Source organism: Amblyomma maculatum, chromosome 8 (genome assembly GCF_055883805.1).
Source record: "Amblyomma maculatum isolate TAMU_Amacu chromosome 8, ASM5588380v1, whole genome shotgun sequence".
In the NCBI taxonomy this organism is placed as follows: domain Eukaryota; kingdom Metazoa; phylum Arthropoda; class Arachnida; order Ixodida; family Ixodidae; genus Amblyomma; species Amblyomma maculatum.
The window spans coordinates 121346476-121407177 of NC_139351.1; the positions used below are offsets into that span (position 1 = coordinate 121346476).

General features: G+C 46.3%; 4 protein-coding genes across 5 annotated transcripts; 1 reads left to right on the forward strand and 3 right to left on the reverse strand.

Moving 5' to 3' along the window:
- Positions 1–1986: 1986 nt before the first annotated feature.
- On the reverse strand, positions 1987–9882 carry LOC146182382 (nucleoredoxin-like protein 2). Its single transcript, XM_084575994.1, has 3 exons — positions 9694–9882; positions 5675–5778; positions 1987–2131 (listed from the first exon to the last, which is right to left on the reverse strand). Exons 1-3 carry the CDS (start codon positions 9880–9882, stop codon positions 1987–1989), a joined length of 438 nt encoding a protein of 145 aa, XP_084432120.1.
- Positions 9883–15700: 5818 nt separating this feature from the next.
- LOC146182383 (solute carrier family 22 member 7-like) lies at positions 15701–17455 on the reverse strand. Its single transcript, XM_084575942.1, has one exon. The coding sequence runs from the start codon at positions 17453–17455 to the stop codon at positions 15701–15703; it is 1755 nt and encodes a 584-aa protein (XP_084432068.1).
- A 14990-nt stretch (positions 17456–32445) lies between these two features.
- On the reverse strand, positions 32446–35166 carry LOC146182384 (mediator of RNA polymerase II transcription subunit 22-like). Its single transcript, XM_084577474.1, has 2 exons — positions 34813–35166; positions 32446–33434 (listed from the first exon to the last, which is right to left on the reverse strand). Exons 1-2 carry the CDS (start codon positions 35020–35022, stop codon positions 33213–33215), a joined length of 432 nt encoding a protein of 143 aa, XP_084433600.1. The 5' UTR covers positions 35023–35166; the 3' UTR covers positions 32446–33212.
- Positions 35167–35412: 246 nt separating this feature from the next.
- Positions 35413–60097, forward strand: LOC146182385 (uncharacterized). 2 transcript variants are annotated; one of them, XM_084577475.1, is made up of 7 exons: positions 35413–35593; positions 35691–35771; positions 43826–43909; positions 46543–46705; positions 53764–53959; positions 56515–56814; positions 59176–60097. In XM_084577475.1, the coding sequence occupies exons 1-7, from the start codon at positions 35563–35565 to the stop codon at positions 59668–59670; spliced, it is 1350 nt and encodes a 449-aa protein (XP_084433601.1). In that variant the 5' UTR covers positions 35413–35562; the 3' UTR covers positions 59671–60097. The 2 variants fall into 2 exon arrangements, with proteins under 2 accessions (XP_084433601.1, XP_084433602.1); XM_084577476.1 differs by lacking the exon at positions 35691–35771.
- Positions 60098–60702: the final 605 nt, after the last annotated feature.

A 60702-nucleotide genomic window follows, 5' to 3' on the forward strand; every position in this document is an offset into this window, starting at 1 on the left:
TGTTGCGGCTGTAGGATGAAGGAAAAGAAAATGCAAAGGCCTGCTACTGGCTCTGTAGCTGAGCCACCTGCGCTGCCTCGTGCAGACAAAAGAGAAAATAGAGAAGAAAGAAAAGGAAGAGGGAGAGAAAGACGCACGCCGGCAACAGCAGCCGTCGTCCACCACCGAAAAGTGGTGAGTGCAATGACGGCCTACAACAGATAAAAATCGGTGGCTGGCTAGCCCCCGCCGCAAGCGGCGTTGACCTACCGTCCCAACCCCGTAGGCTGAACGCGAGGCTTGTCATGTGTGGGAACACGCCAAGATAGCAGCCGCCAAGTATAGCAGAACTTTTGTTCTTTATAGTCAGGTTTAAGTAAGGTTATTCCTGGTTACCGCGGCACTGACGCAAGTTGGTCGCTGCAAGACTTGTGACGCCTCGCACCCCTTCCGCCTGCTCAGGCGGCGTCTAGGGGGTGCGTACAATACGTGAAATGAATAGTGCACCTTTAGACAATTGTGCCTTCTGAATGCAATCCCTGCGGTATGTCTTTAAACTAATTCAAGCCAACACGAAACTCTGGTCTGTTGCGAACAAAAGTGAAATTCTTTGCTTTCTGCTCAACCATGGATTGCGCAAAAAGGAATGATCTGTGATCGAACGTCGCGGAATCATTTCCACACAAAGGCACTTACATTTCTCCTTACGTATCTGTACGGACACGTCTGGCACCTCGGGTGGTGGGCCTCTTTTTCCGCGTTAATCCGGACATCAACCTTATTATTCAAAATGGTGTTCAGAGTGCTTGCTGGAGGAATCTTTGTGCTGCAGTAACTTCGGATTTTATTTAACCTGCTTCAATTCGCTCGATAATTTCCAGCTTTACGGAAAATAGATCAGAAAAGAGAATAATGTAGACAGAAGTTTTGTGGCCGCAGTTAGTTTCGAGTGTCGCCAGCCACCGCAATCGGAATAGCGGCTGCTCCACCCTCTTTCGGCACTGCCCCTGGTAAGCCAACCTCGGGAGATGTGCCCTGAGGGAAAGCCAGCTTCTGCAGTAAACCGGTGGTGCCCGAATTTCGAGCTATCGGCTGTGACGGATACTTTCTCTAAGACATAGCCGTATTTTTATTCTACAATGATATAGCTGTGTAGTGCCGAGGTAGTGTTCGGTATAGATGATAATTTAGTCTTACAGAGTTCGATATAATTGGATGCGAGCAAACGCTATAATGAAAACTCCGATTTTCTTGGTCATTTCACCTTTAACCGTAAGGCAACTTTGAAATATTCTTAAAATTCTCCTAAGCTTGCACCGAGGAAATATGCCATAACAAACAAATGGGGTGTATTTTTGGCAACGTTCCAAGGCATCATCTGCGGATATTGGTTGTTTGGTGCAGCATTACGACGTGAAAAATAATTGCATTCATAGAAAATTTAAGTGCTGCTAGAAGAATGCGCTTATAGATAACTTAGAGTTATGGTTACATTCAGTTATCTCCCTTCCCTCGGTAACATAAATTAGCATTTCGACGCTGACGAACATTGATATCGAGCGTTGGCTCATGGTATTTTACCGCTGGTAGCACGACCATGCATCTTCGTTATAACGGAGGTTGCCTGTTCGGTATATCCGATGTCTCGTGGCATGCGTGTATCTTCACTATTCGCCTATTCGTTATATCCGAGGTCATAGCTCCATCCAGGGATGCGAAACTCACAAATGGAAGGTAATTGTTTCGTAGCCATTAGAGCTAACGCTCTAAATGTATGGCCCCGTGGTTGGTTTTTGTATCTAAAAGTATCTAATCTTCCAGCACATACACAGAACATTAAAATATTCATGCGTAACTCGTAGTATATATTCTGAGGAAAGCGCTGTTCGCATTCATCGTCCTAATATGCATTTATAAATCGGTAGAGGACAGCTGTGCCGTCTGTAGTGTTAATATGGGCATTGAGGCTTCTCCCGTTCCTCTCCTCTGTCATCCGCTTCAGCAGGCTTATATGGAACTGAGATAGTCCTTGAACGCCTGGCTACCCTTGGCCTGGACGTCTGGCCTACCGTTGCCGCAGACAAGCGCACCGTCCGCTTTGACGACCACCAGCGTTGGTATACCGGCTACCTTATAACGGGCCTTCAGAACCCTGCGAGAGGAAGAGAACAGATTCGTTTCCACCTCGATTAGTCGATCAAAAGTCACTTCGACATGTTTCCTTAATATAAAAAAATTTGTCAGGAGCTTAACTGGCTTCGAGACCAATAAAGATCATCATGGATACATTTAGGATACCGAGTACCGTGTTATCGTTAGCGTTACCGAAGTTCCGGCATCTCATCCGCCCCCATTGCGCACGCCCTGATTGGTCCCGACGAGGCAGGCATGCGCTTAGCTGGCTGGCATTTGGCACTCTTTGCTCGATATGAACTGAGAAGTGAGATAGTTACTTATAATTTCCTCTTCCTCGAAACAAATTTTTGTAGAGCTGAGAGCCCTGGCCAAGAGAAGCTTAGCGTTGGACGGGTGGTGGCCACGGTTACCACTCTGAAGGCTGTGCAATTCGGCCAGCACAGCTTTATTTTTTTTTTTCGGAAGACATTGTTGGTTTATAAGTCGTATTCATGTGACGTCGTGGGAACCATTTTATTGTTCAGCGCTTAGCTTCATTAATGAAGGTGATAATACCAAGCCGGCACTCCACCTTTCATATTGCTCCACAGACAGCAAAATAACAGCTGGTAAGACGTCGCTGAATACCACGCCACCTCCTCCGTCCAAAATTATAACATGATTGCTGATAAACCCGATTCGCAGTAACCTTCGAAACTTTTCAGGCTGCTCCTCACTCCATTACAGCGGCCGCCATAGCTACACCATGAAATCTCTTTTAAAGGGTACGCCGGATGTCCTTCGCATTAAAAAGAGAAACGCGTGGCTCAAGCATGGAGGAAAAACCAAAAAGAGGGCACTTCCGGTAATAAATTTGAGGCGTAGTCGTCATAAAAAACGGGCAAGTCTGTCCTCAAGTGACACACCACTTGATAGGGTGCGGTGATATTTATCAGGGATGAATGCGCGGATCGGCGCAAAAAAAAAAAAAAAAAGAACAGCAGCTTGGAGTTCACTACGGCAGACACCAACTCTATCGGTCGCGTTATGGACGAAGATTCCTAATATTCCGATTTCCCCTGTCTCTCTCTGTCCCAGCCACGAGGGATAGTATGCAGCAAAAGACATCCGCATGGTGCGGAACACAGGTTGACGAGCTCCCGTTTAGGTCATCGAATGTAGTACAAGTCGAGGAATTTGCTATCGCACTTGCAACCTGGGAACCGAACCTGTGCATGGTTATCGCGGATTCAAGGTACGTGTCATCCCTCGTCAATAGAAGTTTGCAACATAGCATGAAGGACGAGCATCCCTCAACCAAGTGCATAGTCTGGGCTCCAGGACAGCAAGGACTCGGAGGGAAGGAGGCTGCAGCTGCCAGAGCGCTTATTTACCGGGAACCCCTACCTCATTCCATGTTTTCTGTGGCAGATGAGCTATAGGGTAAATCTGCTCCTGTTAAAGTTTCGTGAAATATTGAGCTATTACTAGAGAGGCATTGCCGTCAGCAATGTTTCTGCCAAGAGACTGGGTGAGGCCCACGAGCGATTTCTGAGAACTCTTAACTTTTTCATATGTCGAGCAATCTTTAAAATCTGACCCGACTGCAAACAAGTATGCGCACACTGTGTGGAGGTAGCTGATCAAAATCTACAACATAGTGTGGACGTGCCAACGAAATCCGGCTCTTACACCCTACCTCAACCTTACTAAGGAGGACTCGAAGGCGACTCTGCTCTACTGAACCGACCTACAAGCTCTAAAAGCATTAGTTGCGAAGGCACGGACAGCGATGATGTCACCAAGTGTGTAGAACTTCTAGGGAGGCTTTACCCTCCGTTGTCCTTTGCGCCTGTCGCTTACCTACTTGATTCCTCCCCTAATCCCCCTTCTGTCTTCTTACTCTCCCTTTATTTCCGCCGCCCCCAGTCGATGTGCTTCCTACGCTTGCGAAAGCATATGCAGGGTCCAGCAAGAATATTCCACTTTCTTTTTGTTATTATTTTAAATAAGAGTACCGTTTATTATTAAAACTATTTTTTTTTTTAATTTTCGCCACCGCCGTTGGTCGTTCAAACGCGCACTAATACATACAGCCACCAAAACATCAGAACAGACTCAGAGAGCGAAAAAGAAACAAAAAACAAAAACAAAAACGGGGTGTGAACAACTTCATGAGCACACGGCTGGCGAAAGCTTGCAGCGTGATGTCATGCTCTCTCCTGAGTTTTTTTCTTTCCGCTGAAGAACGGCAGTGTGGAGCATCAGATGCATGAACTGCTGGAAAACCACGGCATTGGAATACGAGCCTCAATTAAATCAGGTGCAGTTAATGCAAAATATTTTCGTTGATTAACACTGCAGAGGTAGGGAACATATTTGATTTACGTGAGCATGTAACTACTATGGTAAAAGAAGCTTAGAGAATGCAACTGGGACCGGTCCGAAAGCATTATGAGCCTAATTGATTGAGGGGAAACGTGTGACCGCTTGTTGCTTTGTCGACACTCGTCCGATAGCTTTTCATATTTATTGACGAGATATGTTGGCTCGCTGATACGAATTTTGACACCTTCTTTACAGGTATATTGGCTTTGTAATGTGCTGAATTAGTAAAATAATAGCGAGGCATGAATATAATGTACAGATAGCGTTATTAATTTTATCACACAGTGGTATTTCATTTTCGAGTTCTTGATTATTTTAAATTAAGGAGGTCTTGCTATCGCTATAGTGTCAGGAGGAATTTACAGGTGCTAGACCAACACCTGACTCTAAAATACGAAGTTTTTGGATAGTTAAGGGAGGTGGTTGTAGCAGTGGAAAGTGTTGCGAGAGGGATGTACGGGACGTTTTCGCGCATGGAGTATGAAGAACTTTTTTTTGGCTTTATACCTGAATTGAAGCCTGATATGGACCGGAGTCCTTGGTGCACCTGTAACCATACAGACTGCGACAAAAATCTGCTGGTATCGAAGTCGCGATCATGCATCACCGTATCATATTACACTTCATCTGGCGCAAACTGAGCGTGGCCTCTCTCCAAACTTTGCACCCCTGTGCCTTTCTCCTGCTTTCCACCCTATGTTTCTGCCTTTCTCTCTTCAACTGCTGTCCTCATTCGCCAGACGCATTTTACTTTTCTGCCTTTCAAGCTCTCTCTTCTGCTGTGCATTCCACCACTCTCGCTATAACCTTCTGCTTTCTCGGTACCTAAACGTAATCATTCGGCTTCTCCTCGTAACGCCGCCCTCAGATTCTCTGCTTTCGACCCTCGGCACCGCCTCCTTGCGGATTATTGTCGTGACTGCCATTTTCTGGTGGGCATATTTGTCGCTCTCGCCATGCCTTCCACGCCACCGAATAACCCGTTGCCTCGTGCTCTCTACCACTTGTCCATATCCCCACGAACGTGGGGAGCTGATTGATTAAAGTGAAGTAACGTCCCTGATAGCTCTGGGCAACCCTCAACAATACACTTTTGTTATTGTGGACGGTTGAAAATAAGCAGTTTTCGTCGCCTGTTAGCTAGGAGATATGTTCTGCATCAAGATCTGGAAATGTGAAATGAATAACTCACGACTGCAGTACGTCTCCGTAGGGCAGCGAGTACCAATCTCCGTGGGAGTCCTTTACGTACTGAATCATGTCGGCCGAGTTGCGGTCCGATGACACGAACACTATCTGCGGTGAAAGAAAGTTTTGTCGGTTCCGGAGTCCCACTGGGAATTTAGTAATGCTATTCTGCTAACCTGATCGAAATAGCGTTGAGTTAAATTTATCCTCAGATGTCGTTTCTTGCACTGTTGCGTATAACAAAGCTGATGACTGATGCAAAACGCGAGAGCAGTCAAAGCCTATGAAAGCATTTGTGCTCAACTAAAACAACGAGGACCGCTTCTTGCACAGAGTTACGTTTTCTGCTTCATATCGCTTGAAAGAGCCGTTTGAACAGAACAAGCTGAAAGAACTACATGGACTATATATAGTCTGACAGAAATCAGGAACAAAGCGGCAGATCCCCCCCCCCCCTCAAAGCAGAAATTTCCGCGCTTGTGTCCTACTTCTTCCTCCATGCTTTGTCCTCGTAAGGCTACGCGCTACAGAAAACGGTGGAAAAGCCAATGACGTCGACCTATATTCAAGACTGCGGTGATCCGTCTGAACCGCGGTAAATCCCCTTTCATATCCCACACCCTGAGATGCCACTCTAGGTCTGAGAGAACTAACTATGATGACATGAGCATCAGTCGATACTATTGGCTATTATAGACGCTATTGGGCATGTTCGCTGGTGTTGTGTCGGCGAAACGTTTATCAAGCGTGCTGTCATCTTGTTAGGCCGCATTCTCACAGCGGGATTTTCCCTCCGTCGCCTTCGGCGCATCGGCATTTCACGGAGGAAGGAGTTAGATTTGCTCTACGGTTCCGTCGACCAGCGGCGACGGAGCTCCGCCTCATGAAAGGCAGACCAGTAAGCGCGAGCTCGCTTCCCTCACGTGACTCTACGTCATTGCTTGCGTGTCGCGAGCCAGCGGGAGCGGATATGCGTTCGATGACCTCCAATGAAAGCAGCCGCTATAGTCCAAGATTCGACTTACGGTGTACGATATATACTGGAATAGATTACACGCGTGGAGTCCGAGGAGACCGCAATTTTGAAGGTATACAGACTAATATCCCCATTTTTCGGACAAGGCTGTCAGCATTCGGCCTATCGTTAGGCCTAGCGGAACAAGGTCACCCCTGGTAGCGGGTGCCCACCAAGAGCCTGAGCAACATGTTGGAGAGCGTTGAGGGAGAGAATACCGACCCTGCGGAGCTAAGGAAGGGGTGTCGTTTGTTAGCAAGAAGAAAGGCCGCGTCGTGCCCCTCATAGAGGAAACGCGAACCACTACCAAACACTAGGAAGAGTGGCGGACTGCAGGTCGCAAGCCCGCCATCGGAAGAAAACCAGCGGCAAAATTGATAGAGAAACAGACCGCGAAGATACCGAGTGACGCCGACAAAATAATGATACACTCCCGGGGCGGAGTCAGCCGCCTCATAGCATGGTGTAAGGATAGAATTCGCTGAATCGATCGCCCACGTCGCCGGCATCGAGCTCAGTGACGCCGCGAACATCTCGACAAATATAAGCCACAATCTACATTAATTGCCACCACTAGCGAATAGCGTGAATGAAGTTACGCAGCTTTGTGCTGTGTTCGTCACGGCAGCCAAAATATCGGAGTCGGCCTATCCCGCTTTTCCTGAACATTGCATAAAGGAGGTCGTACACGGCGTCCCCTTACACTAATCCAACGAAGAGCTCTTGGAGCGAACGCGCAGGGGGAAGGAGAACCCTCCGGTGCTCGGTGTTCTCAGATTAGGAGCAAACTCATCCTATTGGAAAATTAAAAGGTGTCGCGCTGGGTATATGCATTTCCCTTCGCGCAAACATGCGTCTTATTTAAGAAGAAATATGAAGTGTGCCATGCGTACGGCCGCATGGGACACCGAGAGGACGTCTTTCCGTATCCGACGAATATATAGTGTCGCGGGTGCGGCATGAAACATGTGAAAGAAGGTCATCTGTTCTAACCGATGTTGCCAGCTATGCGGGAATAATCACTCCCTTTGGCAACAATAGATGTCGGACGACTACCAAAAATAGACGATGGGAGAAAAAAACTGGATCGGCAGGAATAGCTTACAATGGCTGACGCAACGCAAGACAGCAATCGCGAGCGAGGTCGAAGAACCAGAAATGGCGAAGGGGACCCGTGGCTATTATATAAGGAGAAGATATAAGTCGAAGAGGAAGGCCAGCCACCACTTTACAGCCAAGGGAGGGGTACTTCCCGAGGCTGGAGGGAGGGGCCACCGCAAACGCTAGGCGACGCCGCTCGATCTCCGGCCCCCGGACCCCTTTTCACTCTGGAACAAGAGGGCGCTCCAGTTCAGGGACCTTGGCCGGCGCCTCCATGGGCAGTAGCTCCAGGTACTTACACGGGACCCCAAAATGTCGTGGGGCCCACCCGCACGCAGACGCAGTCCGAGCGAAGATCGTAATACGTTCAGCTTCACGATAAGCAGTTCCCATGTCAATATGGAAGCAGACGAGAGAGTAAAAAAAATAAAAATAAACTAGGATAAAGAGAATCGAGAACTCAAGTGCACGCTAATCGCGCTTAGCCAAGAGATTCAAAATTTAAAAATGGAGGCGGGTATTCCTCCACCTCGCCCGAGGAACCAACTGGTACCCCAAAACGGGTAAAGTATAAGACGCCCTTTCCCTGCTACCAAAGGTCGTAGTCGCGCGCCCTGAGCCGGGGAATAATGAGGAGGAAAAAATGATTTCCGAAACAATCAGGCAAGCCCCGCAAAAGTGTAAGGGGGACGAGACGAAGGCATTAGAAAGGAGACTGAAGGCTAAAAATTCGAGGCAAGATTTGAAAGAACCGAGACCCTGCTTACCCAGTTAATGGGGGCGGTAAATCCAATGCAGGCGCAATGTGCCGCGATGCAGAGCACCTTCGTCGAGAGACCAACTACATTTGAGGTGACGGTGACTCAAATGCAACAAAATGGACAGGCGCCGTAAAAATAAAGAGTAGTGTGGCAATGTAACTGCCGCGGCTTTCAACGAAAGCCAGCGATCGTGCAACAGCAGTTAGAGCAGAGCGAATAACACCTTTAGCTAGAGCCCTTCAGGAAAATGGGAAAGGTCCAACCAAATTATCGGGATATCAGGCATTCAACAGAGACCGGGGCGAAAATCCCGCATCTCCACGTTAGTTAAAAGGAACATAGCGGCAGTCAAGCACGAGGTTGCGTGACATCGAGACTGTCTTAATATAAGTTATCACTGGTCGCAAGAAAGAGCCTAGTCTCTTCCTCTTAAACGTGTACCGTACCCCCCAGCAGATAACGGTACACACTTCCGCGCCCTCTTCCGCAAAGCGATCAAAACGACAAAACAATCCCCTCGTAATAGTAGGCGACTTAACGAGGCCCACCAAGGATGGTAGTAGTAGTAGACACGACTCCAAGGCTGTCGAAAAGGGTTGAAACCGGTTAACATCTCGTTCAGCATCCCGAGTGCATCCGTTTGACATAGTTTGACGAAAGCTAGCCCAGCACGCGTTGTGGAGCCATACAAGGGCCTTCTTTAGACGGCGACTGCAGCGTGAGGGGTCTGCATGGCCATCTGACCCTCTCCTGCTACCCTTTCCCAACATGGCTAAACAATATGACATTAATGTGGCGCCCCTTACGTCTACGTAGCGTTCTTAGAATACGTTTAGAAGGTTGTGTCTACGACGCAAAACTAAATCTCAGACACATTGCATAGGTGTGCACACTTCCCAAAGGCATATTCAACAGTCATAAAATACTATCTACATTGTTAATACTTACAGAGAGTAATGCCAAAAACAGTAAACTTAAGAGGTTGGGGCGTAGGCTAGCACCCCCAAACAAAGAGTCCCTCTGTAAAACAGACGGACAGGCTCAATACCGCGAGAACGGGTGCGACGCTGCAGGCACTGTACTACCGGAGCCACTGTCTGGGCCCGTATTGCCTCGTAATCGTGGTAGAAGCGGCAAGCGTGGTACCTCGAGAGGGAGTCCATCATGCTTGGCCTCTTGGTAGGCTTGGGCTAACGTGGGTGTGAAGTTTCGGCATGGCGGGCACCACTTGGCTGCAAAGTAGATGCAGATGAGTCGCTTGTTGCGCAGAGCCGTCTCGGCTGGCACGGTCGTGCCATCTCTCTTCAGGAGCACCTTGCCCCGGAACAAATCCATCCAGGCGCTTTGAGAGAGGACTAGGCGGAGCACTGGGCACATGCAGACGCGCGCCGGGGAGTAGCTTACTGCGTCTTTCACTCGGCGTATTCGGATGAACCGCATAGATATCGCTCTACCTAACGCGTTAGGAAACCAAGAGAAATTTTCGTTTAATCCGCTTATAGCCACCAGTACCTAGAAACTTGGTAGAAGTCGTACGTGACGAACCGTGCAGCTGGTGCTGTATGTCACGCCGATTGGTCTCTATGCTCGGACCCGCACACTTCATACCTGCACACTCACTACACTCTAGAATTACCACCCTCTGGAGGTCATAAACAGCGGAAAGCTATGTTGAGGGGCGGTAGTGAGAAATGCGAACAACGCTGCACGGCCCAGCTTTCTGGTGCTAATATTTGTGGTCGTTAAGCTTGTACCTTGGTGGTAACAAAAGCAAGCGTGAGTCATGCATACTAGTACGCTCGTGAATGGTGCTTGTATAGCCCCGCTGTCAGGAAAATCCGGCGTCGTTATTGTGAGCGAAATATCGCGGTCAGGGCTGACAGGCCTGGACAGAACCGATTCGTTTTTCATCCGGGACTGATTTCTTTTAATCTGGGCACTGAAACGCGAATATCCGGGTACCGAACGTGATTTCACGAGACGAGTAGGTTTGTGCGCCCTCCTCCACTATGCAACACCCTCGCGCGAACGCCGGCCGACGTTGGTAGTGGAGGCGGCATGAAGCAGATATGAGCGTTGGGGCATTTGCAATCGTCTTTGTCTCTGCGTTGTATCGTCTGCTCATCGCACATTTCTCTCTTCAGCAGACGTTCTACTCTCGGCGAGCACCCGAACGCGCTTGTCTTGTACGTTCTTGTACGCAGCTGAACACCTGAACTGTTCTGCATTTTAGTGCCACCATCGTCAGAGCTGCTTCCAACCAGCATGCCATTATTACAACCCTCACAAGCTAATTGTCAAGGATTTAACTGTATTGACATGAACGTATGCGTCATTAGAGTGTGGCAGTATTGCAAATAAATATACCCTTGCAGTTGGAAGAGCACCGGGCGCGATATTCGGAGGTCGCGAGTTCGGTTCCCACCATTGGCACGTTGTTTTTCTTTCTACTTTGTGTTTATTTATTTTTCCCATAAACAGATTACGTTACTAATTTATGTGATTACTGAAGTAAAAATTAAAAAGACAAAGTACAATCCCCAATGCTTTCCTTGGCCTCGCCGACTGTTGACTTCTTTCCTTCATGTATTATAACGAGCACCCTCATTTCCCCTTCATTTATCTGCTTGTAGCCTACGGGGGTCTCGGTTCTGGCAGTCTTGAAGCCATAGGTAGCGTAAGAGGGTTCTAGCACAGCTTTCGCCCTCGCTCTTCATCACGTTCTACGTGACGCTGGCGGTAACACAGGACGTTCCACGTCCACCGCTATGGTTGAGGGTGGCGCTGGTGAACACTCTCAAGGTTAGTATACAGACAACATTAATAACCAAGAAAGTAGCAGGGGGGACAGCGGCCGATGTATCTCAGTTTGGAAGAGCACCGGACGCGATATTCGGAGGTCGTGGGTTCGGTTCCCACCATCGGCACGTTGTTTTTCTTTCTACTTTGTGTTTATATTTCCCCTAAGCAGATTACATCACTAATTTATGTGATTACTAAAGTAAAAATAAAAAAAAGACTATCCCCAATGCTTTCCTTGGCCTCGCCGACTGTTGGCTTCTTTCCTTCATGTATTATAACGAGCACCCTCATCTCCCCTTCATTTATCTGCTTGTAGCCTACGGGGGTCTCGGTTCTGGCAGTCTTGAAGCCATAGGTAGCGTAAGAGGGTTCTAGCACAGCTTTCGCCCTCGCTCTTCATCACGTTCTACGTGACGCTGGCGGTAACACAGGACGTTCCACGTCCACCGCTATGGTTGAGGGTGGCGCTGGTGAACACTCTCAAGGTTAGTATACAGACAACATTAATAACCAAGAAAGTAGCAGGGGGGACAGCGGCCGATGTATCTCAGTTTGGAAGAGCACCGGACGCGATATTCGGAGGTCGTGGGTTCGGTTCCCACCATCGGCACGTTGTTTTTCTTTCTACTTTGTGTTTATCTATATTTCCCCTAAACAGATTACATCACTAATTTATGTGATTACTGAAGTAAAAATAAAAAAAAAAGACTATCCCCAATGCTTCCCTTGGCCTCGCCGACTGTTCGCTTCTTTCTTTTATGTATTATAACGAGCACACTCATCTCCCCTTCATTTATCTGCTTGTAGCCTACGGGGGTCTCGGTTCTGGCAGTCTTGAAGCCATAGGTAGCGTAAGAGGGTTCTAGCACAGCTTTCGCCCTCGCTCTTCATCACGTTCTACGTGACGCTGGCGGTAACACAGGACGTTCCACGTCCACCGCTATGGTTGAGGGTGGCGCTGGTGAACACTCTCAAGGTTAGTATACAGACAACATTAATAACCAAGAAAGTAGCAGGAGGGACAGCGGCCGATGTATCTCAGTTTGGAAGAGCACCGGACGCGATATTCGGAGGTCGTGGGTTCGGTTCCCACCATCGGCACGTTGTTTTTCTTTCTACTTTGTGTTTATCTATATTTCCCCTAAACAGATTACATCACTAATTTATGTGATTACTGAAGTAAAAATAAAAAAAAAAGACTATCCCCAATGCTTCCCTTGGCCTCGCCGACTGTTCGCTTCTTTCTTTTATGTATTATAACGAGCACACTCATCTCCCCTTCATTTATCTGCTTGTAGCCTACGGGGGTCTCGGTTCTGGCAGTCTTGAAGCCATAGGTAGCGTAAGAGGGTTCTAGCACAGCTTTCGCCCTCGCTCTTCATCACGTTCTACGTGACGCTGGCGGTAACACAGGACGTTCCACGTCCACCGCTATGGTTGAGGGTGGCGCTGGTGAACACTCTCAAGGTTAGTATACAGACAACATTAATAACCAAGAAAGTAGCAGGGGGGACAGCGGCCGATGTATCTCAGTTTGGAAGAGCACCGGACGCGATATTCGGAGGTCGTGGGTTCGGTTCCCACCATCGGCACGTTGTTTTTCTTTCTACTTTGTGTTTATCTATATTTCCCCTAAGCAGATTACATCACTAATTTATGTGATTACTAAAGTAAAAATAAAAAAAAAGACTATCCCCAATGCTTTCCTTGGCCTCGCCGACTGTTGGCTTCTTTCCTTCATGTATTATAACGAGCACCCTCATCTCCCCTTCATTTATCTGCTTGTAGCCTACGGGGGTCTCGGTTCTGGCAGTCTTGAAGCCATAGGTAGCGTAAGAGGGTTCTAGCACAGCTTTCGCCCTCGCTCTTCATCACGTTCTACGTGACGCTGGCGGTAACACAGGACGTTCCACGTCCACCGCTTTGGTTGAGGGTGGCGCTGGTGAACACTCTCAAGGTTAGTATACAGACAACATTAATAACCAAGAAAGTAGCAGGGGGGACAGCGGCCGATGTATCTCAGTTTGGAAGAGCACCGGACGCGATATTCGGAGGTCGTGGGTTCGGTTCCCACCATCGGCACGTTGTTTTTCTTTCTACTTTGCGTTTATTTATATATCCCCTAAACAGATTACATCACTAATTTATGTGATTACTGAAGTAAAAATAAAAAAAAAGACTATCCCCAATGCTTCCCTTAGCCTCGCTGACTGTTCGCTTCTTTCTTTTATGTATTATAACGAGCACACTCATCTCCCCTTCATTTATCTGCTTGTAGCTTACGGGGGTCTCGGTTCTGGCAGTCTTGAAGCCATAGGTAGCGTAAGAGGGTTCTAGCACAGCTTTCGCCCTCGCTCTTCATCACGTTCTACGTGACGCTGGCGGTAACACAGGACGTTCCACGTCCACCGCTATGGTTGAGGGTGGCGCTGGTGAACACTCTCAAGGTTAGTATACAGACAACATTAATAACCAAGAAAGTAGCAGGGGGGACAGCGGCCGATGTATCTCAGTTTGGAAGAGCACCGGACGCGATATTCAGAGGTCGTGGGTTCGGTTCCCACCATCGGCACGTTGTTTTTCTTTCTACTTTGTGTTTATTTATATTTCCCCTAAACAGATTACATCACTAATTTATGTGATTACTGAAGTAAAAATAAAAAAAAAAGACAATCCCCAATGCTTTCCTTGGCCTCGCCGACTGTTCGCTTCTTTCTTTTATGTATTATAACGAGCACCCTCATCTCCACTTCATTTATCTGCTTCTTGCATACATTTGCCACATATATACCCTTGCCAGTCAATGCCTTGTACAAATGCACGATGGCAGCGCTAGTGCTTTGCGTGACGCACTGTGTTACATGATGAGCAACACAGCAATACGAGGGTGATGGACTCGGCTTGTCCTAATAATAACTGGTTCGCAGGAAAGGAAAGGCACAGTGCCTGTCACACTTGCTTCCGTGGACACCTCACCCGCGCCGTAAGGGAAGGGAGAAATGTGGTAGTATAGAATGCTAGTGTAAACCTGTCACGAATACCAACTAGCCCATTCAAGTGCACTAATTCGACTGACCTTTTGAGCGTTGGACCCAGTCGTAGTTAAGCGAGGAACGCTGGTGTTCCGCTCGGCGGGTGCTATGCCTTGTGGTGCGGTCCCCGCTTAAGCTGCTTCTTTGTTTTTGTTTCCAGCGCTTCGTGCACATTTCGAAAAGGCTGCACGTGCGATCACAGATGATGATGATGATGATGAACGCACTTTACCGGTTGCAGAAACGAGAGTGGACTCCTCATTTCAGGAGCTAACTCATTAAATTGAGCTGCAGTAAATAATATTCAGTGAGTATTCCTTCATCTGACGTTGTATTGAAGCCACTTGCGACAATAACATACGAGCAATTCAAAAACTCCGGTTATAGTCGCTAGTCAACTTCTTAACGTCGTTTTGGTTTGGTGGAAGGAGCCGTGATGGACAGTAGGTGGTGTAAATGTAGCTGTTAAATGCATTCCTGCCTTAAAACCATCTATATTTAAGAACGCGTGGATGGAACTTTGTTGTAGACTTTTTGCGAAACGCTGTATGCTGCATGCATGACCAACGCACACGCACACAAGTGCAAAGCTGTTTAATGTGACCACTAGGGCTTCCGCGAAGCCGGTTGGATTTATTTGCGTGCTCTGCAAGTGGCACAAAATTCATCTAGTGGGAACAAGTTCCTGCTGTTGAAAAGAAATTGCAAGGGTAGATCTGGGCAGAAGCTTGGAACCGTCAAACAGTATACTCAGGTTGAATCGGAACTGCCTACTGGGCGATTTTGCAAATTGTTGCGATTTTGCAACAATTTTGATATAAAAGAATCTAAAATAAAAGAAACCGGCCAGGCAGAGATAAATTTCTCAAACAGTCATGAGCAGTGGGTGTTCAGGAAAAAACGCACAAAAAAAATATAATAAACGTCACCACATCACAATCACGTGATCTCGCGCGCACCCAACGCTCACGCTCAACGCGATGTCACGCCTGGAATCAGAGATTAAAATATGAAATGATATGCGAATTAAAGCCGCTGTCTGCGTAAAATGAAATGATTCAGCTTTATAAAATTCGCTTTGTTTAAAAATTTCCTTTATATTCAGAATACAAAACCATGACACGCCGGAAACATAAGTTTATGGGAGTTATAATGACAATCAGATACAGCAGTATGTTACATATTATTTTCGAGGCGCCAAGGTTTACCATTGAAAACAAAGATACAAGCAAATGCCACACAAATTTTCATGTGTCGCCCGTGACGATCTCTACTAAATCATCTGCAGCATTGCCGCAGTCCGTACATAATGAACTGAGTTATTTCCTCAATGGAAACATGGAGCATTCCGTCGCTTTCCTCTTCGCCGGGCGTTGCGGTGATGCGCCACTGCAAATGTCGGCCCGCGTCACCTTGTCCAGCAGCGCTTTCTCGGAAAGAGTCAGGAGCAACAACGAGAAGACCATCATCTGGACGGCTCCCACGCCCATTGGGATCATGGAGAGGTCACCAGGAAGAACGTCCTCGACGACCTTGAATAGCTCCGATGTCATGGCGCCCAACCTGCCGAAAGTGTACGCCCCCGAGAAGGCCACGCTGCGAACCTGTGTGGGGAACAGCGCTACCGTGTGGACGCAGAGCAGGACGTAGGCGATGTTGAGCAGTAGCGCCTGCCACACGATGCCCATCTGAGACGGAAACTTGAGGCCCAAGAAGTGCATGGTCGCCTGGACCAGCAGCAGCAGAGAGGCTACCAGCAGAAAGACTACCAGGGGTGTCCGCCGGCCGTGGTGCCTGATGATGAAGTAGGCTACGGTCATGGCCGGCGCGTTAAAAGCAACGGTAACCCACTTGACAGCCGGGACGTATGGCAGGTTGAGGCTCCGGTAGTAGTAGTTGACGAACAGTGTGAACCAGCACCCGAAGACCACGAAGCAGTGGGCCAGCATGACCCTCGAAGAATAGTAGCCCAGCCACGGTCGGCTAGCCGCTGGATGGTGGTTGTGGTTGGCAGATTCTGCTCCCCCGGTACGGTCAGCCAGCATCGCTTTAATCTGTTCCAAGCGCTCGATGACGACGTCTACGTCTTCGTCGTTGAGCCGCGCGGCATAGAGGGCAACGCGTCTTGCTTCCTGGAAGCGCTTGTTGACGATGAGCCACTGGGGCGACTCCTCGGTGAAGTACACCGTCAGGATGAGCGCCAGCGCCGGCGCCACAAGCCCCGCGTGACAGAGGCGCCAGTCCAGTGCCAGGTAAGCAATGGTTGCCACGTACAATGGCGCGAGCACACTGGGCCAGCAGACGGCGAGCGCGCAAAAGGCATCCCGTGGCCCCGGAGGCGTTGACTCGAACAGGAGCACGAAGGCCACGACCTCGAGCGCGCTCACGGCTGCTGATGACACGAAGCGCAACGCTACGAACACGTACGCTGTGGGCGCCAGCGGGGTGGCCAGTCCGGAGCACAGGAGCGCGCACAGTGACGCCCACATGACGGGCCGACGACCCCAGCGGTTGGATGCGAGCCCCGCACATGGCACGGACAGTGCTCCTCCGCACATGAAGGCTGCGCTGACGAGGTGCTGGTACCAGGCACGGTCGCAGACCATGTCCCACTGAACCACCACAGTGTGGCCCGTCATACGCGTGTCGTAGTCCCACGCGTCGCAAGCGACCAGGAGCCCAACTTCGCCTTTGACATCCTCGCCGGCTTCTTTTGCTGTCGTTGCGAGCGGCGTCTTGTAGCGGTAGCAGCTACTGAACCTATCTGAGGAACCAGGTAGCCTTGGCACGGACAGGTTCTTCCAGGCCTCTACGCTCATGTTGGAGTACTCGACGCTGGGGCTACACCAGTGTTCCACGGGTTCCAGATCGGTGGTGACTGCAAAGCTGTACGAGTAGGCGACGAAAGTGGTCACCTCCGCGCAGAGTAGCACTAGATTCTGGAAGCGCCCGAAGCCGAACACGATCATGTCTTGGAGCGGCGAGTCCGTCGGGGTGTCCGAAGCATGCTCGGCCGATGGAAAAAATATGCTCGGCAGAAATGCAGACGCAAGGCTCTTGGAGCGCTTTGCCATGACTCGCTCTCGGTTTTTTCCCTTGCTGGCTCCTGGAAATTCGCGACCGCTGTTTAGTCGCAGTTCGTTCTTCTTCGTCTGCTCTCGAGGACAGCACGCGCTCGGGCATGCAGGTGACGAAGACACGGGCGATTTTTTTTTCTTTTCTATACGTGGTGGCCTTGCACATTTTTAAACCCATAAGATAATTTATTTCCATTCAATTTACCTAATTCGTAAAAATTTGTAAAACGGACACCTCGCAGAAATTCGACAGAGAAAAAAAAACACTGCCTTGACGTATGAATGCGAATCAATTAGTCCCACGGGATACCTTTTCACGGTGTTCTTTTTTCCTATTGTACTGTACTCTGTGCGCGTTAGTGTATTCCATGAAGACTACTGTCGTCCTTCAGGCGGCTTCTGAGAGTTGTATTCGTCGAAACCGTGGTTCGAAAGAATATACCTGGAACTTCCAGTTAGCTTCCTACTTGAGCAACACATGTATGCTATATACGTAACCGGAAATCTCATCACACACCCGGAACGGTTGCCTCAATGTTCATACGAAATCGGGAAAACTGGTGGCACATGGAGGTCGGCCAGTGGCGAGTATATGTAGACGAACGATATACGTATATAACCGTCTGAGGTGACGGTGGCCTCTGTCGCGGATGGGTCTGGAGCAATACGCAGTTAGAAACTTGGCTGTATGTGTGCGCCATGCGGCCGCTTGATGACGACACCGAAAATGTTACCACGTGACATGGCCTCCTTGACAAGAACTGTCAACTCGTATCTCTCCTTGCAGGTGGGAGGGTGAGATCAGAATAAGCCTTCCAGATACCTATAGGCCAAGCAGGCACGTTTTTATAAGGCTTGATTAAGCGGGGTGTTATATCTATGCAGGGCGGTCTCTCACACAAACCTCTATGACGAAGAGTACGTAGATAAATATATTAAGGGATTACTAACCCAGCAAAGTCCATGTACGTGAACGTAGATCTGCAAGGAGACTTGGCAAACCGGAGTATTTACCACTATCAAATACGCCACACATTTAAAAGCGGAGCTTCATGGTCCCTCCAAATTTTTATAACCACCTCGCGAGCACGAGCGAACGACACTACCGGATTTTCTCGGATCCTGTCACAGGCACATATCACTGTGTACGAGTTCGGTGTCAGTGTTCTGCAATGCCCGCAATGGCGGCACGTTATTTACGTTGCTGGTCCCGCTTATATAAAGGGTGTTGCGTTTCTAGAAGGTCCGAAATTTTTGCAAACGGGGAACTTGCTTAAGGTTTTAGTCATGCAGCTGTATAGGAAGCGACGGCGGGCACCAGTGAAGGGGCAGAAGGTTTCAATTAGCTCGTTTATTAACTGGATGCCCTAATTAAATTGTTTTATGTGCGTATACAGCTCATTCTGTCGAAAACACGTCGGCACCACCATAACTCAGAAATGAGAAAACGAAGACAATGCGCCCTTGATTTCGTATCAGAGAGGTGTCATGCCATTTCGCGTTCCATTTAGCATCCATCTGCTAGTCAAGTTGAGACTAGTTTGGGATAGGCATTCGAACCGACGACATGTGTATGTCGTTCGTTGCAAGTGTAGGTGTCCAATGAGAAGTGGGAAAGATACTGCGGCTTCATTTGCCCCCAAACAATCTAAAGACGTTGTCAAACTCTCTCAATGCCAGAAATTCGCGGAATGAAAGGCGATGCTGAAGGCGCCATCGCGTCCACTCTTGTGGCAAATCTGAACAATCCTTTTAATTTATTATTTTTTTAAACACTATTTTCATAGAACTGGAGCTCGTTATTTAGATAGTACAACCGAGGGAAAAAAATTCACTAGAAATTGGTAGATCGTATTAAGAGACTCAAAAAATGTCGGCCTGATAGGTGGCTTCACACCGGAGGCTAAACAAGAGAGTTCTACTTAAGTTGAGGTTAACCCAGAGGGATATGGAACAAAAAATTGTAGGGGTAACATTGATAGGAAGCGTGCGCAGTGGGTCAGAGAAATAACTCAAGTTACCGACATTCTAGTGGAAATTGAGAAGAAATGGACATGGGCAGGACATGTAGCGCGAAGAGAGGATAACCGATGGTCGCTGAGGGTAATAAACTGGATTCCAAGGGAAGGAAAGCGTAGCAGGGGGCGGCAGAAAGTTAGGTGAGCGGATGAGATTAAGAAGTTCGCAGGGGTCAAGTGGATGCAACTAGCACAGAACCGGGTTAAGTGGAGAAATATGGGAGGGGCCTTCGCCCTGCAGTGGGTATAGTCAGGCTGATGATGATGATGATTGGACGCATCTGGAGTAGATCGCTCTACCTCGGTGCTTTGAGGCCAGATTGCAAGGAAAGTGAGTGCACGAATATTGGGTAATCAGCAATACCGCACAACGAACCGCCGCGCGCTCTACTGGGCCTCAGGCAACGTTGTACAAGTTACAAAAACAACTAACCAATTACAATTGCTTATTCTCAAATGTTACTGATACAGTGGTGAAAATAGCCTCAGAAAAAATAACTGAATGATTACAGAACGGCAATCGATTAGTATTGCGTTACTTCGAGCGTTATTGCGATAATACAAGTTCGTTGAGACTGGGATGGACTAATGCGGCTTATTTTATTTGGTTTTTTTCTATTAATTTTCCAGCTCGAGTTGTATTTCAAAGTTACCGCCACTGTTCTTGCTAGGTTGGTTGCCTCGTGAAGACATCCTCTGCTACGCTGAACACTTTCTCAATGTAAGCGCTATTGGAGAGTAGGGCGATGTTATACCGAACGAACAACTTGCGCACCTGCTGGTAGTTGCGTAATGCTTCGATAACAGCCGTAAAGCCTAGAAGTGAGTTACGAAATTCAGCTGGTATTCTCCATTTTACCAGAGTCCTATTTCACTATGCAAAGCTTCAAACGACCACGGTGAAAATAATCCTGGAATATGCGTTCGGCATGCTTGTGGACAACTAGCTCCCACAGGCTGATGGCGTGACCAGATGTCATTGCCACGGAAGGGGATCGCTTTAACATAGTGAAATTCCTCACCGTCACCCGCTACCACGCGCCGCCAATGCGTGCACGCTGACGGTTCTGAAGAGACAGGTCTGTGTGCATATACGCTAAAGCTCTCCAATGACAGCACACCGCAGCCATCTCTGCTGTGGCATCACCTGCGCGAGACAATGCAATGAGCTGGAACTTGGGCGAATGGCCGGAACCGAGAATAACAACGGGGTGCGAATTTAAAAAAAAATTGAATTAAAAAAAAGGCTAGAAAATTAACAGCTCGCCTGTGACGCGGTATGCACGATCAGAAATGCATATGCATTTGATGGTCACTTTCTGGCTCTCATTCAGGGACCCTTTAAGGCAAGGCAGGCAAGGCAGGCAGGCCGTGAAGAGGCGTAGCTAGGCCGTGAATAGGCGTAGATACGATCTCCTAAAGAAAAATCAGCCTGCTATGACATTTTAATTCACGTTAACCCTATGATGCCACGGGCAGGAGCTGCCAACTCGGGTCGCTCCTTTCATATTGGAAGGTGATATCAGAATCAGCCTGCCAGAACCGTTTGCATTCACTTTGTCCCTACGACACGCAGGCACGTTCACACGGCTCGGTTGAAGCACGACTTTATATGTGGACTGGTAACTTACGCTCTCGTGTCATACCCTTAAAGGATGAGCTTAAATGTCCCCAATAATGTATAGGGCATGTTAGAGGAATAATGTAGCAGGCAAAACAAGCTTCCGCCGTTGCTTTCGCACTTCAGCTAGGGTCAACCAGAGTTAAACCACAACTAAGTTTTGCCACTACGTTCTTAATTTTTATCAGAGCGTAGATATTTTTAGAGCGCAAGACCAGTCCAAACCTATTGAACGCCACATTGCTCACTGAACTGCTTTTTCAGCTGGCACTGTACCAATCGACGGCGACGGTGGAATGGGCGAACAGTAGCCGTCGCATTATTGTTCGCTAATTCGCTGCGGGTCACCTGCTGGTGCGGACGATAACGGGACAAGTTGCCGATTATTCGCCAGCGGCAAAAAACGCACCGTTCTTCTGTCGTCCACAACTTCGATAATCGATTGAAAGCCATGTTTCCGCATTTTAAGCTCGTCCATGCGAGAAACTCCGGCAAACGCGGAGGACCTGCAGGGCGCGCGCAGAACGGAAGCGTGATGTTTGTGTGCTCTCTGCAACCTGATGCTAAAAAACGAACAGACGCGCCCAGTCTATGTAAAAAATAAATATTGTCCATAAGCAATATATAATCCATGCTGTATATACACCATTATGTTTGTTCGAGACAACGGTTCACACCACTGCCGCATAAACTTTCTCCCAGCGGAGGAACGGGCGTTGCTCTGGAAGCCGTCTTTGGAAAAGTGTGTGTGAGGACACGTTTAATAATGCGAAAGTATTATATCTCCCATTACTTCAAAAGCCGGCCGCACCGTACATGGCACGAGAATCACGAGCATATGCTTGAGGTATCACCTGCCAGAAGCATCCTCACGAGGAAGACAGGACAGAGGCAAAGACATACAAGTTTTTTTTTTTCTTTCGGAGTAGTGGCCACCTGTCATAATCAATTGAATCAGTGCGAAAACATTCAAAACCTCAGTAGCAGAGAAGACAGGCATCACTTATAAAGAGCCATCATAAAACTATAGCTGCCATTTGTCACAGTCCGTTGACTAATGCGAAAATGTTAGAAGCCAGAAGGAAAACCCGGCATCTCTCGAAGAGTACCAAAATTACCAGCGTGACCCTGGTAGCCTTGGCAAGTGCCACTGATTGGCGGGGCGATTTGTATGACATCACGAGACCACATGCCATGTCCGAATATGCAGGGGCTACCAACTTTATGGGCACCACATTTGAGAGGGGTACAGAATTAATGCACCGTGTGCCTTGGATTACGAGCCAAACGCGTTACGATCGTTCTTATACTGCTTGGTTAAATGGGGCCCTGGATTTGCGTCGCTCCAGTTAACTTGGGTACCATACATCATGGTCTTCTTCGCGAGCATGCACCTGACAGGTGACATTATCGGTGTATGACTAGATGAAAATACGCAACATAGCATGACTCAGCAATTTACACTGTAACGTAATGCTTTCACATTCTCACCCGTAAGCAGTATTAAGTGTTTTTACCGAATTTTCTTTTATGGAGGACCCACATCAGAGGATCTGCTAATACACAATAAGAAAGTTGTGGTCTGAAGGTGGCAGGCTTAGCGAGGTAATGAGAGACGCTGCTATATAGCTTTGGTTAGGAGCACACGTTTCTCACAAACACTTACTTTATGCAACGCAAAACTAAGGCTCAGTGATCGCTCAATTCTTCCCCCTCCTCGCGGTGAAATCAGCCAAACTCCGGGTGGCTGCCGTAGCAACTGTGGTCGCCGCAGAAATCAACCTCAGGTTGCGCAGTCCTTCGCCCACATCAGAACCACCTCTTCACCAAGCCACAGCTGGGACTGGAGAACAAGGTGAGCTGGCCAGTTGAACATAACTGTGCAACCACTGTGTCACACTCTAACAAGACAGCGCAACTCTAGAATAGAATAGCAAAACTAGAAGACAGGTTAGCTCAAAGCGATAGAAAAGTCAAGGAGCTAGAAGAATAAAACACGAATCTTAAAGCAGAAATTTAAAGACAAAAAGCGCAATACATATGCACGCACTAAAAAACTTAGAACACGCCAGGAAACCCACCTCCCCTCGGAGAGCGAACAAGTCGAAACGTATCCACTTTGGAAAGAATCCACAGAAGAGGCAGTCATAAAAGTGGCATAAAGCCAACTACAAGAAGTCAAAGAGCTAGATCAGGCGATGGTGAGACCAACGTTAATCGCAATTATGGAACAAGTCAGTGAGGACCTAGACAACATGGACGGAAAATATAACTATATCAAAGGGAAAGTTGCCACCTCATCGAAGGAAGCGCACAGCAAACGCATGCGAGAACACATGAGCAATAGGCCCATCCATTGCGATGAACAGGAAGCAAGAAGACAAAATGCCTAATGGTAAATACAAAACGCTAAACGAGAAAGGAAGCCCAAAAATTTGGCAGTGGAACTGTAGAGGAATAACGGGAAAACGAACTCAGCTCCTACAACTAATTAACAACCAGGAAAAACCACCGGACTTATATGCTATCCAAGAATACGGGACCAGGACTAAAATGAGCCTAACAGGATACGAGATGTATGAAGGAGACGGTACCGGCAAAGCCGTTAATCTAGTACATAAATCAATTACAGCAATCTGCAAAAGCAACATAACGGAAACGGACCTACCCCACACGATACTTGAAATCGTGCCCGAAAAGCCCATGGATAATAGCATTTTATCATAAACGTATACAGTCCGCCAAAACAAAGGAAACCCAGAATGGAATCGCTGTTCAAAGAAGCAAGCAATATGACAGACCGAAAACCATTGCTGATCTATAGGAGACTTCAATGCGGCAAACCCCATTTGGGGATACCAAAAACTCGATGCCAAAGGTAAAACCGTAGCAGAAAGCGCATAGAAATACTACATGGAGCTAGCTAACTACCCTATATGACTACGACGACGAGGATAGGAAACAGCGTCTGCAGAGACACCACGCCTGACCTGGCCTTCTCAAAAAATAGTGAGAATATCCTATGGGAAAACACAATGGAAACCTTAGGGAATGATCATTTCATCCTCAGCATAGAAATAGCCACAGGAGAAATGAAAAGGTACCTAGCTAGGAAACGTCAAAATCACGGATTGGGACGCTTTTAGGGACCACAGCGAAGAAACCACTAAACCGATAACCAGTATCGAAGAATGGTGTATGGAGCTCACAAAGACCAGAGAACAATACACAATCGATCGCACGGAGCAAGACCCAGAAGTAGACAGTCACCTGCTTCGCCTATGGGAAGCGCGAAGAAGCCTTATCAGGAAATGGAGGAAGCAAGAACACAACAAGAAACAAACTAAGATCGCAGAACTAACGAAGAAAGCACGCAGACTACATCGCTACACAGAACTCGCAACAGTTCACAGAAACACTTAGATTAGGCATGACCCGAATTTGGAAAATATAACAGCCATGATAGATCCAACAAACACCGAAACTGAAAGCGGCAAGTCCATGAAAAATAATCCACACGTTCCCCGGAACAGAGCATCAACTATCACAGGCACTGAGGTAGAAATGCTACGACTCATCCAAGCTCCCAAAGCAAGACCAAGAATATTGTCACCAACAACCAAGCTGGCCCTTTTTTATTCAAGCGAAGCCCGAGAGAGACGAGGCCGACGCTCAGCCACGTGCCAAGACATTCGGCCACTTGGTGGCGCCAGAAGATGGTCAGCGGTGTGGCAATATACAGCAGTAAACCCGAGATGGATAGGCAAATCACCAAAGAAGACGTAAGAGAAGCCATAGGGGAAGCCAAAAAGAATACGGCGGCCGGAAAAGACAGAATAAACAACGCTACAATTAGAAACATGGGAGACACGCCATCGCCGAACTCCCCAAATACCTAAACGAAATTTGGGAACAAGGAATCGTGCCGAAAGAATGGAAACATGCAGAGGTAATTATGATATTAAAGCCGGACAAAATACTGCAAATCGAAAACTTAAGACCAATCTCCCTAACCCCTTGCCCAGGGAAGATATAGGAGAGAGTGGTCAATGAAAGGATCACAAACTACATGGAGGACAAAGGATATTACCCTAATGTCATGTTTGGCTGTCTGCATATTTTGCCTATATATTTCTTCATATGCCTTCTCCCACATCGTCACTCATCATGACCCTCTTTCTTCTCCCCTTCACCTTCCTCAGTGGAGAGTAGTAGGCCAGATTTTAATCATTCCGGCCAACCTCTCTGCCTTTCCTTTCAATAAATCCATCCATCTATCTATCTATTTTGGCTTCAGAAGAGGACTATCCACGCAAGACGTGCTCTTACAGTTAAAGGAGGAAGTCCTCAGTGAAATATCAAGAATTGGAGAACGCATAGTACTAGCACTCGACATAAAAGGAGCCTTCGATAACGAGGGTCATGCGGCCATTATGGAAGGTCTCAATAATATAAACTGCGGAAACAGAGCCTTCCGCTATGTCAAAGCTTTCGTGACAGACCGAACGGCTACGATAGGCATCGGAAACGTAAGCTCTGGGAGCTTCATGGCGTCAAACAAGAGAACCCCGCAAGGCTCGGTAATATTACCACTACTATTCAACGTAGCGATGATAGGATTTACAAAAAAAACTCGACAGGATAGAGAACTCCTACGCAGTGTACGCCATAACAAAATGGACGACCACAGGATCCCTAGCTGAAAAAGGAGAGCGGCATCAAAGGGCGATTAGAATATAGAATATATTCGAATATATTCTATATTCTAGAAAAATTAGATTATATACGAATCAAAGCACAAGAAAGTACGACTCCCAAATCACCCTGAAACTTGGAAATGAGACAATACCAGAGAGAACGGAAGTCATAGTACTTGCAATGTGATTACAAAGCACAGGGCGCTGTAGCATAACCATTGCCTCCCTTAAGAATACAACAGATCCAGTCGCCAGGATCGTGCGAAGAGTCAGGCTTATAGACAGCCTCGTCACGAGCAGGGTAACGTACAGCCTACCTTACCACTGAACTAAACAAGAAAGAGGTCCTACAAATTGACACCATACTACGCAAACCTTACAAAACGGCGCTAAGACTTCCGATGTCCACACTAACCGAAAAGTTAATGGCACTGGGTATATCGAACAACTTGACGAGCTGCGAGAAGCGCAAATTTGTAGCACTCAACTGGACAGACTCCCCCAAACAAGATCGGGAAGAGACCTAATGGAGAAATTAGGCATGCCCATGGCCACACAAAAAGACAAGGAACCAATTAGGGAAGAAAACAACAAAAACAAAGGGTACGACCTATACTCAGACACATGGACCCCAATATCCACCATAACAGAAGACGCCAGAGTCCGAGCACTGAACATGGAATTCATCGACAATCCTAGCGTAGTCTACACAGACGGAGTAAAGTACCGTTACCAACGCAAATCGGTCGTCATGGTAACGGACGACGGAGGTGAAGAATTGTGCAGCGCAACAATAAACAACCCAAACATAGAGGCAGCTGAAGAAGCCGCGATCGCTCTGGCAATATCGCATGGCAATGCAACGGGACACACTATAGTGACGGACTCCAATCACGCATGCCGAAAGTATACACAAAGGGCAGAATTGACAGAATCGCCAATCGTATTCTACAAAGAACGACAAGACATATAACGAACACTAAACACAGTATAGTATGGGTTCCGGGACATGATAGGATGAGAGGCAACGAGACAGCAGATGAGTTAGGTCGAGGGTACGTCGACCGAGCGGACTCAACACTCTGCATCATGGGCTTATTTGACCCTGTTATCCCCACGTAGTCAGATATACTAGATTAAGAGGCCAGCGAAAACGCTACTCAGCACCACACAAAAGGCTAACCCAAGAGGAGGCAGTAGACATGGCGCAGATTACAAGCAGGCATTTATCCGCACCTAAACAAATTACACAAGTTTTTCACTACGCAATATGAAGATGAATGCCCATGGAGTCATGGTACACCGATACTCGAGCACGTCACACGGGCCTGTCCTGAGGGAGACATGGATCCCAAAATAGAAAGCCCGAATGTGACGCAGTGGGAGCACATGCTGGCGAGCGAGGACGAGGAAGAGCAGATTTCTCGTACTCCGAGCCACAATGGCAGCAGTGAAGGGCGGCATCCTGGACCGAGGATCGACCACGTCGCTCAAGTGACCAGCAAATTTGGTCACAAACACATCGAATTAGTAGAAAATAAAGTTTTTTCCATTCCATTCCGCCTACAGTAGTCACCCTCCCGGTTCATTCTTCCGGCCTCTCCTTCGTCTCCATTACATGCAGAGAGAGAGGTTTATTTCCCGCCACTTTGTCATCTGTGGCAGGTGGTTTACTTCCAATTTTAAATTCAACAGAGCGAGAATAATGAATTTAGATGACTGTAATCAATTTAATTGATTGTGAAATTAAGGCCTTATGAGTGACGCCATAATTTACAGGGCAGAATGCACGCCTGTGTGACTAGAGCTTTGCCAATAAAAAAAGCTTTAGGGACACCTACGCTTAGCATTTAAGGGTATAACGCGACAATATTAAAGGCTTCCGTGTGTAGCTCCCCTGACAGAACCTCGTTCGCTTACACGCACTTTTTTAAGCTTTAAATATGAGGCTAGCGGCGTTTGTCGTCGAGAACTCGAGAATATATCGACAAGGGGTGGTGGTGGTGAAATCTTTTATTGCGACCAAAAACGGGGGACCAGTCAAAGGACCGGTTGCGCTGGCTTAGAGGAGGCCGGCGGGGATCCCTTGGTATGCCGCGGCCTCCACCGCGCGCTGGATAAGCCAGCGTTGGTCTGCCGTGACGCGTGCGGGGAACTCGAATCCATGATCCTCTACCTTTACTGAAACGTGAGACTGACCATTCTCTAATCCGCCTGTCTCAATCCCTTTCGTCTTCCTACGGTATTCGATCCTCCCAGTGGCCGAACGCCGCCACGTGTTTTAGCGCACTTTTTTGTTGCTTGTCGGGTTACCATCTCCTCTCCCGCGGTGCCAAACAAAGCGAGCGGCGCACAAAGCCCCGTTTCGTGCCTCATTCCGTGCTATTTCTAGCATATAACCGTTGGCTAGCGTTCCCGTGTCGCTGCACTTTCGAGTGCAGATCACGTGTAGACTGAAAGCGGCTGTTCAACATGGCCATTCGCGAAGCAAGATGCGGCACGGGGGAAGGTTTGGCTGCGCGGAATCGGCCGGGCTGACTTTAACGCAGCACAGAGATCGCGTCTTATGAGGCAGGAAAGGGATTCCTTTTTCCGAAATCACTAATCTTGTGTGCCGCACTTCACACTGTGTGCGAATTCGTTTCGAGCTCCTAAGTGTCTCCTATTCCGCAGTGCGTTTATTTGAATTTTTCGCTGGAACTGTATACTATAGAGTTCAAAAACTCGTGCTCGCGACCTTCATCGAAAGTTAAACCCTTGACTCTACTCGCACCTATAACCTTAAACTGCTTCCCAACGCGTGATCCCTTTGGCGTGGAAAAAAAGTTAGCCTCAGTGCATCTTTTGAATGCATCACCATAGCAGTGACGGTACTTCGGCAAGCAAAAGTGCTCACTTGTAGAACAACCAAGAATAACGATGGTGGGCGAAGATCCTGGTCCCGCCGCTGTCGGCGAAGCTTAAAGAGGACTCATAGATGGACTGTAATTAATTATAGGGAAGATTGTAGAATATGGTCCGTGTGATTATTCTTCAGAAAAATTAGACACGCCCCGTGTCAGCGGCAAATTAAGGGAGAAAGAGAAATGGACATGGAATACTTCGCAGCGATATTAACTTGTGCCAAATCCGCCAGTTGTGTTGCGTTAAATGCTTGATTGATGGAGCACCGTTTTAGAGCGGCACATTTTTGCCGCTTCGATTTTAAAACCAGCCTGTTCACAGAAACTTAGCTTGAGCCGATGGCTCTTCAATGCTGCGGCACAAAAAAAAAAATTAAAACTCGATGCCGTTCCATTGGCCTTCAGCCGGAGGACAGAGGAAGACGCCTGCACAGCGTGCCATTTGGGCGCTTTGCATTTCGCCTCCATCGGATCCGGTCACTCGACACGATAGCTAGTCAAGTTCCCTATCCCAATTTGTGCCACTGCCGGCGAGGCCTATATATTTAAAGTGACGGCTTACCCTTCAACGTTATATAGATGTCAGAAGACATGGGCCAGATTACGTGTTACCCGTGGGCAATTCTTCAGTTATCCAGTAATTAAAAGCCCAACCGAAATGGCCGACAGCCGAGGCGCGGTGAACGACTGGGCAGAGCTCGGTAGCCGGTATTCTCGGCCAAACAATGCGGGCCCAAACGGAGGCCCTGGTTGGCTGCAGTTATGCTGGTTAATAGTTGGCCAAAAAATCTGCCAGCTATCGGTTATTGGTAGGGAATTAGTCGGTACCCAATGCTTGGCAGCCAAACATGACCCAAAGTAGGGCCGTTGTTGACTACCGATGAGTTTTAGCGAATGCATTTCCATAACGTTCGCAGAAAGGCGGCAAAGCGCAGTTTGCGAATAACAATTGTCAGGAACATGAGCATATCCTCTATTTTCTCCTTTATAAACGCAAGCTTAAAAATGATTTAAATAAATTATCTCGACTTGCGACGGTTACTGCATGGCTCTGAAATGAGTGCCTTATGTGAGGGATATGTATAAGCTCGCTGAAAGTTACTGTTAGGTGTGTGCATGTGTGTGTGTGCGCACCGCGATGCTGTTTTGTTTCGCTGTGCTTCTTTCGGGCATGGTCTTTTGTACGATTGACACGATGGACCTAGTCGCCATTATTACGTTAATTATGTTCACTGCGACATCTGCTCCTTGCAATCTGCTGTCTAAAATTTGTTTCCGCTTTGCAGAATATTCCAAGGCTCACCATTTTTTTTCACAACGAACGTGCATGTTTTGTTGACAACGTTACGAACTGTCATTTAAAACTATTCAGGCAACGTTTTGCATTGCTAGTATGGTCATTGTCTGCCAGGTCGGCATCTGATCTTGACCCAACCTCGCCCCGACCTTAGGCAACTATACTTGGGCCGAGATCGGTCAGGCTACTTGTCGACGTCGGGCCTACATGGGACTTACTAGGTCGGCCTGTCTATGGCCAATAACTAGGTTGGCCCAACCTTGTTGATCGAGCTTGGTTCACGTACATGAATTTGTGAATATTTTGTACATGGTGCGGCCTTAGTGGGAATAGAGGGGCCCGTACCTGAACGGCTCTGCAGTGGCCGGGATAAAGCGGACCTTTTCGTTTTTTTTTCTTGTTGGTGCGGTCGAAAGTACTAAGCGTGCTAGTTCCGGCTTCAGCGCAATGGTAAGATCTACAGCAAATGTCTTGCACACAGCCTGGCACACTACAGCTAAAAAAAAGCCAGACATTACTATGTAAGGTTACTTTTCATACGGCAGAGGAAACAGCCCGCCAGTTTTTTTTTTTTTTTGCGAGTGAAGCGGTTATTTCTGAGATATGCATAGGGAACCCCCTTAAATATACTTTCCCAGTCAATTTTGTCACACCTCTCTACGGGAAAAACAAACAATAATAGCGGTTCGCGTGAGCTACTTTTGCTCACGGGTGTACATAATTCTGGTGGATGATTCGCTTTCGCAGCCTAGCTAAAACGCTGAAGGATTTGTGTGCAAATTGGCAGGCGGCCCGTGAGCGATTGAGGTACGCAAGCGGAGGTAGATGATCCGATGCCTCTTCTAGAGTGCTATACTGCGGTCACGCGCGCCGCGGCACAGTGTATGACAGTTAAGAACGAAATCCTTCAAGTGTAACGCCTTATCGAGTTCCGGCCCCCAGTCATAAGGAGCGTGAACAGATTGTGACAAAAGCGCTTACTCCGGAGAGCATATATGCAGAGAGCGTCCCCGTAGAGAAAGCGACTGTCGAGAAGCGAAAGGAGGAGCGGCGCAGGAGGGGGTGATTGCTCTATTTTTAGCTCATTCAAGGGTTTTAGGCAGACTACGGCTGTTGCGACACGCGTCTCCTGTTTTAACTTTTCTTCTTGTCAATTCTGTTCTGTCGGTACGAGTCGGCGTTGGCGGCTCAGCCGAAGCCAGTTGGCAGGCCCGTGCGCTTTCACCTCCTTCAGTCTCCAACAATAATCAGCTCGTGCCGTAGTTTTCTACTGAAGTGCACCTGCAAGCCTTCCGGAGCCAGCTCGTTGATCAATCAGCCATGGATCAGGGAGGCGGCGCACTCCTGTCTTCGGGACGACCACCACATCGCGACTCTCCAGGCGTCAGACTGTCGCAGTGTCCGGTGAACGATTTGGTGTTTATTTGGTTTTGCCTCTCTCGTACAGTCAGTCACAGCGTGAACACGGGTCCGCACAGCTGCGCACATGCGGGCCTCCATTGCACCTAAACCGGTACCAAATTCATGCAAAAAGGCAACGGCAGGAAGAGGAAGCACCACCTCGAGGTCGCTTTTCACGTGTGCCATTCCTGTATTCGTGATCGGGTTACATGCAATGGCTTTCCGCAAGTGCGCGGCTATTCGATTCCCCTGTACATTTGTGTACTATTGCTGCTAGCTTTTCAACCTCTGCTTAGTTGAGCTTCGCATGCTTTCGATTGCTTTGGTGATCATCGTGCATGTGTACCGAATATCTGCCATTTTCTCTGTATCGTCCCTTGGCTGCATAAAGTTGTTTTATTTGTGAACTTTTTGCCTTGATCCATTCTACGGCTTGCGACTAGCAATTACTGGGCACTCACAACACAAGCTGCATTCTGGCGAGGTTGCCATACAAGCTGAGTTTTCTGAGAAGCCCGATAAGCTTTCCCTACACTCAAAGGGTGACTGCGTACGCACCACGTACAAGTGGCACATTTACAGTAAAAGCATCACGACATTGTGCAATCCACCGACGAATAAATAGCTGGCCATGTCATCTGCCACATGCATGGTCGTGATTTTTGTTTCTCAATACCGACGCAAGATATACTGGTGGATAAGACCTTCAATGCTATTGCACTAATACTGGTCATATATTAACAATAAATGCAGTTATGCTTTTTATCACTAATAAAGTGCATGTTAAAAAAGCCCCAAGTCGCCAGTGGCCAAAATTTCCAGAGCCCTCCACTACAGTGTCTCTCATAACCTGTGTCACTTTGGAACTTTAAACTCGATAAAAAAGTTGAGAAGCTGAGTTAGGGTTTTCTACAACACCAAGAAGTCATGATTTGAAGAACACTGTAAGGCACAAGACTCCGAGCCAGAAAAGAAGCAGACTGGACAAGTATCAACATGCAGCTCATCATACGCTCCTTGAATCAAGTCACATGGCTTTTTTTTAAATAAATGGCCAGGAAGCTGCAAGTGAATTATTCTTTTTGTTTATTATAAGGGTGCAAAGATCAAAATAAGCAGAAAGCACACCTGAAAATGTGCCGACTGGCCAAGCAATCTTCACAACTAAGGTCTGCAGGCGTACTTTGCAACAATGTGTTACAAGAAAAGCCGGAGAAAAAGTTCTATCAACAGCTTAAAAGATCCCAACTTCTTTATACAGCAGCACTGACAATAGCAAGACGAGGCTGACAATGAAAAACACAATGCAAAAAGATGCCAACCAGTTTGTTTCGCATTCATTGACAAATGGCGAAATGGAATGGATGCCTACAAAGTGAAAGTTTTTAGTCTCAATCTTCAGGTTGAAAAGCTAAATTGTAAGTTCAGATTTACTTGCACGACAGCAAAATTAAAATTTGTGTTGAACACTATGAGAAGCTATTGCTTTGAACTCTTGGGAGGAAGAACCAGCATTCACTTTGTCATAATAATGCGGTACTGGGCATCACTCCATATGAAGTCCTTCTGCGGCAAAATTTGAGATGGGCTAAAGCTTTATCTGCACTGCCTCAGGTATGCAGTGACAAAGGCAGCAGAATCTGTCCACATTTGAGCAGAGGAAAAATTCATGATGCCACCAGCTTTGAAACAATGGACTTTGTAGAAATTGCAGGAATGCAAATACATGAAACAATGTGAAATAAAACACACAGTACATTTCACAGCATAACATGGCACAGTAACAGGATGCAGAGAGAGCCTCGCTGCTAGGGAGTTTATTGTTTATAGCATGTTGAGTAGTACTCTTCTTCCAGCTCATAGAGTTCAGCTGCCATGTCATCCCGCAGTGCCATCAGCCGTTGATCACAGTCCATTTGAAAAGCGCAGAAACGCTGACTGTTCTGGGCAATCGAGTCGTTCACAAAAGGGAAATCGTTGAGAATGAGGTACTGCTTAATGTCCGATATTAATTTCATCAATGACTCTCCAGCACGGACCTAAGGAAAGATGAAAAAGTGTATTAATCAAGTGTGCCTTGTTCAGTTTTTTGAGAGTGCAGGCAAGAAAACTTGTATGAAACTTGTACATCACAAACTAAAAAAAAAATGGCAGTCTTCCTGGAATAGTAAAGTGGATAACAAACTACACTTGGTAAAGCCCATTTTGGGAGAATGGATGTCGTGCCGGCATCGGGAACGTTTCATAGAAGTAATACTATGCCGCCTCCGCATTGGACACACACACCCGAACCACAATTTTCCGCTGACAAAAAGAGACAAACCTCAATGCGAAAAACGTGGAGAACAACTAACTATTAACCACACCTTACTATCATGGACAGGTCTCGAAACACTAAGAAAAAAATATTTTACCCCATTTTACAAACAACACATTCCTTTTCACCCAAAACTGATTTTAGGCAAAGAAGGACTTGTAGATTCGTCTTGTGTTTTCAGTTTTCTAAAAGAAGCAAATGTCTTATACAAACTGTAGAATAAATCAAGAGTGCAGCAGTAAACAAATTAAAACCTCGAACTTTGCACATCATTGCATTAGCAGCTTATGCGCCATAAAAACCAACACAACCCGTTTCATAAAAGGAGACTTTCTAAACAAACTCTAGTTAGAACACACGCGTTTCCCCTTTTTACAAACAAGAAATAACCTTGCTCTTGGCGCATGATAGCCTTAGTTGCTTATGCGCCAAAAAGCCCAACACAACACGCAAGAAAATGAGTTTACCACTGTGGAAATGTTGGTTATTTTCTTCACAGCTACATTGACAGCTCTTGTGCACTGTCTATTAAAATGTACTAAAGTTTTGCTAAAAATAATAGGCCACATTTTTATGGTAAACCTATTTCCTTTATTTGCAAATATAACTTCTCCAGTTCATTCCTAAAAATAAACCTCAGGCTTGCACATTGTGGAGTAATGCCACAATTAACTATTGCTACCTTGAAATTGTGATGAACAATTCAGTTTCTTTATTCACTTTCTTAATGTCTGCTACTACTGATCTACAGATCAGAAGCAAACTACCTGCACGTCCCTGATACTTGTATCATGCTATAGTGCGAAATGTGCGAGCTATCATCTTCTAGATAACAGAGAGAGAGAGAGAGAGAGAGAGAGAGAGAGAGAGAGAGAGTGCAAGACATCATGCAGCACTGATTGTATGTGAAGCTCCACGGCCATCGTTGCATTCACTGGCTTGCGCATTATGTAGAAGGTGCGAATGTCACGCGCTGAAACCAAGTGCGCAGCGTTGAACTGGCATCGCTATGCTACGCTGCATGTGTACGAATAAATGTAAACATTCACTATTCACAAGGCGCGCCTTCGCCCAGAAAAGAAACTCAACAGCAAACTTACAATGTTAGCCGCTCGGACGGTCATTTCGTAGTGGTCTTGTATTCCCTGTAGGGGCCTCAACACCTGTCCTTCTTCCTCCAGAGGAACACGCGTGGATTTAATGATCTCGGTGAAGTTGTCGACCATTGATTTCATGTCATCCTTAAGTTGTTTCGTGTACGATTTCAACAGGGCTTCTTTGCTCTGACTGAGTCCTTTCGCTTGGGCCATCTTATATGCGCTGTAATGTGCAACTTCTTGAGAAATTACTCACGTACATAAGCATCAAATACCACTAGCAAACAATTGCTATAGCACTATAGCCTTGCATCACTTGCACATCTATCAGACGCCATTAGTAGCGAATGGCGATGCAGCTGTCGATACAGCTGCCGCCGGCCGTCCATTGAAATCTTCTTTGAAGTGCAGGTCATCAGAACAATAACAAAGAGCGAGAAAAATGCATCACAATTCACAGAAAACTGTATGCATAATGCAATAAAAGAAAATAGAAAGGCGAAGTAAAGGTAGCAGGATTAAAAAGAAAACTGAAGAAAAATGAGGTCCAGCCAGCGCGATCCATATCTAGCCTTGGATGTGCGAGGGAGCGCGTTTTTTTTTTTTTTTTTCGTGCGAATTCTGGCGCAGTCTGCTTCATAACAGTTCTTGAGAGTTTTGTATCTGGTGCTAAAGTTTCTTGTGCCGCAGTCGTTTTATCAGCCTAAATCAAATGCATCGAGATTTGCTAGACTTGCTCTAAACAGTGAAATAATGGAACCAGAATGCGCGTTGATGGAACACGGTAAGTGTGCAGCAAGGTCGCATAGTACGAAACGGCTATAATACGCACGTGTGCTGCTTTGTTTACGAGTAATGTTACCGCTTGCTTCCCGCCACAGATTACGTCGCACTGCCATGCAAACAAGAAATCGTTGAGGCAGCGAGTAACCATTGTGAGGAGCCCATTGCACATGGACAAGGTACTTACGCACGTTTGTTTTGGTGCATGCCGGCCTTGCGTGCGGCATGGGAGATAGCAGTCCCCATTATCATACCATAGTGCTTTACCAAAACCTAAATGAGTTGCCGCTGATTAACCGAAGTTCACGGATCGATTGTGTTTTCAATCGCATGTCATGGTGACGCTGGAACAAAGTCTCCTCTTTCCCTCTTGCAGAGGTAATTTGAAGCTTAGTCGGTACAACTCGAATGTCCTTCCCTTCAGCGAGTGGTGTCGACCAGTTCTCATGATCTCGCGGTTAAGTCCTATTTTATGGACGCACCTGCATTTCTCCTGTGATTTCACGCTAGGTGATTAACGTCGTCAGTCGTAATGACCGGTCAATGTCACCTTTATAGCGGCGTTAAAGCGGCGTTAACCGCTGCATTCGAATTCGATTGTATCTAGGCCATGCACTTTCCGGTGTTTATTGTTCGAAAATTCGGTGGATGTTGTTGCCATTTTAGCGGCTTTTTTTCTGTCTTGGCAGGAAACATTTGCATCTAGCGGCTAGCGGTTTTTTAGCGGATTACGAATCTTGATTTGGCGGGTCCCGTTGTTTTGGTGGATTTTAAGTTTTTTTTTTTTAGTGGATACTAAGTTCTGCCGTTCGTCTCTGCTTAAAAGATGACTGCAGGTTATGTGCGAAAAATTGTGGGGGTGATCTCAAACAGCGACCGCCATCTGGTCATCTATGATGCGGTTAATTTCGTTGGCGTTGGCGCGGATAGTTATACGATACGCTTTGAGGTAGTGACCACGGTGATTTCGTAGCTGGTGCCGTTCTGCACGTGGCTGCACTAGGGTGTCAAATAATCTATCCATTGGCCCGTCTGCCGAACCTACGAAGCGCGCGGCGATAGCTAGGCGACTCTACGCGGAAGTTGATTGTTTAGCCAGCTGATTAATTTGCGCAGTTACCTAGCAGTGTTATCGGTATCCTTGTAATTGCTATTTCCGAATGCTTAAAATAGATGTGTAAAATATTGCACATTTCCCTTTTAAACAATTTATTCCGCACTACGCTTAAGAGCAGTAGAACAGCCTGACGGCCTATTTTTGCCAGTTTTTCTTGCCTGATAACTAAATTACAGGGAAGAACACTCGTTGAAAGGCACGAACAGTGGTATGTAGTGCTAACTGCCCTGGACGCTGGCTGTGAATGATGTGCTAAAATAGTGCGAATGAACACTCGAAGAAACCGTTCTCTTATATCAGCCACAGATATATGGGATACGATTTGCCAGCCTTTCTGCTCGAGGCTGCTTATGAAGCACGCACAAGCGGAGGCTACTTCCGACGGCGCTCGAAATTGTGGTTTCGTTTTTACTTAAGGCCCCAATATAGTCCGACGTTTTCGACACGACTGGCTGAGCCGGCGGCGTCGGCCACGGTACGTCGTCTGCGATGGCTTGTCAAACAATGTCTCTTTACAGTCTGGCGCGGCTGGCGTGCATGGTGCCGCGGCGCACATGCGCACAAGACGCCCTCGAGGGATAGTACGTTTTCGGTGTGCATTTTCGAGCAGACGACAGGGCACCTGCAGGGAGGAACTGGCTGCCTATTGAGGCACTAATTAATGTTGGATCAAGGCAATGATGTGATGTGTTTACTACGAATGTTCAAAATGTTGGGAATATTCAAATGGCACAAAGCATTTACAGCCAGCCGTGGCGACGTCCAGTCCAGCTACGACCTAAGCCCGCGTCGACGACGGCTACGGACGGAACGATGATTGTGTACGAGTGTGTTTTACTGAAAACTGATCATAATTTAACTATCTGTACGATTACAGAAGAGTTAGAGACTACACAGTAATGAGGATCCCTTTCATATTTAACCAGCCAAAGGACGAGACACAGAAAAGAAGAAGACAGGACAAGGCTGGACTAGCAACTGAATGTTTATTGAACGGAAAAAAACAACGAAGACTCCTTCCGAAACGCACGCGCACAACCCAACCGGTGGAATGGCAGGAACTTGAGAAGAAGATGAAAAAGAAAATTCAAAGCCAATTCAAAGTCAAGGCCTAACTAACAACTTTTCTAACACAGCAAATTCCTTACAATGAAGGCTAACCGATACCTTAGCCACACACTTGTCCTCAGCTTTAGCAATGTAATATGCTGCAACCAACTCTCTACAGAATTGATTACCATTGCTGTAAACTACACCCGTATTACTGAAATCAGGCACACATAGGGACGGGTCATGCTCCGACTTACACTCTCGGGATTGCACATGTAGCGCCAGATTAGAACTCGCCTTCCCTCCCAGAGAATTAGAGTGCTCCGTCAGGCGCAGATTTAGACATCGGCCTGTCTGCCTGTAGTAGCACCGGCCACAATTGAGCGGAATGCGATAAACCACATTCTTTCTGCAGGTGGTGAACCTTTTCTTATGTGACACTGCACAATGAAAACTATCACAAGCTACATTGTCGAGCCCCTTTCTAACTCTGACGCACAAGCCTCCTATCTTGTTTCTCGCTATAAATACAACGTCAACGTCGTACCTTGCCGCCAGTTTCTTGAGTCGGTGCGAAACGCCATGGAGGTAAAGTATGGCAGCCACCTTCTTTCGCCGCGTCTGCACACCAACATCAACCTGCCCCGTTTTGCTCTTCCTCGAAATATGAACCCTTACCAACTTGCCCAGTCGTCAACCTTGTTGAGGATCCCTTTCTTGGTCGGCCACAGTTCCTGTAGAATTCCATCAATTTTGCGAATTCCCTGGTTCTTGAACCACTGACAAATCGAGTACGGCCTTCGATTCTGGCGTGTACCGGTCACAACTCTACGCAAAGCCGCTTCAGCAGTTCTTAGTATTCTTCCACTGAATGTACTACAGATAAGTGAAACAACACCATCGTCACACCTCCTAGAGCACTGCATTAAAACGGGTATGGCATATGCACTGCAGCGAAGAAATCACAGCTGTTCCCAGCCGCACTGCTGACAGATTGGCATCCCAGGCATTTTTTTCCCTCTAAATGTCTCTGTAGTCAATCCGCTTGGTATTGTAGACACAGGGCTGCCCTCGAATGCTTTCTAACAGCTGTTTCGCAACAGTGTTTGAATGCGGTCGCTGTCTACATAGCAAGCCGCCATTTTCACTGCGTGTGAGGAATGCTGGGATGCGTGGTGGGCGCGGTCGGCTAGTAATAGGCGAGCTTATATTTGCGCATCGGCGATGTTTGATCGTGTCGGCTCGCGCTCGCTACGTCCATTATGTCGTGATGTTAGAGCATAGGCCTCGGTTTTTCGCTGACGTGCGCGCTTGTATGCGTTACGTTGGACTATATTAGGGCCTTTAACGTGTTCTGCTGAAGGCTGTGATATCGAATGATAAATTTCCTTTCATTTTTAAGCCATGCAGAGGTTCCAGTGCACATATTTTTACATCCAGCACCGCAGTGAATATTAGCGGTTATTTTGGTGGCTTTTGAAAATATTTAGCGGATTTTGAGACTGGTTTGGCGGAATGCTAAACAACAGAGGTGGCAACACTGCTTCATATTAGTTCTTGAGAGTTATGTATCTGGTGCTAAAGTTTCCTGTGCTGCTGTCGTTTTATCAGCCTAGATCAAATGCATCAAGATTTCTCAGTTCAGTTCAGTTCAGGCGTTCAGTCGTGTCCGACTCTTCGTGACCCTATGGACCATATCACGCCACGCTTTCCGGTCTCCCACTATCTTCCTAACATCACATAACTTAATCTGCAGCGCCTCGAGGATGCCATCTAACCATCGCGTTCGCTGCCTACCCCTTCTCCGGTGACCCTCAACCTTTCCCAACATCAAATCATTCTCCAGCGATTCCTCTCTTCTCATCAGATGACCAAAGTAGCTGAGCTTTAACTTTAGGATCTGACCCTCCAATGAGCAGTCAGGGTTTATGGTCGACAATATCGACTGATTTGATCTTCTGGCAGTCCAAGGAACTCTCAAGAGCCAGCACCACAATTCAAACGCGTCAATTCTTCGGCGGTCAGCCTTCTTCACAGTCCAACTCTCGCACCCATACATCACAACTGGAAAGACCATAGCACGAGTTATATGGATATTGGTTGGCAGGCTAATGTCTCTGCTCTTTACTAGGCGGTCAAGGCTAGCCATGGCTCTCTTTCCCAGAAGCAGGTGCCTCCTAATTTCATGGCTGCAGTCTCCTTCCGGGGTAATCTTGGAGCCCAAGAAGAGAAAATCTGTCGTAGCTTCCACTTCTTGTCCCTTGATGCTCCAGGACTTGATTTCTCAGTCTTGCTCTAAACAGTGAAATAATGGAACCAGAATGCACCCTGATGGAACATGGCAAGTGTGCAGCAAGGTCACATAGTATGAAACGGGTATAATATGCATGTGTACTGCTTTGTTTACGAGTAATGTTACCGCTTGCTTCCCGCCACAGATTACGTTGCACTGCCATGCAAACAAGAAATCGTTGAGGCAGCAAGTAACTATTGTGAGGAGCCCATTGCACATGGACAACGTACTTACGCAACGTTTGTTTTGGTGCATGCCGGCCTTGCGTGCAGCATGGGAGATAGCAGTCCCCATTATCGTACCATAGTGCTTTACCAAAACCTAAATGAATCGCCGCTGAATAACCGAAGTTCACGGATGCAGTGTGATTGTGTTTTAAATTGCATGTCATGGTGGTGCTGTAGCAACGTCTCCTCCTTCCCTGTTGCAGAGGTAATTTGAACCTTAATCGGTACAACTTGAAGACAGTTCTAGATATCCTTCAAATGAAGCCCTTCAGCGAGCCATGTCGACCAGTTGTCATGATCTCGCGGTTAAATCCTATTTCATGGATGCACCTGCATTTCTCCTGTGATTTCAAGCTAGGAGATTAACCTCACCATTCGTAAGGACCAGCCAATGTCATTGGCTGCACCTTTAAGCGGCGTTAGCCGCTGCATTCTTCGGTTGTATCTAGGCCATGTACTTTCTGGTGTTTATTGCTCAAAAATTCGGCGGATGTTTTGGCATTTATATATATTCAATAAATACTAGGTGCTTTTTGGCTAGTTGCATGGTGCAAACTAAAATGCAGTGATTATCAATGAAAAACAATGTTTTTTAAAGGGTATAAGATTATAGATGCAGAAAGGAAGAAATTTTATTGATCTTGGAGTAAATGCTATATACAGTTGATTGTAATAGGTGCAACCATCAGCCATGCCAACGTGCTCCTTTTTATTGACAGCAAAATCTTTTGGGAATGCTCCCTCAGCATTAGTGCTTAATACAGGAAAACATAAAATGCCCAGACACACCTGTGCTAATACTAGCCAGTCGCACGGATTCAGTTTCTAAAACAAAGGAGGGTTGACATCGCTCACAATGTACTGGCGGGAAATAGAAGAATTTGTGCATTTCTATACTGTGATGTGGGGCCCTACAGCACACAAAAGTCTCTTTAAATTTTGTTCTGAACTCGTCGGCACCCCTAAGCCGAACAATGAAAACTCCACCCCCACGGGACGGGGGCAAAAAAAAAGCAAGTCTCCTTCCCTATTTCCATGAAGAGTGTGGGATAGTCGTCTGGGAAAGAGTACTTCTTGTTGGAAAACAAGCGATGGGGAGGAGCTAACTTAGATTTCCACAAATGGTTCATTGATATGTTAGCTAGTGCTCTTCGGCAGCCAATGTGGCAGGCCTTCGAGCATCTCTCTTCTTTGAACTGTTTCTTGAAGTGTGCTGGCCTATTTCTGTATTCTGAAGGGAAGAAAATGGGAAGCTTTTCGTCAAGGATGGGACGTGGGTTAGCATGAACATACCAAAAAAGAGCGTTTTTTTTTCTTTGCTGGGGGGAGGGGGGGGGGGGTAATTGATTGCATTCCTATTTTCCCGGCAGATTTTATCAGTGATATTTCGTTAAAACTAGAAGGTATGTGGCTCATTTGTAACCAGCTCTAATTATGCACTAGCTAGTGTAACAGTGTCAGTGTAACAGTGTCATGCTACATTCATGAACACACACTTATATGTTCTTTTGTACTGGTATATGTACCGTGCAATGAAGTACATGTATCTTTTCAACAGCAGCGCTTTTGGACTGACTGTAACCATAGATTTATTATTGCTAAACCAGTCAAGCATCCCATTACTTGTGGCAACTGCTTACAGTGTTAATTCTCTCGTACCCGGACGCATGAATGGCATTTTCGCAGATAGATATACTGCAGCCACAGGTACTTTGGGGAACCTGTCACAGTCAGCGTCGCCATTGCCATAGTTGTCACTTTCCCGTGTGCAGTATAGGTCTGCACCAGCTTTGAAATTGACCGTAGTAATCATGTTATGGCAAACAATACATTGCCAGGTATGGCACGCACTTTGGCGTCTGTTAGGTTGCGCAGACTCATTTTGGTAGCTGCCGTCACGTGCCTGTGTCGGAACTGGCACTGCACGCTCATATGACCACTTGACAGTGCTGCAGCACTTTTCAGAACTAGTGCAGCCACTGCAAGCCAAATCAGAGACCTTATTTTTCACTCTGTTAACACGTTCTCAGATAACACGATTTCCCTTTTACTACGTTCAAAATTTTGAAAAATTGTGGCCAGATTTTGTGATCGACTGAACATGTGGTAACGAGCGCTCCCAACATGAGACTGATCAGCGGCGCTCACCCGCCAGAGTGGCTTTCTTGTAGTGCGTAGTTGCAATGGGACAAAGCATTAACAAAAGCCAACGACCCAGCATACAAGGTGTCCATTCCCGCGGAAACATGACGTCGTGAGGAGAGAAGCACGATGGCTTCTTTGTGGTAGCTTAGGCGTGTAGTGGTGAACCATTTGATAATTACAACTATTTGCTTGCATGCGAGCTAGCCGGATCTGAGGGACGCAGCATGAACAAAAACACTGTGACTTTAAGGCATCGTGATGACTACTCTACATGTCGCTCACTGGTGTAAGGAGGCAAAGCATCCAGAGGCTAACGAAGAGGGTTCTTCTTAAGGTGAGGACAATGCAGAGGGCTATGGAACGAAAAATGGTTAGGGTAGTTTTAAGAGATAGGAAGCATGCAGAGTGGGTCAGAGAAATAACTCAAGTTGCTGACATTCTAGTGGAAATCAAGAAGAAGAAATGGGCATGGGCGGGACATGTAGTGCGAAGAGAGGATAACGGATGGTCGCTTAGGGTAACAAACTGGATTCCAAGGGAAGGAAAGCATAGCAGGGGGTGGCAGAAAGTTAGGTAGGCGGATGAGGTTAAGAAGTTCGCGGGGGTCAAGTGGATGCAGCTAGCACAGGACCGGAATAATTGGAGGAATATGGGAGAGGCCTTTGCTTTGCAGTGGGTATAGTCAGGCTGCTGCTGATGATGATGATCCAGAGACAACCAAGAAAGCGATCTCTGTCGTTACCTTCTACAAACTGGATATTTTAGCAATATGTTAGCTATCATCTTAATATTTCATTTCAGGGCCAGCTCTCGTTTAGGCCCCTGTACCCTTGTTCAGTGTTCTTGACCCACCCGCTTAGTGTCAGTGGCACCAGACTGCTGTGAATGAGTTTGTGGAACCAAGTCACAGCCATAATGGCTGCATTTCTATCTTGCCGAAATGGGATAATGCGTGGAAGTTCTGAAATGGCAGTTGCGCTTTAAGGAACCCCTAGCAATTGGAAATGATCCCGAGCACTTCACTGTGGCTTTGCTTATAACGTTAGCGGGTACAGTTTTGAGCCACTAAGCTTCTAATGTTATTCTGTTACTTGTCTGCTGGCCCTCACAAGCCATTTGAATAAGATTAGGTGCTAGCTGTAGCATTCATATTGGAGCTAAGTTACTTACACGCCTTTTGTAGCCTTGTGCTATGCATATTTTGGCTAGCGATAACTATTTTTGTGAAATTTGAGAGCCTCTTTTATACAAGCAACCATAAATCCACGCAACAGTAACAGCAACTGCCATGACACATTGAAAGGTGGGCTGTGGGCTCAAGTGGCTAAAATGTGGCAAGTTGAATTTACACAGGCCGATCAGTTTCTAAGAGCTTTCTTTGTAATGATGTGTTTTTTTCAGGCACTGGTTGCACACAAGTTGGCAGAGTGGAAGTGGTTAAAAGTAGTGCGTATAATTACTGCACGCTTGGCCGAAATGCACAAGGTATGCAACATTGATTTGCTCACTAGTTAGGTGGTTTGAATGGTGCTTCTGGAATGCATTGGGCTAAGCAGCCTCATAAAAGAGACATGATATGCATATATTCTTAAATCCTGTGGTGCATAGTGTTCATTTATAGTCCTTGCTGTCTGTTAACTTTTTTTTGTTGAGTGAGATTGAGCAGTGTTTGTAAAATAACACTGATCACTTTTTGAGAACGCTTGTAGTACGACGTGGAAGACAAAAGACTGCAGATGAATAGGGCAAGCATCATTCTCAACTGGTTTTGTGAAAGATAAAATGCATACTGGTGTATTTTTCTGCATAAAAATCACAGACAATCATGCAAATGAAAATGCAATTACCAACATCTGCTTCAGATATGCATATCTAGAATATATACAGATTCATCGAAAGGGTGCTCATGCACTCAGACCCTAGAACCTTCCTTTCGAAACTGGAAAGCTTCCGTCAAATTGGGTAATAGTGCCTTGCTTCTTCCGATTACTTGTGTATTTTAAGCAAAGGTGAGCATTTTCCTGGTCATTCGCAAGACTTGCAGTGAATCTCTAAATTCATCCCGATTCCTTTCTGTAAATAATATTCATTCTTACGAATGCACTTATTCCCACTATGTACGAATTGGATAATGTGCTCTTTTCGACAAGTGATTGGTATTTGACAGACTAGTCCCTACTTTTTGCACCCTGTATATCTGTGCTCATGTTTCACTTTGCATCTTTGCTTTTTTTTAATTTTTTTTTTCTTCATTTACCTTGGGTCTTCTCATTGCGATGAAAAGGCAATAGGAGCCTTGTATTTATTGGCCATCTTTTTTCTGTGTTTGGGGCCACTAGATGCAAGTATAATACTCCATGTGGCCTTTTGTTGATTCGTTGAGAAAACGAAGGGAGCACTTTATTATGTAAATTGATAGAGGCTTTCCACATCCGAAAGAAAAGGTCTGATTTTGTCTGCACCCTTCCGTGAATCTGTACTCTAACAAGTACGAATTTTTAGATAGGCATTTCTGAAGCAAATGTTGATGGCTACATCTTCGTTTACATGAGTGGCTGTGGTTTCTGTGGAGAAAAATTCTATAAATGTGTGTCATTTATCCTTCAATAAAAACGGTGGAGTGTAGCACTTGTCCTATTCACCTGCTTTTCTTTGTCTTCTGTATCATGCTCTAAGCGTTCCTAAATGGCAGTATAAACCCTTCAGGTGCAAAAAAAAAAAATGTTTGCAATACAAAAATTATCTCAGGGCCGTTTTTGGTTCTGCATGCTTCAAATCATGCATCCTGAAGAAACTGAAAGAAAATATTTATTTTTTTATTGTCTTGTGCAATGTTCCCATTCGGGGATAGGGTGCCTCAATGCTACCAGCACAAAGTGGGATAGTGTTTTTTGCACAAAAGATGGTTAACAAGTTATTGCCCGATTTCTTAATTAAATCAGTCACATTAGAGTACACTTATTGGGGAAAAAATAAAAGCAATTGCTCTAAGCAGGAATGCACAAAAAAGTGCGGCATTTTTGGCAGCGAAACCGACACTTCACCGTGCACCCTTCACGGTGGCAGCGCTGTGAGTTCAAGGTATTGACATGCTCCAGCCAGTGGTTGTAGCCATCGTACCTACTTGTAGCTGTCAGTAGCAAATGCGGTCTACCCTTTATTGCAACAGGCTCTGGGTACTCACTACTTGACCGACCACGCTATATTTAAGGTGTTCTGCTGCACGCGGTTAGGATGTTCGCAACGTCAGTTTGGAAGGCCACCATATCCAAAATACTTTTCTGTGCAAACTTATCACCACTTGCGTGTGACGGGTACTATATCCAGCTGTTGCATAGCGCAAAAGGAAGAAAGCAAGAAATTGCCCTCACTGACCACTTTCTGGTCCTTGACCTAAGACGGTGCAGCGACATAATGAAGTCGTGTTTGTCGACTTGTTGAGTTTTGAAACATCCAAAACGGAGCTTTTATTGCCTTTTTTTGCACAGAAGGGCACACCAAATAAGAAACTGATGCCGAACACTCGGAAAAGGAGTGTACCGGCAGAGGTGGCTTTGAGGCGGCCTGTCCCCGAACAGGGATGCTAATATTCGGAAGTGCATGCAAGGCTGAATATGCTCGTAACAAGGATGATAGCCATTATTTCACAGTCACGGGCCCTTTCTCCGTTAAATAAATGCTAATATTTTGGTCAGCGCGAATTCTTAACAGTCCAAAATGACAAAATCTAGAAGCAATCACTGTTAGCTTCGTAGGACGTAGCCGTGTACATTTTTGCCGTGCTTTTCAGTCAGGATTTCTCTTACTTCTCGTAAGATGGTGCCAGTTGTCCAATAAAGTGGCTTGTGTTTTGAAACATTCAAGACGACATTTTTTATTGCCTTTTTGCACAGCAGGCTGCATAAAGTTTGCGTCCCCATACAGAGACACGGTGCCCGAAGGGAATGAACCAATTTGCCCAGCAAAAAGTTTTATTGAAGTGATCACTATCATGTGAAGCGCGCATTCTGTTACTTTATGTGTGTAGGGGTAAGTGAACTGTGCAAACATGTTTCTGGAATTCTTTCTTCGCTGACTGCTGTAATCTCCTACCATCGGAAAACTGGGTGCATTTTTAGGAGCCAGTAGAGTTGAGCCATCAAAATGGCGCGAAGCTACGGGTGCGGTACGTGTGGACCCGGATATTATTGAACTCGGAACCATCCTCACCAACCCTGTGTGTCTTGAAGCCTTGCTGGTTGAATTTGGCCTCAGTGTCGCTCCTCCGCCACCACGGCCAAGGTATGCTCGCCACTTAAGATGTTCACCTGTGTAGAATTGACAGGCCTTTATATGATCCGCTTTCACTGTAAGAAAGGTAGAGTCACGACTAATAACTGGGTCTGTTTGATGTATCAGGTGTAGCAAACAAAGTGCAGTCAGAGAATTGCACACCCTAGTGCATGAGCATGTTTCTTGGAGAGTGACAAGTCACTTTTTACGCCTGCTTCCCCCAAATATAGTTCTAGGTGCCAGATAACCTTTAAGCATAGAAATGTTAAAGCCTAGCTGGCTGCTGCAGAAGTCTCATGCGGAAATGGTTATTGCGCTCTCGAGATTACCTTGTAGTGTTAAATGTGAGCGTTAATGTAATATCTTGCATTACATATCTCCTGACCCGGTGCAAAATCAGACTGGCCTATTAGTTTACCTTTCTAAGAAATTTGGTGTTGCAGTAAGAAAAAAAAAAAGATTTTGTAATCGTTCGGATAGCACAGCAGCAAAATATAACTTTCAGCCCATTGTAAAACTGGTGACAAAATAAGGAAGGGTGCAATAGGCAGCAGAACTGCATTGCTGCACCGTGTGACATTCTACTTCTGGTGTTGGGATCTGGTGTCTGCATTTGCACCCTTTCGTAATTTGCAGCCAGTGTAAGCGAGCCTGTTGCAAAATGAGGCGATCATTGAGGCCAGGGAGAGCTCACTGGCGGTTACCTTTTGAAAGTGCAAATTATCAGTGATAGTTGGCAAATGAGGAAGTGAGGATTGTGAGGAAGCTGAGTTCAGTATGAGGAGGGGGGTGGGGTGGGTCATGTACTATGGGTATTGGTTAGAGTGTTTCATGTCTTCATGTCCTTAAGTAGTTGTCTTAGTTGTCTTGATGTATGAGATCAAAAATTCTGGACACATTTAAGCAACTATTTAGGAGGCTGAATGTATCTTATGCTGCCATTAACTTGGCGCTTAGGGTATGGGATGGTGGGGATGGGATACACATTGGATGTCTCATATTTGAAGTTTTGTTTGGGCGCATGATCTCTTCACAAAGATGATAACACCATAGAGTCCAGAAACTCTGCAAGGTGTCTGACGGCCTTGCAAGTTGATGCTGAAAAAGAATAAACTAGAGCCACAACTTGTGACATGAGACGAGCAACAGCTACATATAGGCCATGGCTTCTGTGATCGGGAATCTGGCAGGGTTTGCTAACTTGTCCCAGTCTTGCCATGTTGTCCATGTATGAGATTATGAATACTGCCACACAGATGCACCGCATAACGGCACTGAACTAGTCTCTGCACAAACTAATCTCTGCAGGATGGTACACAGTATCTATGCAAGCCCTGTTCCTTTTTTTTTTCTTTCTTCTTTTTTTGCGAGCAGTCATCGAAGAAAAAAGAATATTTCAGGCCTTATTTGAGCCCCATGCCAATTATTTGTGTTTAAAACGTTCATGACATATTCGAGTTGGTTTGAATCATTTCCAAGATAAATTTTTGATTCGTATTGAAGAATACCACGATAGTCAAATACAGTTAAACCTGGTTATAGTGAACAATGTAGAACGAAAATCAGATTAAGAATTGATTTAAGGGAAGCAATCTTGAAAGTTTTTACAGTAAACCAGAATCATTCAAGGTTATAGACGCGGTGAAATGTTTCGCGATCGCGCTGATAGCGCGGCGCGAATTCGGTGGCAGCCTCCACCTCTTCTGCAGCTCGCGTGACGCGTCTACGAGGGAGCGGGGAAAGGAGATGAAGGAGGAATCAGTTTGGGGAGAGCGCACGCGTTGGAGCCGCCGCCACTGTGCGCACGCTCGCCCACCACCGTTGCCCCAAGAAGCGGACTCTGCGTCACGTCGCCAGCGCGTTCCGCTGGGACGCACGGGAGCCTGCGAGCAGCCACGTGGCAACGATGGAAGCGCGCTGCTCGCTTCGCGTTTTTTTTCTGTTGCTTTTAGCCACTTTTAACCATGAAGCGGGCTCCACTGATCGAAGGTATCCTAGATTCCTGGCTGGTGAGCCAGCAGAGCGTGCCATCAAGCTGCTGCCGTGTCCGAGCCTAGGCTGTTTTCTAAACCTCATCCACCTCGTCGTTGGCACAGGTGGTGATGACAGCACTGCTACAAAGCTACAGAGAGGTGTGCGAATACAGTTAAACCGCTATGTAACGAACCTCCAAGTAGTGAATTCCTCGATATTACGAAGTTTTATTGTAGCGCCTTGTTCCGACAGCAAAAGCAGCAGAGGCTGCTGTGTCTGCCAAGGAGATGCGGCGTCGGTGCTGAAACGCAAAGCGCTGTATCAACTGCGGCCACTCGTTGCTATAGTAGGCGTTTCTCTCACTTCAGTTCGTGTTTTATTGTCCTGAAACCTGCAGGGTTGTGCCAAATTTCCAGTGACTCGGCACTAGCTAAGAGACAGTCGGCGCCACAAATTCATTATATCAAGGTCAACCGCCGCGACATATTCGTTACATGGAGTTCTCAAATACATGCACTTTAATGGGGGCGGCGTTGGGGAATTGAAAAATTTCGTAATATCAAGGAATTTGCTACATGGAGGTTTTTACATAGTGGTTTAACTGTATTTGCACACCTCTAAAAAAAAATATGCTATGTTTAGCGTTGTGGCAGTGCTGCCATCGCCACCTGCGCCAACGACGAGGTGGATGAGGTTTAGAAAACAGCCTAGGCTCGGACACGGCAGCAGCTTGATGGCACGCTCCGCTGGCTCACCAGCCAGGAATCCAGGATACCTTCGATCAGTGGAGACGGTCTCAACCACGGGCCACCTTCCACAACCTGCCTGGACGTTCTACAATGTTGTAGATGTCCAGGCTGGCTACCGAGCAAGGTCTTTTGCCAGGTGCTCCTTAAACCGCCTTGCCGCACCGAGAGCCACGAGAGCGTGGAAGCAACTGTCTTCACCAGACTTCAAGCCATTGGCTCCAGAACCGTGCTATAGCTCCCGGAACTTTAATATACTCCTTTCGCAGCCTATATTCGACTGCAGTTTAGTACCTATTAGCTGAACGGCAATTTCCTATACTGTGACACGAAGGAAAATACAAGGGCCGAAAATATATGCAAAGAAATTGAAATGGATATTCATTACTTGGATTTCCAGTGTGTTTCAAAGTAACATTCGTCTTTTTTTTTTATATAATTATGAGTGAGTTTGATGTTGGCATTATTTTCTATGGTAGGTAACTGCATACCTTTGCTTGACGTCTTAGAAAATACTATGATTAAAGGTCCTTGAAAGCCTCTTGACATCTTCTCTTTAAATATGCTAAGGATTATACAAGGAAAAGAGAAGCATGTTTAAAACGGAAGCTTCCAGCAATATCATTGCACGAAGCTGGTTTAATTATGGCATATTGCTGCAAATCTTTCCATGTAAAGCTCAAGTATTGTTTGTGAATTTTGGGTTTACGAAATAGCTCCCTGCATGAAAGAAAAAGCCTCTAAACTGGTAAGAAGTTTGAGGAACCTGCAATAATGAAATGAGTGAAATTAAGCCGTGGGCTCTACTCCTGAATTCTTTAGTAAACCTTACACTGTTATTAAATTGAGTTTAAGTTGAAATTGTTTTGAGCATGGGGGGGTGAGGTGATGTAAAGTCATGAGGGCTGCAGTTGAGACTCATTAGTGTAACATAAAGTGGTAGCTCAGGGGGCACTGAAATATTTTGTTGTGGTTATCGTTTTATTATAGCGACAAGCAATCTTCGCTGTAAGTACTCTACTTAGATGGCCCGCCAAGGCAGTGCAGTGGTTATGGCGCTCGACTGCTGTACCCAAGGATGTGGGATCGAATCCTGGCCGCGATAGCCGCTTTTCGATGGAGGCGAAAAGCAAGGCGCCCATGTGCTCTGCGATGTCAGTTCACGATAAAGAACCACAGTTGGTCGAAATTTCCAGAGCCCTCCACTACGATGTCTCTCATAGCCTGAGTTTCTTTGGGACGTTAACCCTCCAAACCAACCTGTACCATGGCCGGTCTCGGGGGAGAGAGCGCGCGCTCTTTCTTACGGCCTTCTCAATCGTCACGGGAACAATGTGAACGTTTCTCCTTGAGTTACGCTCTCCGCCGCCGCAAGGGGCGCGACCTGCTCACTGTTTGCTCCATGTCTGCTTCAGCGGCGGCGGGTGGCTTTTGCCTGGTTTCGCGCTGTCGCTCGCGAGTTTCGTGGTGAGTGCAGCCCCGAAATTAAAGAACACAGAAGGTAGATGCTGCAGCGGCATGTCGTCAACATACTACACAAGTGAACGGTTATAAAAAACATTGTCGTTCAGCAAACGTCCGACAGGCATGGCATACATTGCGGCATGGTAGCTACTTTTGTCCATTATAATCCAAATTTTTCCCAAGCTTGTACAAGAATAGGAATAAAAAAAGAAAAAAAAAACCTGAATGAGCAATGATCACATCGAAGCGTCTTCAAGGCTAACATGACAGCAACTCGTCTGCGACAGCAAAACCGTTTTTCAGCGCTAGATGCGAAACCATTCATGTAGCACCGAAGATGAAAATAATTTCATAAAAATGTAATGTAAATTGCAAAATGCTTGCATGATATAAAGTGTTAGTATAACAGTCAAAGTAAACATTGTAGGGTTGAGTTTTAAATGTTATTACAATTCATATATTAGCCAATGTGTGGTATTATAAACATTATTTAATTTTGCAAGTAAACATTGTTTTAATGAAATTTTTACATGATATTAAGCTTATTATGAAAACAATAAAAAATGGTTTGATATTCATGACGCCACTTGTGCTCGAAGTGGTAAAAAGAGGCCAATAAATGATGAAGGTGATGCTCGATGCAGTGACTTACAAATGAGTTCACCTGCTATATCGAAAGTATGCAAGAAACTTCTAAAGCGTTAAAGAAGGACACTGTCACTCAAGACTCATTTCAAGCCTTATATAGCGACCCATTGAGGCTCTCTTCGGGAAAGTAAGGTTAATGTGCGGAAGGGAATGACATATGCTAGATGCGAGGGCCGTAACAGCTAGCGGCACATGACTACATTGTGAAGACGGACGTTTCATCTCAGAGCAAAATCAAGGCACTGAAGGAAGTGATGGCATCTCCTACCATTCCATTTTCCACTGTCACATATTCCTGTTTACCTTGCGTCGCTGGATATATCGTTTAGTTAATCAACTTCGGGTGTGACGCTTGCGCTATTCTTCTTGAAACTAGCGAAAGAAGCAGCCCCATGTAGTACACTCTTCTACGAGGACGATATTCTAGCGGACTGCATTATCCGAAACCAGAGCTTGTTGCCTTATTGGACAAGCTTTTTTTTTTTTTTTTTTTTCTTCGAGAAAGCTGCCGTGCACCTTCTATACACAAATGTTCTCGAAGTACTTAAGATCCTGATTCAATCAGCATTTCATAATTCAACATTGAGTTGCCCGAAAGGAGTTGACAACAGCTATATTATTAGGTTGGCTTCTTTGATATTTGAAAATTTTCTCAATTTTTCTTCTTAATTAATTATACCAAGAAAGTGACAGAGAAGACCGAGAGGCCAACTCCTTACGTGCACAAGCCATGCAGGAAGATTTTGAGACTGAATTTTCTAGACGCAGGTCGCATTTTGATGAATTGATGAATATGTAGTGCAATGTGTAACTTTGAAGGACAATTTTTTTATTGTTTGCCGCTTTTTTCGATTCTGCTTAACTGTTTATGCCCACTTCCTTGATTAAAAGTAGTCGTGAGACTACATATGCACCTTCGGTCTTTCAACCGACTGATATGTTTTGAACGGAGCTAGAACAGCCCACTCCACTAGACAAGTGAAATTTTTACTATATGAGTAAATTTTTGTTCTTTACACTGAATCTGAGACGCGCCATGAATTTTTGCCGGTGCCTCTTCTGATCTAAATAAAAACGGTAGCGGTTGACAGAATCTCCACCCAACAGTTCACCATGCACTCACGTCAAGTCGCGCTACACCTGCTTAAAAATGCAAAGGCAGATTGCTTAGCCTGGAAAATGTATTTTTGTACAAAACATAGGGGTAAAAAATGTTGAAGTGTACCCGAAGCTTCATTCGATCGTGCACGGCTGCACTGGCGAAGGCGCGCGCGTGCGAGCGGATTGTTGACTGTATTTTAATCCTCGTACACGATAAATGTTTGATGCTGATTACGGCCTTTGTATAAACCATAAGGGGCGAAATGACAGGATCTGCTGGTTGCAACTGACGCGGGCGAAGCTAAAAGCGAGCGCGCATTTCCCTTGCGCGTGAACGGCTGTAGTGGAGGAGCAGCAGTGGGGCGGTGGCGACCCCACCGAGGCGCGGCGGGCGGTGGAAACAGGCCCCATTGGAGAGGCCGTAAGGGAAAAGAAGCGCGCTCTCCCTCAAGACCGGCCGTGCCTGTACATAGAATTGAGTTAGCCAATAATAGCTTCTTAAAAAGGAAGCAGAATTTTTGTTTATTATCAGTGGACTAAAAACATTTCCGACTGTCTCAGGTGAACAACAAAATTTAGATCACGGACTTTTATTGCCAGGGGAGGGGAAAATAGTTAGTTTGGTATGGCTTATAGGGCTTATTGTCTCAAAACTACTCAGGCTGTGAGGGATGCCATATTGGAGGGCTCCAGATAATTTCAACCACCTGGGGTTCTTGACTGACGGTGCACGTAACAGACACCTTGCGTTTCACTTCCATGGAAACAGCCATTGCGACCAGATTTTAACCCGGGTCTCCCTGCTTAGTAGTTGAGCACTCTAACCACTGAGCCACTGTAGCAGGGATGAAAATAGTTGTTAGTGTGTACATTAATTATCTGGATATGGAAATTTTCCTTTGATGAAATGAGATATTAGATCAACCCGTTTGATGACGAATTTCATTTCTTTCATTTTGTGTTTGCTGTTTGATTGCACACTTTTTTGTCATGGTGTTATATGTTATTATGGAGCTTTGCTGTACATGTGTGTGTGTGTGTGTGTGTGTGCGTGTGTGTGTGTGTGTGAGCGACATCAGTGCAATATGTGCTACCATATCGCTTCTTTTTCATTGGCTGTTTTCGTCTATCCAGGTCAAATGGTGGCACCGACATCACTCAGGTAGGGCCAGGACGCAGGTGTCAAGCGACTGAGATCTGGGGCAAGTGCTCGGAGCTGGGGTTCAACCCTCAGTTACCGTCGTGTGTTGGCCGCGTCACCACTGTGACTCGGAAGTGGAAATCCGGTAGCACTAGCCTCTGCTACCGATGCAGTGCCTGTAAAAAGATGGTGAGTTCTGACACCTTTCTGATAGGGCACAGCATGCATTTTTTTTGTTCTTTGGTCCCTGATCGGCACTGCCACAATAATGCAGTGGATAGGGCACTTGGCTGCTGTACCCAAGAAAAAAAAGCGAGGCGGCCATGTGCTGTGTGATGTCACTGCACGTTAAAGAACACCCAAGTGGTCAAAATGTCTGGAGCCTTCCACTATGGCGTCTCTCATAGCCTGAGCCAGTTTGGTATGTTAAACCCCATAAACCAACCAGCCAGCCATAAACCAAGTCCCTGACTGGCTGTTGATGGGATTGCTGCAGCTACTAAAGCCGGAACATACATGAATAAAGAGTCTGCCAGAGGTGAGCACTGGGGCAAATACATTCAAAATTTTCACAGAACTAAACAGAAGTAATGAAACTGAATGCGTCGAATTCCTCAGGTGAAAGAGCACTGAATAAGAGTAGTTGGGGAGCCTCAGTTGACAAGCCGGGCCGTTTCGACAAGTGGACATGTCTTCGTCTGAGCAGCGCGATCATCACTGGAGTTTGGGGGGGGAGGCTGAGTATGCTTTTGCTTTGGAAGAGAAGCTAGAAAGGAAGGGCGAAGGAGAGGAGGGGGGGAGTGCGTCAAGGAGTAAAAAATGTTCCTATTGTATGTATTTCTCAGCCTGGCACAGGTGATCTCGTGGCCTGAAAAATAAAATAAAAAGCAGCAGCAGGAAAAACTACAATGCTGGGTAGATGAGTCAGCACCTAAAGCAGGTTGGACGTTGACATGCCTTTTTTGAAAGGGGACAGGCATTCCAAAGGTCCTGATAAAGATTACAGCTGCTATAATCATTATCTCCAGACACCACTGCCTGCGTATCCGTGGGATACCATCGGCATTGGTCCCTTCTCAAGGAGAGGGAAAGACAACATCATAGTTTTAGACTACTATTTAAGATTCTTTGAGCTCGAGAAATTAAATGGCACAACTACAAGAGACATCGTCTGCGTTCTGGAACCAATTATGGCACAGTTTGAAGTGCCAAGAACAGTTTGCACAGACAGTGGTCTGCAGTTTACCTCCTTTGAGTTCGAGGAACTGTTGAAACAATGGGGCCTCAGACCATATTTATTTTATTTATTTGTTCAGATACCGTAAAGGCTCACATGGGGCATCACGTAGGGGGAACATAACTCTGTATACAATTTTTTGTTAAAGAAACAACGAAACGAGAAAAGGAACGAAGAAAAGAACAAAAATAACAATGCTGGTGGTGAAGTTGCACTCATTAACAACACGCCCAGAGATATCGTAGCACAATTTAATTAAAATAAGTATGCTACACTTGTGGTGAAGCGCATGCAAAAGAAAGACTGCAGTAATAGGGAATGAGTTGGCAGAGTGATCCAATATACTATTTACTGAAAGTGTGATGATTCCAAGCAAGTTTTAATGGTGACTGAAATAAATATGATTCTGTTTCAAGGAGCCTGATTCAAGGAAATATGATTCTGTTTCAAGTTGTCAGTGCACGCTTGTCCTGTGTACGGGGTTCCTGCTTTCTTGTGTCTCTGTGCATATCGTAGCGCGAAAATTCTTAAAATGGTAAACCAACTAGCCCCCATTGCTGCTTTGCTTACGAGGAACACGGCCGGCGAGCATGAAGGGCGGCAACCTCAGCTGTAAGCCGCACTATCTGCCAGGTTGGCTCCTCATTAGCATCGGTGCGGTGGGCAGGCAGCGGCTCTGGGTTACTGAGGGGCAAGAGGACGATGAATCGTTGCCATGGAGGAAAAGCTGACGTCCGTGAACTTATCTGCCAGTGTAGCCTTGGATTTCAGAGTCTGAGACGAAGGCATGCTCGGGATCATGCGCACCTGCGGTGGCAGGCGCTATAGGAAGAGTTTTTGCAGGAGAGCATTGTCATGTGAAGTAGTCAAGTCTCCAGCCATGGCGGTAATGCGACGCAACAGCTCGGTAGGCTTGCGATGTCCGAGCCCTTCTGAGGTAAGGAGCTGCTGCAAACGGCACGTCTTCGCTTTAGAAGTTCGCTGGATGAACGTAACCCTAAGATGATCGTAAGGGCCGTCGGCAAGCAGAGAGCGGAGGACGTTGCGAACAACCGTAGCAGTAGTAGGCATGAGCGCGCCAATGACGTAGTCGAATGGGGTCACCTGCAAAGTGACACTGTGCTGGCGGAACAAGGTCTCAATGGCGAGGAACCAGAGTTCCGAGTTTGATGACCTGAAGTCAGGGAGCTCAAGGGCGGAGACCGTGGACTCATGAGGTAGTGGCATGAGAGGTGGCGGAGACGGTACATGAGTGGAGTGATGCATGGCATGGCTTACACGATGGAAAGTAGATGGTGTGTTGAGCTCTGGGTGGTGGGAGGCCTATTGAAGTGGCTGATGCAAGCGCAGGGCAGGACCAGAGAGCGAGGATGCAAAGTTCGGAGTCACCAAATTTGTGGAGATGAATCACAGACACAAGTCGTCGGGTTTCCACAGATATGCTGCTAGAGAGAGTCTGGTGTACCATTGTGTTTGCTAATGCACTTTCACATTCTCCATTCTGCAGATTACTCAGCGGCGTGGGGTAGCACCATGGGTCAAGCAGTCATCCAAGGCACAAGAGTCCTTTTTCTATGAAGTGGATTCGGCGGGTCGGCCAAACGTAAAGTTGCTGAAGCGCAAGATATTGTGGATAGTGTACTGCATAGCCAAGGGCTTGTCGGGTACCATGACTAGGGAGCTTGGAAGAAGGACCTTCTCCATTGGAACTACATCTCTTGGCCAATGGCGACATCGGGTACGGAGGGCTGCCTCCAGAAGCCTTGCTGACCGACCTCGCTTGGGTGGCCGCTCAGAGAGAGTGCAGGTATGGCTTCTTAGTCCTAGGTTTCTCGGACTGGATTCTGTGGAGTGCTTATTAGGCAAAAGCCTTTAGTAGCTCATCAGTGGCATGTGTCTGACGAGACAGATCCAAAGCCAATCCAACACAATTCACATAAGCCAAAATACTGAATCCAGTCATGATTACTTGGCTATAATATAATGCCTTAATGACATTGCATAACGATTAGCACATTCATCCAGCTTCTTGTTACTGATGAACAGTCAAGATCTGCAAGTCTCGTTCCGAACAAGATGAATTTGGGAAACTGACCTGCTGCTCACCTTCACAATTATGAACATTAGTCTATATAGAATATAGCATAGAAAGGGAACCAGTGAATACAGATGCAAGACAAGAACAAAACAGCACACACCACAATGCTGGAAATCCAGCGTTGTGGTATGCGCCTTCTTTGTTCTTGTTTTGCGTCTGTATTTGCTGGTTCCCTTTCTATGCAATATGAACCAACTAGACCAGCAGTTTGCACTCCTGAACATTACTCGCACTGAGGGGCTACCTGGTCACATGTGGCGGCTGGTCGCGTTCCCTTAGCAACTCGCAAGAGTGAATGAGCTTTGCGGTTTACGGAGGGTGTCAGTTGACCACCACGAGCGAGGCATTCGATTTTCGTGCATTAAAGAGCAGATGGCCACTGTTGAGGCAGGAGCTATCGTCGAAGTGAAATGTAAAACGATCACTAACATATATATAAATGACCCGCCGAGAGAAAGTGTCACTTGTGGCATGCCATTCAGTTTGTGTTGCTGACGGTGGAGTAGTAAAACACTAGGAAGCCCGATCATTCCAAACAGACATATAAAATTTTAAAGCCATGTGTAGTGCACCCTACTTTTTTTTCCTTGTGGAAAATTTTATTGTTGGCATTTTAAATTTCTACGGTGTTTCGGCATAGCACCCTCCTCACTTTGCCAGTAATTTAGACTTGCGTGAGACGGGGTGCTTTCTTGGAATCTTATGGTATAGCATAGCTAGGCGTGGCTGTTGTTAAAGCAACACTTAGTTAGGCAAATGACAACCAGAACCCGGAAAATGGCAAAATCCATTTTGCAGTTCAGCTAATTCATGCCCATTTTCTTTACTTCTGATGTTATAGTGTTCCAGAAAATGGTGGAGTACCTTGCATAGTGTGAAGATCTCTAAGAGAACTGATGTTGCTGCGGAAGAATTGTGTGAACATCGTTGTGGGATGTTAAAGGTAGTAAAGGGGAGTAATGCAAGTACAGTAGAACCCCGCTATAGTTAACTTGGGTATAGTAAAAACTCTGATATAGTAAAGTCTAACTGAAGTCCCAGTCCATCTTCCATAGACAACTGTACATTTTTCCCCCTTTATAGTAAGGACGCTTTTGGTAAAAATCGGTAAAAACGGCGGCAACTCCCACAATATGATATTGCCACCTGCACACTACCTAGAATCGCGAGGCAAAGATTTTTTGTATTTGAAAATAGAAAAATAATGTCGAGTGTTCGTTTAGGTGGCTTTGCCGCTAGGCTTAGCAGCAATCAGTAGAAGCCTACTTTGCAGAAACCTTAGAGCCATGAGGGAAAGCGCGCATCATGTAGGAAAAAAAAAAAGTAAAGCTGGCTACAAACATAGCAAGGAGGCGGCGTGGTCCGTTCAGAAAGTAAAGGAGAGTAAAAGTGCAGCAAGAAATAGAGAAGGGGGAAAAATGGGTGAACATTCACTGCAATGTGCAGCGCAAAGCATGAGGCAGCAGAGGCAGAAAGTGGAGGTGCAGCGAGTGCGGTCTTACAGAACTTGAGTGCCACGCGCATTTATCATTGATTGCCTTTTAAAAGACAGAAGGAGCAAAGGGACACCATGTTCATGCAAAGCTTTGGTTTTCATATGAAATCGAACTTGGTTGCATTCATAATCACGTTGTCCTCATGTTTAAGAGGTACTTCCACAAGATTTACAGAAATTTTATAATGAAAAAATTTCACAAAGAGATGATAAAAGCGAGATGGAAGGTATTTTTTTTTCATAAAGCAACAAGACGTGTTCAGTAAGTGCCTATTTAACTACCAGACAGCATCTTCAGGACCATGTCATCATCGACCACTGATATAGTAAAGAGCCTGATAATTTTTGCTGGTTCCAGTGACTTTACTATAAAGGGGTTCTACTGTATTTTGAAAAAAAGTATAAAATGATCAATAGCATTGCTGCTTAAGCCTGGCTTATATATATCCTTCAATGGGAAATTTGGGTGGCTTTTCCAGTGGTAGTTAGTGCTTGTAGTCCTGGCAGAAATGGGGCTGCATTAGGATCTGTAAATAATTAATCCTGTGGTAATGTAAAATTAAACCACTGCACAGGTGGGAATCTTCAAGCGGATTGTCAACAGCACAGACAAGGAAGAGGAACGCCTCATATTGGGGCTACAGTCCGAGTCAACAGGTGAATTCCGGTTGAGACACATCGAGAAAGATGATCCAGACACAGTTGCAGCAGTCATTTCAAGCCACGTCCTTCCTGAAACTACAGTTGTTTCAAATGGCGACAAAGCGTTCTGTCGTGTTGAAATGGCTGAAGATGAAGAAGGTCCAATGCTCCTCGTTCATGACACAGGCCATTGCAAGGATACTGCGACTCCATCAAATAGGCCACAATCTTTTCTTAACACACAGAAGCTTCGTGTTTCATGGCGTCGTGTGCTGTCAAGCTTGAAGCAGTCCGGTCGGTTGAGAGGCCCGGAAGAATTTCAGATTCAGCTGGACTGGTTCTGGTGGGTGTCACTTAATGGCCCAGAGCGATGCAAGGATCCATTTTTACGGCTGCTAGAAACCATTGCAAAGGCTTATAATAGCTAGTATTGAAGCACCGCAGGTTTTCTGCATTTGCTGCTCCTCTGAGCAGTATATGTGATCTGCCAAGACTGTCTTTTTTTTTTTTTTTTTTTTTTGCACAGATATCATGGTTGTGCAGTGAGCTCACTAGTTATTACTGCTGATTGTAAACTGCAGTGTTTCTCATGAAGCTTTTTTAAGTGCCTTATCGATTAGGTTTTGTGACAGCAGACTTGTATTGATGAGTTCTTGAGTAGGTTGAAACAGGCTGCCCAAACTAATTTGAAGTTGGAAGGACTTGCCTGTACTGTTCACATTAGAAAAGGGATAGTGAAGTAACTGTAGAAGGAACTCAGCTTAGTTTTTTGGCATGAGTCAAGCTAACAGAAACAGTGTGTTGTTCATGATCTTTGGGAAATAAATTTACTCAATTTTTGCTATGCTCCCAAAATGTGTCCTGTGTTTACCTTGCACATATACTAAGGCAGTGCTCGTGTGTCACTTTGGTTGATAGGCCATGTTTTGTGTGCAGTGAACAGAAAGCAGTCCAGGGTATTAAGGAGCACTTGAAACTTTCAAACGGCATAGCTGTACTATGGGAGTTCTAGTGACCATAGGTGTGCGCAGGGTTCAGCAATAGGGGGGCCAAGTTTCACCGCCGCAGCCGCCTCCCACCAAGGCCCCTATGGCCAATATGCAGTGCAAAGATTAGGAATGGTTATAAAACGTTTATTTTGATAAGATGTAGTCGCAACATACACAAAATACTGTGCTAGCAATACAAAATGCAGTGGTTGCGCAGTGGTTAGGGGTCTCTAGTGCTGTACCCAAAGATGTGGGATTGAGTCCCGGCTTCGGCGGCCGCTTTTCGATTAAGGTGAAAAGCAAGGTTATGCGTGTGTTATGTGATGTCATTGCACGTTAAAACCGAGGCAGTCAAAATTTCCTGCGCCCTCCACATGGCATCTGCATCTCTCATAGCCTTAGTCGCATTAAGGCGGTACACCTTATAAACCAAACCTAACCAAAAAACGGAACAAGCTTCGTCATGGATGT

Bases quoted from the DNA above. Each gene is read 5' to 3' on its own strand.
- LOC146182382 (XM_084575994.1), bottom strand. From the start codon at position 9,882: ATGGATTTGTTCCGGGGCAAGGTGCTCCTGAAGAGAGATGGCACGACC. The intron at 5,779-9,693 runs GTACCACGCTTG...CTTTCACCGCAG, and splicing joins ATGATGGACTCCCTCTCGAG to ATAGTGTTCGTGTCATCGGA. The intron at 2,132-5,674 runs GTGAGTTATTCA...TTCCTCTCGCAG, and splicing joins TACGGAGACGTACTGCAGTC to GGTTCTGAAGGCCCGTTATA.
- LOC146182385 (XM_084577475.1), top strand. From the start codon at position 35,563: ATGGAACCAGAATGCGCGTTGATGGAACACG. The intron at 35,594-35,690 runs GTAAGTGTGCAG...TTCCCGCCACAG, and splicing joins ATGCGCGTTGATGGAACACG to ATTACGTCGCACTGCCATGC. The intron at 53,960-56,514 runs GTGAGTTCTGAC...TCCATTCTGCAG, and splicing joins GCAGTGCCTGTAAAAAGATG to ATTACTCAGCGGCGTGGGGT.
- LOC146182384 (XM_084577474.1), bottom strand. From the start codon at position 35,022: ATGGCCCAAGCGAAAGGACTCAGTCAGAGCAAAGAAGCCCTGTTGAAA. The intron at 33,435-34,812 runs GTAAGTTTGCTG...ATCTTTCCTTAG, and splicing joins CCGTCCGAGCGGCTAACATT to GTCCGTGCTGGAGAGTCATT.
- LOC146182383 (XM_084575942.1), bottom strand. From the start codon at position 17,455: ATGGCAAAGCGCTCCAAGAGCCTTGCGTCTGCATTTCTGCCGAGCATA.